Source organism: Arachis hypogaea, chromosome 19, assembly GCF_003086295.3.
Source record: "Arachis hypogaea cultivar Tifrunner chromosome 19, arahy.Tifrunner.gnm2.J5K5, whole genome shotgun sequence".
NCBI classification, from domain to species: Eukaryota; Viridiplantae; Streptophyta; class Magnoliopsida; order Fabales; family Fabaceae; genus Arachis; species Arachis hypogaea.
The window spans coordinates 43,090,879-43,162,967 of NC_092054.1; the positions used below are offsets into that span (position 1 = coordinate 43,090,879).

The 72,089-nt window shown below is 37.3% G+C and overlaps 2 protein-coding genes, 2 non-coding genes and 1 pseudogene across 5 annotated transcripts in view; 4 read left to right on the forward strand and 1 right to left on the reverse strand.

The window, feature by feature from the left end:
* Positions 1-6,982: 6,982 nt before the first annotated feature.
* LOC112778297 (myosin-17-like) lies at positions 6,983-14,024 on the forward strand (annotated as a pseudogene).
* Positions 14,025-35,891: 21,867 nt separating this feature from the next.
* Positions 35,892-35,999, forward strand: LOC112781054 (small nucleolar RNA R71). Its single transcript, XR_003191852.1, has one exon. It is a non-coding gene; the product is annotated as a small nucleolar RNA R71 (small nucleolar RNA).
* A 20,113-nt stretch (positions 36,000-56,112) lies between these two features.
* On the forward strand, positions 56,113-60,551 carry LOC140181779 (uncharacterized). Of its 2 annotated transcripts, XM_072226857.1 has the most exons (8): positions 56,113-56,481; positions 58,056-58,431; positions 58,538-58,773; positions 58,850-59,065; positions 59,164-59,235; positions 59,321-59,408; positions 59,534-59,675; positions 59,874-60,551. In XM_072226857.1, exons 4-8 carry the CDS (start codon positions 58,959-58,961, stop codon positions 59,939-59,941), a joined length of 477 nt encoding a protein of 158 aa, XP_072082958.1. In that variant the 5' UTR covers positions 56,113-56,481; positions 58,056-58,431; positions 58,538-58,773; positions 58,850-58,958; the 3' UTR covers positions 59,942-60,551. The 2 variants fall into 2 exon arrangements, with proteins under 2 accessions (XP_072082958.1, XP_072082957.1); XM_072226856.1 differs by having other exon boundaries at positions 59,534-60,551.
* Positions 60,552-63,943: 3,392 nt separating this feature from the next.
* LOC112780685 (small nucleolar RNA R71) lies at positions 63,944-64,051 on the reverse strand. The gene has a single exon (XR_003191505.1). It is a non-coding gene; the product is annotated as a small nucleolar RNA R71 (small nucleolar RNA).
* A 6,630-nt stretch (positions 64,052-70,681) lies between these two features.
* LOC112777011 (aspartic proteinase A2) overlaps positions 70,682-72,089 on the forward strand; it is a 4,866-nt gene continuing 3,458 nt past the window's right edge. Inside the window, exon 1 of the mRNA XM_025821294.2 lies at positions 70,682-70,687. Coding sequence (XP_025677079.2) covers positions 70,682-70,687 — 6 coding nt within the window. The remainder of the gene's footprint in view (positions 70,688-72,089) is intronic.

The window sequence follows — 72,089 nt, forward strand, 5'->3', positions numbered from 1 at the left end:
TCGTTACTGGTTGGGAGAGATCATATTGAACTGCCACATCTCTAATTTGCAGACGATACTATCTTGTTTTGTCCTCCGGAGACAGAGACAATTGTGAATTATAAAAGGCTGTTGCGTTGTTTTGAGTTGATGTTTGGTCTGAGTATTAATTTTTATAAGTCGAATTTGATCTCGGTTAGTTGTGAGTAGAAGTGGGTGGCGCGTGTATGTGGCCTACTAGGGTGCAAGCAAGCTGTCTTACCTATTAGATACCTCAGAATTTTTTTAGGAGCTAATTTGTGTTTAGTGAAGATGTAGAAACTGATCATAGATAAGGTGGAAGAGAAGCTCAACTTATAAAAAGTGAAGGTTCTAAATAAAGCAGGTAAGCTAGTTCTCATCAAATCGGTGTTGAATAGCCTACTGATCTATTATCTTAGTCTGTACAAGATGTCGAAGACGGTCGCTGACATGTTGATTGCATTACAAATGAGATTTATGTGGTGTAAGGAGGATGGTAATTATGGTCTACCTCTAATTAAGTGGGAAGTTAAGTGATTCCGGTACCAAAAAAGGACGGGAGTTTGGGAGTCGGAGATGCAGTGCTCAAGAACACAACACTTTTGTTTAAATGGTGGTGGCGGGTTTTAAAGGAGGACTGTCCGTTGTGGAAGAAGAATGTTTGTTCTTGTAACAATTTGAAACCTAATGTAATGCTAGTAAATCAGACTTTACCAGTAAAAGGGGGTCCGTGGAAAGACATCTGCCAATTGAATATAAAAGAACAACAGGTGAAAGAAAAAATTATTAGTGGGCTGATGATGGAAGTAGGGAATGGAAGAAGAACTCTTTTTTGGAAAGATAATTGGGTTCAAGGTGGTCCTTTAAAAGTGGGTTTTTCAAGACTCTTCTCTATTTCAAACTAACAAAGATCTGTGATAGGGAACTGTGAATTTTGGGATGGGTTAAAGTATATATGAAATTTTTATTGGAGAAGAGAGTTGTTCCAATAGAAGTTGAAACTCGTTCATCAACTTCATGATAGGTTAAGGCTAGTGAAGCTTTCAACTGGTAGAGAGTATAATGTTGTTTGAAAATTTGATATTAAATGTGTTTTTTCTACTAACTCTTTTGTGCAAGTGTTACATTTAGAGACTCTTTCGGAAGAGATTACGAACTATAGTTTTACAAGTTCAATTTGGAGAGGGTTAGTACCTCCGAGAATTGAGCTTTTCGGATGGTTTGTTCTAGTTGGTAGGATGGATACTAAAGAGAGGTTGAATAGATTAGTTATTATTTATCAGAGTGACAATACATTGTACTGTGTAAAAAGGAGATAGAATTTGTTCATCATTTATTTCTTTTTTGTGAGTTTATGTGGCAGATGTGGTGCGCTTGGTTGAGGTGTTTTAATAGAGTTTGGGCCATCTCTAGAACTATTAAAGAACTGTTTGAGAGTTGGACTAGCATGCCTAATAGAAAAGAGGAGTAGAAGATGTGGCTGACTGAGTTCTTTGTAGTGATTTGGAATATCTGGTTGAAACACAATGATAGAATTTTCAACAATAAAAAAACAGATATTAAAATCATACAAAAAAAGACATTTTTGAGCTACAAAAAATTGACTGGTATTGATTTTTTTTGTTATTAATGACAATGTCAAATATGACAGGAGATTAATAATTTTTGTATTCAAATTTACTTTGTTGTATCTGATTTATTTGTTACTCTATTTTAGTGTGTTGAGCTTTTTTTATTTTAAAAAAATCAATTACTTTAAATATATATAAAAAATTAATCACTAAATTAATAACTAATATAAGACTAAAAGTGAAAACATTAAATATGATAAAATTAGTAGTGTGAAACACATAAATACCGTATAAAATTTTTTTGTTGAGCGCCAAAAGCTTGTTTGTATTGGGGGTGAAAAGCAAAGCTTTTCATTGGGGCTTTTATTTGCCAATTATCAGGGGTGTTCATGGTTCGGATTCGATCCGTATATTTACTGTGTTTATCCGAATCTGATCTGAAAATTGTGGATATAGATCCGATCTGCAAGGCTTTCGGATTGGATCGAATCGGATCAGATCCGCACACTAATCGAATCGGATTGCGGATTTTGTGTTGGTATTCGCATATCCGTGTATCTGCAAAAATAAAGAAATAAATAAGTAAATATTCTTTTTATGTTTTATTTCAACTAATAATTATCATATATGTATTATTTTAATTTATTATTTAAGAAAAGTATGTTTAATATTATTTTAAGAGTAAATATATTTAAAAGAATAGAAAAAATGAATTTTATTGATATGTTTTTAATAAAAATAAGCTTTTAAAAATATTTTTGTATTTTGCGGATATATCCGATATCCGATCCGATCCGATCCAATCCGCAAATATGCGGATATTGAATCCGATCCGATCCGATAATTTTAGTGCGGATCGGATCGAAATTTTAGCCATATCCGATCCGATCCGATCCACGTTCATCCCTACCAATGACTCTTCCGTTCAATTGAATTATTTTTAATTTCTCCTTTTTGTTTTAGAAAAAAGAATTTTCAAGTTACGAAAATAATATTTATATTATCAATTGTTTTTTTATATTTGTCCTCATATTTCATGTTTAGGACTTAAAGTGAGATGAATCAATCACAGTTTAGTAAATGACTTAAGTACCTTAAGTTAAAATTTAAATATAAACTAGTTATTATTATAATTTAATCCCTTTAAATTGTTTTAACTTTGAACCAAAATTCTAATTGAAACCAATATTAAACCCATTTTGTTTTGATAAAAAATTTTTGATACAAATTAATTTAAAATATCAATTATACAGATTGATTACGTAAATTAAATTTTATAAATTAAACAATAGAATTATATAGTCACCAAAAAACAATAGAATTATATTATATGAAACATAGAATTATAATAATTAATCACAAACCATCTTCTAATAACTATAATAATAAGGAACGAATTTAGTACGATATTTTTTGAAAGAAAAACATTATGCACCTCTGATTAGGATATAAGCCAAAAAATTTATAAAAAAAATTCATTTCCGTGCTTATTATCTAAAATTGTAATTTTTTGTTATCTCTATATATATAAACATTAAATTTGATATTAGTACAATATATTTTTACATTGATAGTTTAAAAAGATAAACTCAAAATCAATCTTTATTTTTATTACAATTGAATCTTAATTTTAAAATTAACATTTTCTCTAAATTATTTAATGTTTTTTTAAAGGGAAAAAACTGAAAATTTGAAAGGTAGGTGATAAAAATTTTCTTTTTGTTTTTTTTTGAAAAATAAATAAAAAAAGTATACACATAACTATATTTTTATGTGAACAATATTATAGAAGAAGAGTATTAAGAAATTAGCAGATATTATAATTTGTAGTCATTAATTAATTATTATTAATATTTTTAATAGTATAAAATTATATTTAATAATATAAGATTACTCATTTTTTTTTGTTGATTAAATACTAACCATATTTTAATAAAAATATTAGTTGCTAGACTTTTTCTAGAATTATTATCTTTTGTTTATGTATATTTTTTTATTACAGATTTAGTATATGTCCACCGACTCATCACTCGTGATTTTATGAATTTATTTTAAATATAGTAATATTTTATGTTTAAATTTCTTTTGAATTTAAAATTATTTCCCTAAAGAAACGCGAAGTCATGCAAGTATCGGGTAGTCATAATACGAGTTTTATAGTGGCATTCATTTTGATGATTAAAGATGATATAAATTTAATTTAAAATATCGATACATGATAAAAAATTAAATTTAAAATTTAAATAATTTTTTTATAATTTTTTATAATTATTTTTATTAAAATAATTTTTTATAATTATAAAAAAAATAATTTTAGAAAAATAATACTAAAATAAATTTTTTTAATTATATTTATAATTACTATTTTATTATTATTTTTATTTAAAAAATAATTTTTTATAATTATTTTTATAATTATTTTTACTAAAATAATTTTTTATAATTATTTTTTATTTTTTAATTATTATTATTATTATTATTATTATTATTATTATTATTATTATTATGTCCTAAAAATAACACCAAAATTATTTTATTAATTATTTTTACCAAAATAATTCTTTTTATAATTTTTTTTATAATTTCGAAAAACTAATACTAAAATAATATTTTTTTTGTGGTAGTTTAAAAATAATTATAAAAAATTATAAGAGAGAAAATATGTCATTTCGGTGTTAGTTTTTTAAAACTACAAAAAAATAATTATAAAAAAATTATTTTGATAAAAATAATAATAAAAATAATTATAATTTTTTTAAAATAAAAATAATTAAAAAAATAATTTTAGTTTTATTTTTAGAAATTATTAAAAATAATAATAAAAAATAAAAAATAATTATAAAAAAATTATATTAATAAAATAATTATAATAATAATTATAAAAAAATTATATTATTATATAATATTTTTTAAAAATATAAATAATAATTTTAAATATAATTAAAAAAATATTTTAATAAAAAAAATTATAATAATAATTATAAAAAATTATTTTAATAAAAAAAATTATAATAATAATTATAAAAAATTATTTTTTAAAAATAAAAATAATAATTTTAAATATAATTAAAAAAATTATTTTAGTATTATCTTTTTAATAAAAGAGAGAATTATTTTGAGCTTAAATTTAATTTTTTTTATCCTGTATCAGTATTTTATTTATAAGTTAAATTTATATTATCGTTAGTTATCAAAACTAATCTCACTGTAGAATTTTCTCATAAAATCCTAATTATAGTTCCACGTACATATTTATTTATTTTTATTCTTTGCGTATAGTGCATGAGCATACACTAGTTTAATATTAAACGTATGAATTATGGATTTTATTTTGTTTTATGTGACTATTTTATGGATTTTATTTGATTACATAATATCTGTTTTATTTATTTCTGAGATGTTTAAATAGCTGATTAATTACTTCTTTCTTTTACGTGGTTGATTAACACTTCTGCATACAACGAATCTGGGATTTCCAAGAAAGAGTATTTTAAGAATTATTTTTGAAGCTAAAAATTATAAATTATGTTAAGTAACTAATGATTTTTTTAAACATAAACAATTACTAATCAAATAAAAATACACTATATCTCTAAATTATTCACCTAAATTTTAATATTAAAATAATTATCTGTACACTTAATAAAATAAACATCCGATATATTTATTATTCATATTATTTAATATTTTCATTGCCACCTATACTTTTTCAAAAACTATTTGGGTGGCTGGGTTTAATTTTTATATTTCTTTAGCTTTCTGACTTTCGCTGCTCTCAAAAACCTAAAATACTCTTTTAGCAACGCGGTAAGTTTCCAACCGCATTCCATGGAGGTTTAGAAACTATTTTTAATAAGGCCACGACTGTAATTAGTTTATCAAAATAAATAGAGTCAAACTAACAAATATCAGAGAAAAGTGGAGTTAAACTCCATTTTAATTTTTGAGATTGGTAAGTTACTTAATTTAATTTATAATTTTTAATTGTTATAATTTAATCTTTTAGATTAAAAAAAATACACTAATATAATTTTTCGTGTATTTTTTATCATTGGAGCTCTAACGCCGTTAGTAACATGACTCAAGCCTTGCCATGCTGGATTGGACATATTAAAACGATGTCGTACGCATTTTGACGTTAAAAAAGGCACTAAACAATGTCATCTAAGGGTTAATTGTTAAAAAAGGAGAGATATAACGTTTTAGTATTATTCAAACACTCAAATGTCATCGTTTAGTGCCTTCTTTAGCGTCAAAACGCGTACAATGTCATTTTAATATGTCCAGCATAGCAAGACTTGAGCCATGTCACTAACGGCATTGAGTTGGGAGCGACAGAAAATACACAAGGAACTACGTTGATGCACTTTTTTAATCCGGGAGGGGGGGGGAGGGATCAAATTGTAGCAATTGAGAAGTCAATGACTAAAACAGTGCAACTCGTCAATCTCAGTGACTAAAATAGGATTTAATTCGAGAAAAGTGAGTAAATAGACAAAAATATACATGAAAAATTTTAAGTTATAAAAAGACATATGACATAATTAAAATTTTTAATGTACGCACCAAAGAGATGATTAACAATTGATAAAATTAACCTGTTTACGTGACAAAAAAAAAGTGGCTTAGCATTCTTTATCATTATTTTGAGTAACTGAAGTAAAAATTAACAATTTTTTTTGAATGAGAAAATATTATTATTAAAGGATGAAGTGTCCATATCTAGCCTTAAATTGATCGAATCCTAATTTTACCATATTATTCAGAGGTGTGCCAACAAACAAGGACTAGAAGAAAATACTAAAGGTTTCAGAAGGGTTAAAGAAGGGGGAGGGGGATTGAATTTATGGCCTTCTTTAACTTTGATTGATTAAGCATTAAACCCAGAGCTTTGAACTTGATTTCTGTTTGGTTTGCGCAGCGGATAATTCAGGAGACAATTTCGTTTTGTCTCATAAAAATAAAAAAACCGAACTAAAGTAGATAGGAAGAAGATGACATAGCCATATATCCTAGTTCAGTTGCCTTGTGCAATGCAACCTATATCCAGTCTCCACCACAACATTGGTGGAATTTTTACTATAATCCAAGTATTATATACACCAATTTCCTAGGACTCAACGTAATCCTATCTGAGCACACAAGTTTCAACATAAAATTAACTTGAATATGCTAATACCTAGACTCACCACACTAAGTGTTTACCCAACTTAGCAAGGGATACCTCTCAAGTACATGACACAAGATAGAAAATACAACCAAAAGAAATCTGAAATTACTCTTAGCTTTTCTCTCAAGTGTTTCACTCAACTTTTTTCACTCGACTTTTTCTGAATGATTCTCTTTCTTGCCCTTTACCTCTAAAAAAATAAAAAACTAAGAAAGATATACATTGAAATTGAAATATAAAGATGGCAAGCTTTATGGGAAGGAACTTCAACTCGCTGATTCTGATAAAATCTATTCTCAAGTACCTCCTTTCATTCTTCTCTTCCTTGTTTTTTCACTATGAATTTGCAAAAGGAGAGGAGATTGACTCTTCTATCATCAAGGATGAAAAATCTAAGTTCCATCTTAATACGACTACTAAACTTCTCAAGTGTGTGCTAGCATAACTCATTTGTTTATTTCGTATGCTCTACTATGCTTTATTATGATTTTGTCAATGTTCAGTTCATTTTATGTAATTTTGTTTTAGGTATGATGCTATGAGCTTGGAAGATGCACTGATCAAGTGTGTGATGGTAACACCTGACGAGGTCATTATAAGAACTCTTGATCCTGTTTTTGTTGGTAGCAGGGATGCATTAGCTAAATTCTAAATCTATCATTGTAGTTCTTGATATCTATGGGTTTGAAAGTTTTAAATTCAATAGGTAAGCTAGTTGTTTCATTTGGCATTTTTGGTATAGTATTTAGCCATGTATCTGATAAATATCTTTTTCTTAGTTTTGAACATTACGAATGAGAAGTTGTAACAACACTTAATCAGGTTAGGTGATTTCTGGCATAATTTGTGACCCAGATCCAGAATTCTTGTATTACTCTACAACTGAAGCATTTTTTAATTGAATGGTCGCATCATATATTTAAAATGGAACAACAAGAATACACCAAGGAAAAGATTGGTTGGAGTTACATAGAATTTGTTGACAATCAAGATGTTCTGGATTTGGTTGAAAATGTATTTATCTGTTGCTTGTTACATATTATAATGTCTTGTTCTTCTTAAGAATGGACAAGCAACTATTGGTACAAGATGTATGTGTGTGCTTTAAATGTATAGATTATCCATGTAAAGTGTAAAAGTTTTTTTTAATTCTATTTCACTCTTAATTTTCCTACACAATTCATTCATGTAATGTTGATTTTAATGTTTCAATCTTTTGCAGAAACCTGAAAGAATAATTGAACTTCTTGATGAAGCCTGGTATGCTAATGGCGTTGATTTGTTATTGATTTGATATTACTTTTAAGTTGTAGCTAAATGCTTATACCTTTTTCAAATATACTTTTTTTTACTGTATTATTTTTCGTATAACACTTGTATTAGGCATTGCCTATAAGGTGTACTTTGTAATTTGATTGAGAGTTAATATTAGCCTAATTTTTGTGGTACATTATGTTTCCTAAGTCTACACGAAACATTTGCTCAGAAGTCGTACCAGACATTCAAAAACAACAAGTGGTTTATCAAACCTAAACTTTTCCGAACTAGTTTTACCATATCTCACTATATAGGGGAGGTAGATATATTCAACCTTTTTTATTACATGTTCCGTTTAATGACTTTTCGAATTTAAATGTTGCTTGAATATTTGCCTCCTTCATTTTGACTATTATTTTTTTTGTCCAGGTGACATATCTGGCTGATATGTTTCTTGATAAAAACAAGGATTATGTGGTTGCAAAACATTAGAATCTGCTGACAGCCTCAAAATATTCATTTGTGGCTGGTCTATTTCCCCTTCCCCACTCGGTGTCTTCAAAATCTTCAAAGTTGTCTTGAATTGGATCTTGTTTCAAGGTATTATTAATTTTTTCAACTCTTTTTGTGCTTTTTATACCTCATTTTCATGTAGTCTTTGAAACTCTTCTGTTGTATATCTAGGCTTTTTGTTTTCATGTAATAGACTTAGTGAATGACACTTTCTGAAAAATATAGTTATAACTTCAATCTTTGATGGAGACCTTAAATTCAACAGAACCTCATTATGGGTTCGCTATGTTAAATTTCTATTATTGACTTTATGGATTTGTCTAGTTCTTTTTAATGATAAATAGGAATATTGGCCCGGAAGCTCTATGAGTAGTTGCATCGTGAAGTAGCAACTCTGAAAATAGAAAAGAACCTCAAAGGATACATTGCTAGGAAATCTTTCTTAAGTGTACGATCATTTGCAATAATAATACAGACATGTTTAAGGGCTATGAAGGTTCGTGATGAATTTAGATTTAGAACGCAAACAAAGGTTGCAATTCATATCCAGGTTCTGTTTTTTATATTCATACTTCATAAGTTATAGACTTTCAGTTGAGAAAATGGAAAGATGCAATTCCTGTAACATCTTGTTACCCTAAGCATTACCTCTAACCGTAAAGCAAAGGATAACAAAGTACCGCGATAGTTCTAAAGCTTATATACACACACACACAAGAATTTATATAACTAGAAGCCCGATAAAGGAGTAAAGCTCAAAGTCGTATAAAGTGGAATTACGAAATGTGAAGCGTTCACACACGACAACTAAACGCGTAGGCACGGACGGAACAAAACATAATATATATAAAACCTTGTAAATAGCTCTAGGATACACAAGGTAATAATTAAAATAAATAATATATATAAGTATGATATACCAAAAAGAGGACTAGTCACAGTCTGCGAAATTTAGGCCGGCTAGTCAAACTGAAATACAAAAGAGTTTGAGAAGTTTAAAACAGTTTATACAATTTATCTCTCAAATCAAGCATCTAAGGCCATAAAGTATAGAATACAAAAGGTGAGAGAATAACTACAACAAAAGTAAAGTAAAATAAAGCATAAGAAAGATCATCCTCCGCTTTGTCACCATATCCGCAAACTCACTGAGGTGGGTTGTGATCTGCATCTGAAAAATAACAACATATGGTATGAGAACCGGAGATTCTTAGTATGGTAACAGTGCCCAGTAATGTAAGATATAAGATTCTGGGACGCCAGAGACAATCCTAGAACTTCACATCAATACAGAATATTCAAGCTTAAAGCAAATAATTAACTTAAACTGTAAACAGGGTATTCTAACTTAAGGAATTTCTAACTAACATAGCACCGCTATCTCACAGCCTTTGCCAGCCTAACCTCCATGTGATCCTATCGCCACCGCCTACCGAACTTCCTCAATTCCAGCAGAAAACACAAGTAATGCAGACAAGTAAAGTACATGTATAGTAAGTAGAACAATTAGCAAGTAAACATGTGATTCATTTAGGCATAATAGAAATTAAGCAAAGTAAAAAACAGGTAGAAGATGCATATGATGAATGCCTTTCCTATTGGCTCATGATATCACTTGTCAGTCTATTGGATGTAGCCTTTTTGCCACGCTAGGGATATAGGTCATGCACACTCATGCAGTAGAGAAGGTTATGCGAGTGGGATACCACCCCAGCCCTCACATCTCAACATAAGCGGGATTAACTACCGTCATTACGCCGACGCCGTGACCTTGACAAGTGGGAGACTGCCACAGTCCTTGCCCGAGGCGCATAGCGACTCAACAGTCTCAGCACAAAATAATATATCTGTAACTTTTTAGAAATCATCCTTGTTACTCAATAAAAACATCATTTAATCCCGAGTCCTAGACTCGTCTCAAACATCATCAACTCGTAATTCCACAAATCATCACATTAGTCATCGTTACAGTACTCCGTCATCTTACTCAACTAATCCATCCTCAGTACTTCAGAAACCTAAGTTTCCATCTTCTAAGTTCATATAGAAATTCCCTAAATTAGGTCACTAACTCATCTTTAGCAATATTAGTAACTAAGCACTAGATAGTATTCTTAAACGGCACTTAAAGAATGTTTGGAAAGCTCGAGAACCTTTGAAAACAAAGAAAAACAAATTTTCAGCAAAACAGGAGTCTCGCGTACACAAGCCTCTGTCTCGTGTACGCATGCAGTAAAAAATGGGTGGTCATGTATGCAACCACCTGCTCGCGTACGCGAGTGTCCCAACCTGAATGGGTTGCTCGCATCACGTGTTAAAGTTCGCGTACACAAAGGCCAAAACTCTTATAGCTCGCGTACGCATATAATGCCCACGTACGCGAGATGCCCAACCCGAATGGAATGGCCACATCGCGTGCACTGTGTCGCGTACGCAACCCTCACTAGACTTAGAAAATTTTCAACTCTGCAGAATTTCAGTTTTGAACACCAAACTTTAAACGTTCATAACTTCTTCTACAAAAATTTATTTTTCTCAAACTTTATATCAGTTTAAAGCTCTTTAAATCATCTTTAATTTAAAGTAATTTCCAACCAATTTCAAAAATAGAGGCTCAAGTTATGATCCACCAAATTTCACCAAAAACTTATTTTTACCAAAAGTTAACTAGGTTCTCAACTTCCAAAATTCATAATAAAAACCAATTATCCTACAACCAAAACAGTTCTAATGGACCTAAATGATGTTTATATATCTTTCAATTCATTTTGCAACCTATCCATACACATTTTCACCATTTCCACTGAAAAATTTCCACTTACACACCTTCACAATCTCAATAAATCACAACTCAACCTTAATTCAAAATCCTCAACATTCATCAACATCAACAAGCATCTAAACCCAATATCACTACTCAATATTGTCATTATTTAACTTCAATCTCAATAATCAACAACAACATCACAATTCATTAAAATCATCACAAGCATCAATATTCATAAGCCACAATCAACAATTCAAACCTATCCTATAGTCCACTAGCCTAAGTGTCCAGAAATTTTACATATTACATAGGAAAAACCGAAACTATACCTTGGTTGATTCCCAAAATGCACCAAACACCAAAACGAAGCCACTAAGCTCAATCCAAAAAGCCTCAAACCAACTCCAACAAATACCAAAGCTCAATCTAACACCATACAACATACCAACATCAAACTCAGGGTTCACAAAAATAACTAAACACAAAGGTTTGAAGAGACTTATCCAACGAGATTAGGGGCAAAACCCAACAATATTTTAATACTAGATCACTCCTAAACAACCAAAATCATAAAAATCTACTCAAAAATCAAACGTAAAAATGCAAAATTATTAGGGCTGAAAATTGGAGTTTGAGTTTCAAAATCTTACCAACAAAACTTAGCTAGAAATGACGGGCTCGATGAGAGCATCGCGTGACCACAAACGGCTCATTAATCAGAGCTCCGTAGCTCAAGTTATAAGCGAAACAAGATGAATGTGAATAGTAAACCCTCTCCTCTCTTCTCTCAACTCAGCAGCATCCCTTTTTTTTTATGGGTGGAAATGAGCTAAATTTACTCTTAAGTGAGGTATATATATGTTGAGATTGGGTCCAAGTTGGGCCCGGTTCAACCTGTTAGCGTTTTTAGCCCGTTTGCTCCACTTTGGGCAAAAACCCTTAAGATTAGCGACCGGTTTTGAATTCTAAATTATTTTTTCCCTTTCAAAATAATAAATTCAATTTTCAAAATCTTATTTTTCTAAGTACGTGGTACCGGATAGACTAGAGTCGGTTCTGTTGGCTTAAGCATCGATACGCATTTTTTTACAAAAATTTTCTACAAAAAATACATTTTCCCACTCAGAAAAATTTATTGAATTCAAATTTCACCTTTTATTTTTAAAATACCATTGCTATATTTTTGAACCTATTTCAAATAGTTAAAAAAATTATTTTATTAAAATGGTTATTTCAGTTCTTATAATTCCTACTTTCTTATTTGCCCTGCTATAATGATCTTTTTTGTCAATATCTTCAGGCTAATTTACGCCGAAAAATTGTATTTTCATATTATAAAAAGTTGCAAAAGGCTACAATTGTTACTCAGTGTCGCTGGAGGAGAAGGGTTGCTAGGAAGGAACTTAAAATGCTCAAAATGGTTTGAACTATTCTATCTCATTTGTAATTTTATATAATTTGACCTTATCTCGAGATTAATAATTTGTGTAATTGCATTCAGGTTGCAAGAAAAACAGGGCCCTTAAGGAAGCAAAAGACAAACTAGAGAAGCGTGTAGAAGAACTTACATGGCATTTGCAAATTGAGAAGCGTTTGAGGGTAACATAATCATGATAAATTTTGACATATCAATTTTAAGTATCTGATATACATTTTCAGTGTTTCTTATACCATAAACTTATTTACTTTTTGACTAGTTACAGACTGATTTGGAAGAGGAAAATGTACATGAAATTGTCCAAGTTACAGGGTGCTTTGCATGCAATACAAATACAGGTATATGAAGCAAATTCCATAGCAGCTAAAGAGCGTGAGGCAGCACGGAAAGCCATTGAAGAAGTACCACTAGTTATTAAGCACCACCAAGCTGAAGTGAGAAATTAAATAAGGAACTAATTAAAAAGGTTAAAGATTCTGATCGTAAAGTGGAACAACTTCAAGAATTGATTCAGAGGTTAGTAGAGAGCCTAACTACATAAGGAAAAATAATGATTTATAGGGTTTCGCGGATGTTAGGTCCATAGTGTTATATACAATTTACACTATTATTTGTTACATAAGAATAAATAAACCATATTTAGATTTTTATGAAATGCAAACATATTGAGTTTCAAAGTTAGTAGTGTGATTTTCTTGTGTCCCAACCCTCAAATGCAATTGTAATGGTGCTTAAGATTTGTTCTAGTCCCGTAACCTATCCTGATCTAAAGCTTATATTAGGCTAGGTTCATGTTCTAAATTTTAGAACTCTCATGTCAAGTTTACGACACAGTCTGGCTCAAATTAAGGTTACATGATTCTTTCAAATTTTTCCTAGTATAATTATTAGTTAGGTGGGTTATAACCCATAATTGATTCAATTATGCCTTCAAAGGAAAACCTAGTCAAGAAATTAGTGTATGGGTTGAGGTCTAGTAGCACTGTCGATCAACTTTTACGATCCACTTTCATTTATGTTATTCATTTGTGCACCTTTTATGCCTTTGGATGTATAACACACTTCTTTTTCCATCTTTCCCATCATCATCATCATCATCATCATCATCATCATCATCATCATCATCATCATCATCATCATCATCATCTATACCTGCCTTAACATAAATCTAATTAACTTCTTAAAACAATTTTTTTTATATAGATTGGAGAAAAAATTTTCAATTTGGAGTTAGAAAACCAAGTTCTTCGCCAGTAAGCTTTGGTTGTATCACCGATTGGAAAAGCTTTGATTTCAAGATTAATATAATCACCATTACAAATTTTTAAGGAGGAACAATACTTGAGGCATTACTTCTGCTTCAACAATTAACACATAATTGATAATACTTTTAACTTTATTGTTCCAGTTTATGTGAGTAAGTTAGTTTTATAAAGTAATTAGATTAATTTGATGAATGAAGTTGTATGAGAGAGTGGAATGATGTAAATGGTATTGATTATGTGATGTAAATGATATTCATTACTTCTGCTTTAACCTTTTTAATTATATGATGTAAATGAATTATATTGACTTGCTTGTTTATGGTACTTCTCTTTTAGTTTGATTATACAATAAACTTGTTTAAATTTATATTTATTTTGTATGAAATCAGGTTTATTTTACAATAAAAAAATCTAAAAAAATGTTTTACCTTACTGACAGATTTATAGACAGATTTTCCGTCTGTATTTAGAGTTGGAAATACTTTCTCAAACTCCAAATCTGTCTGTAAATCTATCTGTAATAAGTAATTTTCTAATTGTGAATATACATTGTAAGTACTCTTCTCTCTGTTTTCTTCTTCTTCTCACTGTTTCAAGTCTCTAATATGTGACTAAACCACTTCTCATTATACAGGTGATTAGTGGCATATGGATTCTCCATCGTTACCCTTCTTATTTTTGATTGTTATACTTTATTCTTTCATTGTGAATCTGAGATACTGTTTCTACTATAATATTGTTTTATTGATTTTTAGCAAATCGAAGGTAGTTCGATATCGAGTGGTCTGTGATGAGCGGATAATTTATACACTTTTTGACATTGTTTTTAGTATGTTTTTAGTAGGATCTAGTCACTTTTAGGGATGTTTTTATTAGTTTTTATGTTAAATTCACATTTCTGGACTTTACTATGAGTTTGTGTGTTTTTTTGTGATTTCAGGTATTTTCTGGCTGAAATTGAGGGACTTGAGCAGAAATCAGATTCAGAGGTTGAAAAAGGACTGCTGATGCTGTTGGATTATGACCTCCCTGCACTCAAAGTGGATTTTCTGGAGCTACAGAAGTCGAAATGGCGCGCTTCCAATTGCGTTGGAAAGTAGACATCCAGAGCTTTCCAGCAATATATAATAGTCCATACTTTGGCCAAGAATTGACGATGTAAACTGGCGTTCAATGCCAGCCTTTTGCCCAAATCTGGCGTCCAGCGCCAGAAAAGGAGCCAAAACCAGAGTTGAACGCCCAAACTGGCACAAAAGCTGGTGTTCAACTCCACAAATGGCCTCTGCACGTGAAACACTCAGGCTCAGCCCAAACATACACCAAGTGGGCCCAGGAAGTGGATTTATGCATGAATTACTTACTCATGTAAACCCTAGTAGCTAGTTTATTATAAATAGGACCTTTTACTAGTGTATTAGGCGTCTTTTTGACCGTCTTTTTGACCATCTTTGAACGCATTGTTCTTAGACCATAGGGGCTGGCCATCTCGGCCATGCCTGGACCTTCACTTATGTATTTTCATACGGTAGAGTTTCTACACTCCATAGATTAAGGTGTGGAGCTCTGCTGTTCCTCAAAGATTAATGCAAAGTACTACTGTTTTCTATTCAATTCTTCTTATTTCTCTTCTAAGATATCCATTCGCACCCAAGAACGTGATGAAGGTGATGATTATGTGTGACGCTCATCATCTTTCTCCTTTATGAACGCGTGCCTGACAAACACTTCTGTTCTACATGAATTAAGCTAGAATGAGTATCTCTTAGATCTCCTAACCAGAATCTTCGTGGCGTAAGCTAGAATGATGGCGGCATTCAAGAGAATCCGGAAAGTCTAAACCTTGTCTGTGGTATTCCGAGTAGGATTCAATGATTGAATGACTGTGACGAGCTTCAAACTCGCGATTGTTGGGCGTTAGTGACAGACGCAAAAGGAGGGTGAATCCTATTCCAGCATGATCGAGAACTGACAGATGAATAGCCGTGCCGTGACAGGGTGTGTGAGCATATTATTCACTGAGAGGAGGGGATGTAGCCACTGACAACGGTGATGCCCTTGCATACAGCCAGCCATGGAAAGGAGTAAGACAGATTGGATGAAGATAGCAGGAAAGCAGAGGTTCAGAGGAACGAAAAGCATCTCCATTTGCTTATCTGAAATTCCTACCAATGATTTACATAAGTATCTCTATCCCTATTTTATTATATAATATTCGAAAACACCATTATCACTTTATATCTGCCTGACTGAGATTTACAAGGTGACCATAGCTTGCTTCATACCAACAATCTCCGTGGGATTCGACCCTTACTCACGTAAGGTATTACTTGGACGACCCAGTGCACTTGCTGGTTAGTTGTATCGAAGTTGTGACAATTATGTATTGAGATCAGAGCACCAAGTTGCTCAGGTTGCCGGGGATTGTTTGAGCCTGGACATCACAATTTCGTGCACCAGTCTGGGAGCGAAATCTACTCCTCTTTGCGTGTACCAGCTTTACTAAAGTGCATCAAAGACCTTTCGATTGGATAAGAATTTAAGGAAATCTGAAAACAATAAATAAGACTTTGAAAATAAATTGACTGAATTTGAAATGGTTTGGGTTGAATTTAAATGAAAGCAATAAAGTGCCTTCGATCAATCAAAGGGATTTTGAAATTAAAATGAAAGTACTGAAACGTAAAATTGAACAAAGAAATGAAATGTTGCTTGAAAGATAAATTTGCTAAAAAAGTAACACTACAAGGGACACAGCTCTTAGCTGCGGAAAATTACTAGCCTTCTTCTAAATTGCTGCAAATCGAGTGAGCTGCTGCAGTTCTTGTTGCGTTCTGAGGGTCTGCTTCCAATAGATCCGAATTGGTGGCCGTTTTGGCCCCAACCGCATCTAATAACCTGGTGGGGGTGGGGGGTTGTTTCATTAAAGTACCCCAACCAAAATATTTCCGCGCCAATAACCTTCCCCTTTTTGGCGCGAACCCTAGCAGAGCAAAGGCGCCAATCGCTGGTCTCCTTCCACCGCTGTTGTGACTCATCCCTCCGTTAGTTCCAGTCGCCACGTCCGTGTCGTTGTTCTTCCCCGTGACTAGTCTCCTCCCTCCGCTGTGTAGCTCCCGCGCGTGAAGGTAAAGCTTAAAGGGTCGTCCAAGTCTTCCCCCTCCTCCATGCACGTCCGTGACGTAGTCGGTGGTCGCCCCAACCATCTGCCCCGGTGTCGTCATCGGCAGCCTTCCCCCTTTCCCTTGCTCTGTTGTGCGTTGCCGATTGCCCCCTCTCCCCTCTCTCAGGTTCGTTCTTCTCCCCTGCCCCAATTTAATTTGAGTGGCTGTCGATAAATTAATTTTGCATAAATTTCATCCCTGTACCTTGTGAATTTTGGTTCGAACAACGTTGATCGACTTACTCCGCCTAAATTTTCCTTCCCTAATTTAACATTCTGATTTAATTTTCCTCCAATTTTTGAACCCCTAAGTCTTAATTACTTTGTGTTTATTGCTTTTAGAATCATATAGAAATCCGAAGCAATCATAATATTTAATGAACGAACATCACCAGATGTTGAAACACGAGTGACTTTAAGAAAAATTCAAGCCGAATAAACTATTTCAAGAAGCTTGTAGTTGCCCAAGGAAACCTATCAAAACTATAAAAACTAAAGATTTTGACTATCATTCAGCAGGGATCTATACTTTTCATGTGAACTTTTGGTGTCAAACGCATGTGAAGAACGATCCTCTCCCTCGTATGTTCCGATTTTCTTCCCCAATTTAACATGCAACTTTGATTTTTTTTTTCCCAATTTCTGAACCCCTGAGTCTTGATATGTTTGTGTTTATTGCAATTTCATATTGGAATCTAGTTTTGCACTTTCAATTTAGCTTAAACTAATGTACTTCCTACATGACTGTGTGGTTGAATAAATTAAGTAGAATCCACTTTTATAATGCAAGAATATTGGGTGTTTTATCAAACTATCTATGAATTGTATGTTCTCTTATTCCTGGCTTGTTTTCCATCCATTCAAGTCAGGCAAGTCTTTATTCATAATCTTATCTGTTTTGAATACTAAACTTTGTAATAATACTCTTAAAAAGGTCTTTTACATTTTCAGCATTATGACTATAAAATTATGCAGCTCTGCCTGTGTCTCTTCTTCATTTAATTTGAAACATAGATTCTTGAAAGAAATAAATGGAGCTTTATTTTCAAGAGCAGTCTATGTTTCTGACTATACACATAGAGTGGATCTACTCCATCTGAAGATCCTTTTCAGTTCTTAACTGAATTCTTGCAGATATGTGATACTGTTAAGACTAATGGAGTAGATCCTGAAGTCTACAGGCTCATGCTTTTCCCTTTTGCTGTAAGAGACAGAGCTAGATTATGGTTGGATTCTCAACCCAAAGACAGCCTGAACTCTTGGGATAAGCTGGTCATGGCTTTCTTAGCCAAGTACTTTCCTCCTCAAAAGCTGAGCAAGCTTAGAGCTGATGTTCAAACCTTCAGACAGAAAGAAGGTAAATCTCTCTATGAAGCTTGGGAAAGATACAAACAGTTGACCAAAAAGTGTCCTTCTGACATGCTTTCAGAATGGACCATCCTGGATATATTCTATGATGGTTTATCTGAGCTATCAAGGATGTCACTGGACACTTCTGCAGGTGGATCCATTCACCTAAAGAAAACGCCTGCAGAAGCTCAAGAACTCATTGACATGGTTGCTAATAACCAGTTCATGTACACTTCTGAAAGGAATCCTGTGAATAATGGGACGCCTATGAAGAAGGGAGTTCTTGAAGTTGATACTCTGAATGCCATATTGGCTCAGAATAAAATATTGACTCAGCAAGTCAATATGATCTCTCAGAGTCTGCATGGAATGCAAGCTGCATCCAACAGTACTCAAGAGGCATCTTCTGAAGAAGAAGCTTATGATCCTGAGAACCCTGCAATAGCAGAGGTAAATTACTTAGGTGAACCTTATGGAAACACCTATAACTCAACATGGAGAAATTATCCAAATTTCTCATGGAAGGATCAAACGCCCCAACAAGGCTTTAATAATGGTGGAAGAAACAGGTTTAGCAATAGCAAGCCTTTTCCATCATCAATTCAGCAACAGACAGAGAACTCTGAACAAAATGCTTCTAATTTAGCAAATCTAGTCTCTGATCTATCTAAGGCCACTGTAAGTTTCATGAATGAAACAAGGTCTTCCATTAGAAATCTGGAAGCACAAGTGGGCCAGCTGAGTAAAAGGATCACTGAAATCCCTCCTAGTACTCTCCCAAGCAATACAGAAGAGAATCCAAAAGGAGAGTGCAAGGCCATTGACATAAGTGCCATGGCCGAACCTGTGAGGAGAGGAGAGGACGTGAATCCCAAGGAGGAAGACCTCCAGGGACGTCCAGTGATCAATAAGGAGCTTCCCTCTGGGGAATCAAAGGACTCTGAGGCTCATCTAGAGACTATAGAGATCCCATTGAACCTCCTTATGCCCTTCATGAGCTCTGATGAGTATTCCTCTTCTGAAGAGAATGAGGATGTCACTAAAGAGCAAACTGCCAAGTTTCTTGGTGCAATCATGAAGCTGAATGCCAAATTATTTGGCATTGATGCTTGGGAAGTTGAACCTCCCTTATTCATCAATGAACTAAGTGATCTGGATCAACTGACATTGCCTCAGAAGAGACAGGATCCTGGAAAGTTTATAATACCCTGTACCATAGGCACCATGATCTTTAAGGCTCTGTGTGACCTTGGTTCAGGAATAAACCTCATGCCCCTCTCTGTAATAGAGAAACTGGGAATCTATGGGGTGCAAGCTGCTAAAATCTCACTAGAGATGGCAGACAGCTCAAGAAAACAGGCTTATGGACAAGTAGAAGATGTATTATTAAAGGTTGAGGGCCTTTACATACCTACTGATTTCATAGTCCTGGATACTGAAAAGGAAGAGGATGAATCCATCATCCTGGGAAGACCTTTCCTGGCCACAGCAAGAGCTGTGATTGATGTTGACAGAGGTGAAATATTCCTTCAATGGAATGAGAACTCCCTTGTGTTTAAAACTCAAGGATCTCCCTCTGCAACCATGGAGAGGAAGCAGAAAAAGCTTCTCTCCAAACAGAGTCAACCAGAGCCCCCACAGTCAAACTCTAAGTTTGGTGTTGGAAGGCCACAACCAAACTCTAAGTTTGGTGTTGAACTCCCATATCCAAACTCTAAGTTTGGTGTTGGAGAGTCTCAACAAAGCTCTGCACATCTGTGAGGCTCCATGAGAGCCCACTGTCAAGCTATTGACATTAAAGAAGCGCTTGTTGGGAGGCAACCCAATGTTTATCTAACTTTTATTTTCATTGTTTTTTATGTGTCTTTATAGGTTCATGATCATGAGGAGTCACAAAATAAATATAAAAATTGAAATCGGAATCAAAAACAGCAGAAGAAAAATCACACCCTGGAGGAGCTTCTGTCTGGCGTTCAGCGCCAGAACAGAGCATGGTTCTGGCGCTGAACGCCCAAAATGGGCAGCTTCTGGGCGCTGAACGCCAGAACAGGCATGGTTCTGGCGTTCAATGCCAGAAATGGCACACAGATGGGCGTTGAACGCCCAAAATGGCCACCAACCTGGCGCTGAACGCCCAGAGTTGGATACAAAGGCATTTTTACATGCCTAATGGTGCAGGGATGTAAATGCCTTGACACCTCAGGATCTGTGGACCCCAAAGGATCCACTCAGGATCTGTGGACCCCACAGGATCCCCACCTACCTCCACTCACTTCTTCTCACCACTCTCTCTCACACAACCCCATAAACACTCTTCCCTAAAAACCCCTCACCAATCACCTCAATCTCTCTTCCCCACTAAACCTTCACCACTCACATCCACCCACTCTTCCCAATAAACCTACCTCATAAACTCCACCTACCTTCAAAATTCAAAACCAATTTCCCACCCAAACCCACCCATATGGCCGAACCTTAACCCCCTCTCCATTCCCTATATAAAGACCTCCATTCTTCACCGAATTCACACAACACACCCCTCTACACTCTCCTTAGCAGAAACCACATCTCCCTCTCCCTCTCCATATTTCTTCTTCTTCTTCTTCTATTCTTTTGTTTATTGCTCGAGGGCGAGCAATATTCTAAGTTTGGTGTGGTAAAAGCATAGCTTTTTTGTTTTTCCATTACCATTGATGGCAACCAAGACCGGAGAATCCTCTAGAAGAGGGAAAGGGAAGATAAAAGCTTCCACATCCGAGTCATGGGAGATGGAAAGGTTCATCTCCAAAGCCCATCAAGACCACTTCTATGATGTTGTGGCCAAGAAGAAGGTGATCCCTGAGGTCCCTTTCAAACTCAAAAGAAACGAGTATCCGAAGATCCGACATGAAATTCAAAGAAGAGGTTGGGAAGTTCTAACAAATCCCATCCAACAAGTCGGCATCCTAATGGTTCAAGAGTTCTATGCCAATGCATGGATCACCAAGAACCATGATCAAAGTAAGAACCCGGATCCAAAGAACTATGTTACAATGGTTCGGGGGAAATACTTAGATTTTAGTCCGGAGAATGTGAGGTTGGCGTTCAACTTGCCATACATGGAAGAAAATGCACGCCCCTACACAAGGAGAGTCAACTTTGATCAAAGGTTGGACCAAGTCCTTATGGACATATGTGTAGAAGGAGCTCAATGGAAGATTGACTCTAAAGGCAAGCCGGTTCAACTAAGAAGATTGGACCTCAAGCCTATTGCTAGAGGATGGTTGGAGTTTATTCAATGCTCAATCATTCCCACTAGCAACCGGTCTGAAGTTACTATAGACCGGGCCATCATGATCCATAGCATCATGATTGGAGAAGAGGTGGAAGTTCATGAGATTATACCTCAAGAACTCTACAAGGTGGCTGACAAGTCCTCCACCATGGCAAGGTTAGCCTTTCCTCACCTCATTTGCCACCTATGCAATTCAGCTGGGATTGACATAGAGGGAGATATCCTCATTAAAGAGGACAAGCCCATCACTAAGAAAAAGATGGAGCAAGCAAGAGAGCCCAGTCATGGAGCTCAAGAGGCGCAGGAAGCTCATCACCATGAGATCCCGGAGATGCCTCAAATGCACTTTCCTCCACAAAACTATTGGGAGCAAATCAACACCTCCCTAGAAGAATTGAGTTCCCATATGGGACAACTAAGGGTGGAACATCAAGAGCACTCCATCATGCTTCATGAAATAAGAGAAGATCAAAAAGCAATGAGGGAGGAGCAACAAAGACAAGGAAGAGACATAGAAGAGCTCAAGGACATCATTGGTTCCTCAAGAAGGAAACGCCACCATCACTAAGGTGGATTCATTCCTTGTTCTTATTTCTTCTGTTTTTCGTTTTCTATGTTATGTGCTTATCTATGTTTGTGTCTTCATTACATGGTCATTAGTAGTTAGTAAACTCTGTCTTAAAGATATGAATGTCCTATGAATCCATCACCTCTCTTAAATGAAAAATGTTTTAATTCAAAAGAACAAGAAGTACATGAGTTTCGAATTTATCCTTGAACTTAGCTTAATTATATTGATGTGGTGACAATGCTTCTTGTTTTCCGAATGTATGCTTGAACAGTGCATATGTCTTTTGAAGTTGTTGTTTAAGAATGTTAAATATGTTGGCTCTTGAAAGAATAATGACTAGGAGACATGTTATTTGATAATCTGAAAAATCATAAAAATGATTCTTGAAGCAAGAAAAAGCAGCAAAGAACAAAGCTTGCAAAAAAAAAAAAAAAAGGGGGCAAAAAAAAAAATAGAAAAAAAAAATAGAAAGAAAAAGAAAAAGCAACAGAAAAAGCCAATAACCCTTAAAACCAAAAGGCAAGGGCAAATAAAAAGGATCCCAAGGCTTTGAGCATCAGTGGATAGGAGGGCCTAAAGGAATAAAATCCTGGTCTAAGCGGCTAAACCAAGTTGTCCCTAACCATGTGCTTGTGGCGTGTAGGTGTCAAGTGAAAACTTGAGACTGAGCGGTTAAAGTCAAGGTCCAAAGCAAAAAAAAGAGTGTGCTTAAGAACCCTGGACACCTCTAATTGGGGACTTTAGCAAAGCTGAGTCACAATCTGAAAAGGTTCACCCAATTATGTGTCTGTGGCATTTATGTATCCGGTGGTAATACTGGAAAACAAAGTGCTTAGGGCCACGGCCAAGACTCATAAGGAAGCTGTGTTCAAGAATCATCATACTGAACTAGGAGAATTAATAACACTATCTGAACTCTGAGTTCCTATAGATGCCAATCATTCTGAACCTCAATGGATAAAGTGAGATGCCAAAACTATTCAAGAGGCAAAAAGCTATAAGTCCCGCTCATTTAATTGTAGCTATGTTTCATTGATAGTTTGGAATCTATAGTATATTCTCTTCTTTTTATCCTGTTTGATTTTCAGTTGCTTGGGGACAAGCAACAATTTAAGTTTGGTGTTGTGATGAGCGGATAATTTATACGCTTTTTGACATTGTTTTTAGTATGTTTTTAGTAGGATCTAGTCACTTTTAGGGATGTTTTTATTAGTTTTTATGTTAAATTCACATTTCTGGACTTTACTATGAGTTTGTGTGTTTTTCTGTGATTTCAGGTATTTTCTGGCTGAAATTGAGGGACTTGAGCAGAAATCAGATTCAGAGGTTGAAAAAGGACTGCTGATGCTGTTGGATTCTGACCTCCCTGCACTCAAAGTGGATTTTCTGGAGCTACAGAAGTCGAAATGGCGCGCTTCCAATTGCGTTGGAAAGTAGACATCCAGGGCTTTCCAGCAATATATAATAGTCCATACTTTGGCCAAGAATTGATGACGTAAACTGGCGTTCAACGCCAGCCTTCTGCCCAAATCTGGCGTCCAGCGCCAGAAAAGGAGCCAAAACCAGAGTTGAACGCCCAAACTGGCACAAAAGCTGGTGTTCAACTCCACAAATGGCCTCTGCACGTGCAACACTCAGGCTCAGCCCAAACATACACCAAGTGGGCCCAGGAAGTGGATTTATGCATCAATTACTTACTCATGTAAACCCTAGTAGCTAGTTTATTATAAATAGGACCTTTTACTAGTGTATTAGGCGTCTTTTTGACCGTCTTTTTGACCATCTTTGAACGCATTGTTCTTAGACCATAGGGGCTGGCCATCTCGGCCATGCCTGGACCTTCACTTATGTATTTTCATACGGTAGAGTTTCTACACTCCATAGATTAAGGTGTGGAGCTCTGCTGTTCCTCAAAGATTAATGCAAAGTACTACTGTTTTCTATTCAATTCTTCTTATTTCTCTTCTAAGATATCCATTCGCACCCAAGAACGTGATGAAGGTGATGATTATGTGTGACGCTCATCATCTTTCTCCTTTATGAACGCGTGCCTGACAAACACTTCTGTTCTACATGAATTAAGCTAGAATGAGTATCTCTTAGATCTCCTAACCAGAATCTTCGTGGCGTAAGCTAGAATGATGGCGGCATTCAAGAGAATTCGGAAAGTCTAAACCTTGTCTGTGGTATTCCGAGTAGGATTCAATGATTGAATGACTGTGACGAGCTTCAAACTCGCGATTGTTGGGCATTAGTGACAGACGCAAAAGGAGGGTGAATCCTATTCCAGCATGATCGAGAACCGACAGATGAATAGCCGTGCCATGACAGGGTGCGTGAGCATATTATTCACTGAGAGGAGGGGATGTAGCCACTGACAACGGTGATGCCCTTGCATACAGCCAGCCATGGAAAGGAGTAAGACAGATTGGATGAAGATAGCAGGAAAGCAGAGGTTCAGAGGAACGAAAAGCATCTCCATTCACTTATCTGAAATTCCTACCAATGATTTACATAAGTATCTCTATCCCTATTTTATTATATAATATTTGAAAACACCATTATCACTTTATATCTGCCTGACTGAGATTTACAAGGTGACCATAGCTTGCTTCATACCAACAATCTCCGTGGGATTCGACCCTTACTCACGTAAGGTATTACTTGGACGACCCAGTGCACTTGCTGGTTAGTTGTATCGAAGTTGTGACAATTATGTATTGAGATCAGAGCACCAAGTTGCTCACGTTGCCGGGGATTGTTTGAGCCTGGACATCACAATTTCGTGCACCAGTCTGGGAGCGAAATCTACTCCTCTTTGCGTGTACCAGCTTTACTAAAGTGCATCAAAGACCTTTCGATTGGATAAGAATTTAAGGAAATCTGAAAACAATAAATAAGACTTTGAAAATAAATTGACTGAATTTGAAATGGTTTGGGTTGAATTTAAATGAAAGCAATAAAGTGCCTTCGATCAATCAAAGGGATTTTGAAATTAAAATGAAAGTACTGAAACGTAAAATTGAACAAAGAAATGAAATGTTGCTTGAAAGATAAATTTGCTAAAAAAGTAACACTACAAGGGACACAGCTCTTAGCTGCGGAAAATTACTAGCCTTCTTCTAAATTGCTGCAAATCGAGTGAGCTGCTGCAGTTCTTGTTGCGTTCTGAGGGTCTGCTTCCAATAGATCCGAATTGGTGGCCGTTTTGGTCCCAACCGCATCTAATAACCTGGTGGGGGTGGGGGGTTGTTTCATTAAAGTACCCCAACCAAAATATTTCCGCGCCAATAACCTTCCCCTTTTTGGCGCGAACCCTAGCAAAGCAAAGGCGCCAATTGCTGGTCTCCTTCCACCGCTGTTGTGACTCATCCCTCCGTTAGTTCCAGTCGCCACGTCCGTGTCGTTGTTCTTCCCCGTGACTAGTCTCCTCCCTCCGCTGTGTAGCTCCCGCGCGTGAAGGTAAAGCTTAAAGGGTCGTCCAAGTCTTCCCCCTCCTCCATGCACATCCGTGACGTAGTCGGTGGTCGCCCCAACCATCCGCCCCGGTGTCGTCGTCGGCAGCCTTCCCCCTTTCCCTTGCTCTGTTGTGCGTTGCCGATTGCCCCTCTCCCCTCTCTCAGGTTCGTTCTTCTCCCCTGCCCCAATTTAATTTGAGTGGCTGTCGATAAATTAATTTTGCATAAATTTCATCCCTGTACCTTGTGAATTTTGTTTCGAACAACGTTGATCGACTTACTCCGCCTAAATTTTCCTTCCCTAATTTAACATTCTGATTTAATTTTCCTCCAATTTTTGAACCCCTAAGTCTTAATTACTTTGTGTTTATTGCTTTTAGAATCATATAGAAATCCGAAGCAATCATAATATTTAATGAACAAACATCACCAGATGTTGAAACACCGGTGACTTTAAGAAAAATTCAAGCCGAATAAACTATTTCAAGAAGCTTGTAGTTGCCCAAGGAAACCTATCAAAACTATAAAAACTAAAGATTTTGACTATCATTCAGCAGGGATCTATACTTTTCATGTGAACTTTTGGTGTCAAACGCATGTGAAGAACGATCCTCTCCCTCGTATGTTCCGATTTTCTTCCCCAATTTAACATGCAACTTTGATATTTTTTTCCCAATTTCTGAACCCCTGAGTCTTGATATGTTTGTGTTTATTGCAATTTCATATTGGAATCTAGTTTTGCACTTTCAATTTAGCTTAAACTAATGTACTTCCTACATGACTGTGTGGTTGAATAAATTAAGTAGAATCCACTTTTATAATGCAAGAATATTGGGTGTTTTATCAAACTATCTATGAATTGTATGTTCTCTTATTCCTGGCTTGTTTTTCATCCATTCAAGTCAGGCAAGTCTTTATTCATAATCCTATCTGTTTTGAATACTAAACTTTGTAATAATACTCTTAAAAAGGTCTTTTACATTTTCAGCATTATGACTATAAAATTATGCAGCTCTGCCTGTGTCTCTTCTTCATTTAATTTGAAACATAGATTCTTGAAAGAAATAAATGGAGCTTTATTTTCAAGAGCAGTCTATGTTTCTGACTATACACATAGGAACAAAAAATCGTATGTGTTTTGTAGGTATATATGGCTGGTTATTTTGTAGGTATATTACTAGGTGGTAATCCTAGATCCATTTCCTTTTGGGACCCTGTTGTTGAGGAGATTTCAAAGTGTTTGGCAATATGGAAAGGGGCCTATTTTTCTTTAGGTGGTCATATCATTCTCATTCATGCATGCCTCTCTGGTAGTCCTCCTTACTTCTTATCCTTGTTTCGTATTCCAGTAGGAGTGGTCAACACCATTAAAATTATTATGAGGGACTTTCTTTAATGTGGTGCTTTAGATGTTAAGATATTTAAATAAATAATATGTTAGAAGTACACTTAGACATGACATATACCTTTGGTTTATAGTTACTTCCTAAAGCATTTCATTAATTAGGCATTTTTCTTGAAAGGAAGTTTATATAATGTAAAGTTCTATAGGTTAGTTCCAGCTGGCTAGAAAGTCTAGTTTAGTATTGAATTTGTTTGACTTAACAGTATTCACATGTTATAAAATCCGTCCGAAGCGTGAAGTAAAGCGTTTTGTTGATCTCACTGCAGTTGGAGACTTCTGATTTGTGGCTCACTGCGCAAAAAAGTGGGAACCAGCTTGAGAGCTACCATAAGGCTTCGTCACTTACATTTTCTATCCAAGTAATACTCATGTTTTTATTTTTTTGAACTTATTTTTATTTCTTAGATTGCTAATTCAGTTCTATTTTTGCATTTTGGTTTGCAATCACTGTCTTTGGTTATGCTCTCACCTCTTATATTTAGTTGGATTAGAATTCAGAAATGAGATTGCTGGTCTATTTTTTCCTCCATGTCATTCTTTCAAATTGTTCACCATTTTCTCTCTGCTATTAGCGACTCTCATTACACACTCTTGCTATTATGTGAACAGTATGGTGGACTATCAAAATAGTTGTTCCCTTCATTAATTGAAATTTCAAAATAACTATTCTCTTTATTATTTGATGTTAAGTAATGTTACTATTGATAAGATGATAAAATACTAAGACACACCACCTTTATTGCTATAGGATTAGCAGTAGTTTTGCCATTTTGAGCTGTGTGTTAAGTTAAAATGTTTCATATTTAAGCGAATAAGTTAGCTTGATCATCTATTTTTATGGTTAAATCATTCGAACAACCAAATGGTTTTGATTAGAACCTCTTCAAATATCTTCCATTCCTCTGCTGCATAAGGATAGATAAAATATTTTCAAAACTTCACACTTAATTAATTAAATAAATGTTGTCTGCGTAGCAGCTTTGCACCTTAATTTATATGGTTTTAAAGTAAGCAAGCCACAATCTGAATAAGACAATAAACCTATAGAAAAGTACACATTTTGTTGGTAACCATGTATGGATATATTTATTTGCTTCAAGTGCACGTGAAAGCTAGTTAATTAACTTAATCCCTTTATATATTAGCCCTTTTTTGTTTATCTAACTATAACAATTTTAATCTCTTTATTTTGCTTTTAGACTTGATTGTTTACCTCTTTTATGCTTTTGTCCTAAATATTTTCTTACACCTAACCTATACTCCTCTATTCTGTTTTTGTTTTTGTTTTTTTTTTTTTGTAAGAAAGGTTTCTTTTTCTTTTCAAGTTTTTGGCATTGGAACCAGAGTTTATTCATTCCAGTAATTTTTTTTCAAAGTGCAGAATTTTCAAATGAGTAAGCAACTTTCTCGAATAATTTTGTGGGCTCCATATTATCATGGATGTTAGTGACTGTGTTTTTTGTTTTTTCCGTTAAGAGTTATTCTCCCAGTTTATTTCAAACAGTATGACTATATCATAGTCTACACTCCCTGAATTTATTTAAGATATATTATTATTATTTGAGCCGGTGGTCTGACTCTATTATATGAATTCTCATCGTTCTATAATTTTATTAAATTAGACATTAATAAGAGTTGGATTTCAAAGCCACGAGTTGGTGCAGAATATAGGGACGGTTTGACCAGATTCTTAGATTTTACATTTGCCAATGCGTCATCCGATGGGATGATACGTTGTCCATATCCGAAGTGTGGGTTCAGCCTTCCACAAAATAGAGAGGATGCGTACGATCATTTTGGATACATCACGGTGAGAGACACGTGGTAGAGAGCCCTAGTGACTGATAAGAAGTTCAACCCGATAGAACTTTCAATGCTCCAATGTTTGAAATGGTCCACGAGGCATTCAACTTCCAAGGATTTCATGGCGAGGAAGAAGACTTAGTGAATGAACATCCTGGAGGGGATGCAGATGAGTTGCCATACCTATACAATGAACCCAGTCGTGAGGCCTGCAATTTTCATGACCTACTTGATGATGGAGAGCAGGAGTTATACCCGGGATGTTCAAAATTTTCGAAGCTGTCTTTCTTGGTAAGGCTCTATCATATAAAGTCCATGTGCGGAGTGAGCGACAAGGCCTTCAGAAAGATATTGGAGTTGCTGGCGGAAGCCTTTGAGCATGCACGGATTCCAAGCACTGTGCACGATGCCAAGAAAGTCATAAGAAAGCTCGGCCTCGCGTACAAGAAGATAGATGCATGTCCAAATGACTGCATGCTATACCAGGGCAGCGACGAAGAGCTGACCAAATACAAACGGTGTGGGACATCAAGATGGAAGCATAAGACTAAGAAGAACTCCAGAGTGAGGATCAACATGGTTGTTAAGAAGAACGGGAAACCGCAAGCGGCGAAGATTCTTCATTACTTCCCCTTGATTCCACGAGTGCAGCGGTTATACATGTATAGTAAGACCGCCATTGACATGCTGTGGTATAAGAGAGGTCCTAATTCTGATGGTATGTACAGGCATCCAAGGGACGCCGAGGCATGGAAGTCATTTGACAGAAGATATCCCGACTTCTCCGGTGACCCGCGCAGTGGTCGCCTAGCCTTAGCTAGTGATGGCTTTAACCCTTTTGGAAACATGAGCTTGAAGTACTCAATTTAGCCCGTGGTTCTTATCCCGTAACCTGCCCCCCTGGATTTGCATGAAACCCACCTTGTTTATCCTCTCTATGATTATTCCTGGTCCTAAGATGCCTGGAAATGACATAGATGTTTACCTAGAGCCCTTGATCAATGAGTTGAAGTAGTTGTGGGTTGGAGTTGAAACTTACGATGCTAATGAGAAAAAACCTTTAATATGTATGCTGCATTTATGTGGACAATCAATGATTTTCCAGGCCTGGGCAACTTATCTGGGTGGAATACTGGTGCACGAAATTGTGATTCCTGGTAATGACTCCAAAAACTTGGTGCTCTAATCTTAATTCATAATTTGTCACAACTTCGATACAACTAACCAGCAAGTGTACTGGGTCGTCCAAGTAATAAAACCTTACGTGAGTAAGGGTCGATCCCACGGAGATTGTCGGCTTGAAGCAAGCTATGGTCACCTTGTAAATCTCAGTCAGGCGGATATCAAATGGTTATGGAGTTTTTGAATAATAATAATAATAAATAAACAGAAAATAAAGATAGAAACACTTATGTAATTCATTGGTGAGAATTTCAGATAAGTGTATAGAGATGCTTTCGTTTCTCTGAACCTCTGCTTTTCTGCTGTCTTCATCCAATCCTTCCTACTCCTTTCCATGGCAAGCTTTATATAGGGCATCACCGTTGTCAATGGCTACATCCCATCCTCTCTGTGAAAAAGGTCCAAATGCTCTGTCACGGCACGGCTAATCATCTGGAGGTTCTCGATCATACTGGAATAGGGTTCACCCTCCTTTTGCGTCTGTCATTACGCCCAGCACTCGCGAGTTTGAAGTTCGTCACAGCCATCCCTTCCCAGATCCTACTCGGAATACCACAGACAAGGTTTAGACTTTCCGGATCTCAGGAATGGCCATCCATGGGTTCTAAATTATACCACAAAGATTCTAATATCTTAGACTCGGTCCTCTATATTAGATATCTAAGAGATACTCATTCTAGCTTGTTGTATGTAGAACGGAAGTGTTTGTCAGGCACGCGTTCATAAGTGAGAATGATGATGAGCGTCACATAATCATCACATTCATCATGTTCTTGGGTGCGAATGGATATCTTAGAAGCGGAATAAGTTGAATTGAATATAAAACAGTAGTACTTTGCATTAAATCATGAGGAACAGCATAGCTCCACACCTTAATCTATGGAGTGTAGAAACTCTACCGCTGAAAATACATAAGTGATGAAGGTCTAGGCATGGCCGAATGACCAGCCCCCCATGATCTAAGAATTAGACGTCCCAAGATGATTCGAAGATGTAAATACAATAGTAAAAAGTCCTATATATACTAGACTAGCTACTAGGGTTTACAGAAATAAGTAATTGATGCAGAAATCCACTTCCGAGGCCCACTTGGTGTGTGCTTGGGCTGAGCTTGAGGTTTACACGTGCAGAGGCTTCTTTTGGAGTTGAACGCCAAGTTGTAACGTGTTTTTGGCGTTCAACTCTGGTTCGTGACGTGTTTCTGGCGTTTAACTCCAGACTGCAGCGTAGAACTGGCGTTCAACGTCCTTTTGCATCGTTTAAACTTGGGCAAAGTATGGACTATTATATATTGCTTGAAAGCCCTGGATGTCTACTTTCCAAAGCCGTTGAGAGCGCGCCATTTGGAGTTCTGTAGCTCCAGAAAATCCACTTTGAGTGTAGGGAGGTCAGAATCCAACAGCATCAGCAGTCCTTCTTCAACCTCTGAATCTGATTTTTGCTCAAGTCCCTCAATTTCAGCCAGAAAATACCTGAAATTATAGAAAAACACACAAACTCATAGTAAAGTCCAGAAATGTAAATTTAACATAAAAACTAATAAAAACATCCCTAAAAGTAACTAGATCCTACTAAAAACATACTAAAAATAATGCCAAAAAGCGTATAAATTATCCGCTCATCACAACACCAAACTTAAATTGTTGCTTGTCCCCAAGCAACTGAGAATCAAATAAGATAAAAAGAAGAGAATATACTATAAATTCTAAAATATCAATGAAACATAGCCCCAATCAGATGAGCGGGACTTGTAGCTTTTTGCCTCTTGAATAGTTTTGGCATCTCACTTTATCCATTGAGGTTCAGAATGATTGGCATCTATAGGAACTCAGAGTTCAGATAGTGTTATTGATTCTCCTAGTTCAGTATGTTGATTCTTGAACACAACTACTTTATGAGTCTTGGCCGTAGCCCTAAGCACTTTGTTTTCCAGTATTACCACCGGATACATATATACCACAGACACATAACTGGGTGAACCTTTTCAGATTGTGACTCAGATTTGCTAAAGTCCCCAATTAGAGGTGTCCAGGATTCTTAAGCATACTCTTTTTTTGCTTTGGACCTTGACTTTAACCGCTCAGTCTCAAGTTTTCACTTGACACCTTCACGCCATAAGCACATGGTTAGGGACAGCTTGGTTTAGCCGCTTAGGCCAGGATTTTATTCCTTTAAGCCCTCCTATCCACTGATGCTCAAAGCCTTGGGATCCTTTTTATTACCCTTGCCTTTTGGTTTTAAGGGCTATTGGCTTTTTGCTCTTGCCTTTTGGTTTTAAGAGCTTTTGGCTTTTTCTGCTTGCTTTTTCTTTTTCTTTCTATTTTTTCGCCATTTTTCTTTTTTTTTTTTTCTGCAAGCTTTGTATTCACTGCTTTTTCTTGCTTCAAGAATCATTTTTATTATTTTTCAGATTATCAAATAACATGTCTCCTGTTCATCATTCTTTCAAGAGCCAACATATTTAACATTCATAAACAACAACTTCAAAAGACATATGCACTGTTCAAGCATTCATTCAGAAAACAAAAAGTATTGTCACCACATCAAAATAATTAAACTAGTTTCAAGGATGAATTCGAAACCATGTACTTCTTGTTCTTTTGAAAAAAAATTTTTCATTTAAGAGAGGTGATGGATTTATATTCACTACTTTAAGGCATAGACACTTAGACACTAATGATCATGTAATAAAGACACAAACATAGATAAACATTTAACATAAGAAAACGAAAAACAGAAAATTTAAGAACAAGGAATGAGTCCACCTTAGTGACGGTGGCATTTTCTTCTTGAGGTACCAATGATGTCCTTGAGCTCTTCTATGTCTCTTCCTTGTCTTTGTTGCTCCTCCCTCATTGCTCTTTGATCTTCTCTAATTTCATGAAGGATGACAGAGTGCTCTTGATGTTCCACCCTTAGTTGCTCCCAATAATTGTGTGGAGGAAAATGTATCCCCTGAGGTATCTCAGGGATCTCTTGAATTGTAGTCAAATATTCTACCACTGAGCTATAGACCCTTGAGATGAATCTCTCCATCTCCTATGACTCGGAGGTGGAAGCTTTTGTCTTTCCTTTCCTCTTTCTAGAGGTTTCTCCGGTCTTAGGTGCCATGAATGGTAATGGAAAAACAAAAAGCTTATGCTTTTACCACACCAAACTTAGAATGTTGCTCGCCCTCAAGCAAAAGAAGAAAGAATAGTAGAAGAAGAAGAAGATATGGAGGAGATGGAGGGATGTGTGTATTTGGCTATATGGGGTTTAAGGTGGTTATGAGGTGTGAAAAGGAGGGAGTGATGGTGTGAATTTTGAGTGGGTGGGTGTAGGTGGGTGTATAATGGTTTTGGAGGGGAATTGGAGGTGATTGGTGAAGGGTTTTGGGGAAGGGTGTTTATTAGGAAGAGAGGATGAATGAGAAGAGGGAAGAGTATGAGTGGAGGTAGGTGGGGATCCTGTGGGGTCCACAGATGCTGAGATGATCCAGTGGGATCCATAGATCCTGAGGTGTCAAAGAATTGCATCCCTGCACCAATTAGGCATGTAAAATGCCTTTGCAAGCAATTCTGGCGTTTAAACGCCGAATTGGTGCTTGTTTTGGGCATTCAGCGCCCAGATGCAGCATGTTTCTGGCGTTGAACGCCAGTTCTATGCTTGTTTCTGGCGTTCAGCGCCAGCTTTCCTCAGGGTGCATTCCTGGCGTCTGAACGCCAGGATGCTGTTTGTTTTGGGCGTTCAACGCCAGATCCATGCTCTGTTCTGGCGTTGAACGCCAGCCAGATGCTCCTTACTGGCGTTTAAACGCCAGTAAGTCCTTCCTCCAGGGTGTGATTTTTTTTTCTGCTGTTTTTGATTCTGTTTTTGATTTTTCTATTTATTTTGTGACTCCACATGATCATGAACCTAATAAAACATGAAAGAACAATAAAATAAAAATAAAATTAGATAAATAAAAATTGGGTTGCCTCCCAACAAGCGCTTCTTTAATGTCAATAGCTTGACAGTGGGCTCTCATGGAGCCTCACAGATGTTCAGAGCATTGTTGAGACTTCCCAACACCAAACTTAGAGTTTGGATATGGGAGTTCAACACCAAACTTAGAGTTTGGTTGTGGCCTCCCAACACCAAACTTAGAGTTTGATTGTGGGGGCTCTGTATGACTCTGTTTTGAGAGAAGCTTACTGTTCCTCTTTTCCATGTTTACAGAAGGATGTCCTTGAGTTTTAAACACAAGGGAGTCCTCATTCAATTAAAGGGCTAGTTCATCTCTGTCAACATTAATCACAGTTCTTGCTGTGGCTAGGAAGGGTCTTCCAAGGATGATGGATTCATCCTCATCCTTCCCAGTATCTAGGATTATGAAATCAGCAGGGATGTAAAGGCCTTCAACCTTTACTAATATGTCCTCTACTTGTCCATAAGCCTATTTTCTGGAATTGTCTGCCATCTCTAATGAGATTTTAGCAGCTTGTACCTCAAAGATTCCCAGTTTCTCCATTACAGAGAGTGGCATGAGGTTTATTCCTGACCAAAGGTCACATAGAGCCTTCTCAAAGGTTATGGTGCCTATGGTACAAGGTATTAGGAACTTTTCAGGATCCTATTTCTTCTGAGGAAATCTCAGTTGATCCAATGCATTTAGTTCATTGGTGAACAGGGGAGGTTCATCTCCCTAAGTCTTATTACCAAATAAATTGGCATTCAGCTTCATGATTGCACCAAGGAACTTGGCAACTTGCTCTTCAGTAATATCTTCATTCTCTTCAGAAGAGGAATACTCATCAGAGCTCATGAAGGGCGTAAGGAGGTTTAATGGAATCTCTATGGTCTCTAGATGAGCCTCAGAGTCCTTTGGTTCCTCAAAGGGAAACTCCTTGTTGATCATTGGACATCTCAGGAGGTCTTCCTCCTTGGGATTCACGTCCTCCCCTTCCTTCTTGGATTCGGCCATGATGGTTATATCAATGGCCTTGCACTCTCCTTTTGGATTTTCTTCTGTATTGCTTGGGAGAGCATTAGGAGGGGTTTTAGTGATCTTCTTACTCAGCTGGCCCACTTGTGCCTCCAAATTTCTAATGGAGGATCTTGTTTCATTCATGAAACTCACAGTGGCCTTAGATAGATCAGAGACTAAGTTTGCTAAATTAGAGATATTTTGTTCAAAGTTCTCTGTCTGTTGCTGAGTGGATGATGGAAAAGGCTCGCTATTGCTAAACCTGTTTCTTCCACTATTATTAAAGCCTTGTTGAGGCTTTTGTTGATCCTTCCATGAGAGATTTGGGTGATTTTTTCATGAGGGATTATAGGTGTTTCCTTATGGTTCACCCATGTAATTCACCTCTACTATTGCAGGGTTCTCAAGATCATAAGCTTCTTCTTCAGAAGATGCCTCTTGAGTACTGTTGGATGCAGCTTGCATTCCATTTAGACTCTGAGAAATCATATTGACTTGCTGAGTCAATATTTTATTCTGGGCCAATATGGCGTTCAGAGTATCAATTTCAAGAACTCCCTTCTTCTGAGGCGTCCCATTACTCACAGGATTCCTCTCAGAAGTGTACATGAACTGGTTATTAGCAACCATGTCAATGAGTTCTTGAGCTTCTGCAGGTATTTTCTTTAGGTGAATGGATCCACCTGCAGAAGTATCCAATGACATCTTAGCTAATTCAGACAGACCATCATAGAATATATCCAGGATGGTCCATTCTGAAAGCATGTCAGAAGGACACTTTTTGGTCAGTTCCTTGTATCTCTCCCAAGCTTCATAGAGGGATTCACCTTCTTTCTGTCTAAAGGTTTGAACATCCACTCTAAGCTTACTCAGCTTTTGAGGAGGAAAGAACTTGGCTAAGAAAGCCTTGACCAGCTTATCCCAAGAGTTCAGGCTATCTTTGGGTTGAGAATCTAACCACACTCTAGCTTTGTCTCTTACAGCAAACGGGAAAAGCATGAGCCTGTAGACTTCAGGATCTACTCCATTAGTCTTAACAGTATCACATATCTGCAAGAATTCAGTTAAGAACTGAAAAGGATCTTCAGATGGAAGTTCATGAAACTTGCAGTTTTGTTGCATCAGAGAAACTAATTGAGGCTTAAGCTCAAAATTATTTGCTCCAATGGTAGGGATGGAGATGCTTCTTCCATGTAAGTTGGAATTTGGTGCAGTAAAGTCACCAAGCATCCTCCTTGCATTATTATTATTTTTGGCTACCATCTCCTCTTCCTATTCGAAAATTCCTATAAGGTTGTCTCTGGATTATTGTATTTTAGCTTCTCTTAGTTTCCTTTTCAGAGTCCTTTCAGGTTCAGGATCTCCTTCAACAAGAATGTTCTTGTCCTTGCTCCTGCTCATATGACAAAGAAGGGAATAACAAAGAAAATATGGAATCCTCTATGTCACAGTATAGAGATTCCTTTGTGTGAGTAGAAGAAGCAAAGAATGTAATGTAAGGAAAGAGAAGGGAGGAGAATCCAAACACAAGGGTGAGGAGAGCAGAGATATGAGATGAAGAGAAGTGTTAGTAAGTAATTAAATAAATAGAAGAGGGTGAGGGAGGTATTTTCGAAAATTAGAGAGGGATAGTTAGTTAGGTAGTTTTGAAAAAGATAAGAAACAAACAAAAAGTCAATTAGTTAGTTGAAAAAGATTTGAAATTCAATTTTGAAAATATAAGAAGATAAGAAGTTAGAAAAGATATTTGAAAAAGATAGGATAAAAAGATATTTTTGAAAAGATATGATTGAAATTAGTTTTGAAAAAGATTTGATTTTAAAAATAAAAATTAATGACTTGACTCACAAGTAATCACAAGATATGATTCTAGAACTTAAAGTTTGAATCTTTCTTAACAAGCAAGTAATAAACTTGAAATTTTTGAATCAAAAGATTAATTTTTGATGATATTTTCGAAAATTATGAAATAAAATTAAGAAAAATATTTTTGAAAAATATTTTTTAAAAATTTTTGAAAATAAATAAGAGAAATGAAAAAGATTTGATTTTTGAAAAAGATTTTGAAAAAGATAAGATTTTTAAATTGAAAATTTGATTTGACTCCTAAAAACAACTAGATTTTAAAATTTTTTGAAAAAGTCAATCCAAATTTTCGAAATTTATGAGTGAAAAAGGGAAAGATATTTTTTGAATTTTGAATTTTTAATGATGAAAGAGAAAAACATGAAAATGATGCAATGCATGAATATTTTGGATCTAAACATGTGTTGCATGCAAGAACACCATGAATGTCAAGATGAACACCAAGAACACTTTGAATGTCAAGATGAACATCAAGAACTTATTTTTGAAAAATTTTCAAGAAAAGAAAACATGCAAGACACCAAACTTAGAAATTTTTCATGTATAGACACTATGAATGCAAGAATGCATATGAAAAACAAGAAAAGACACAAAACAAGAAAATATGAAGATCAAACAAGAAGACTGGCCAAGAACAACTTGAAGATCATGAAGAACACTATGAATGCATGAACTTTCGAAAAATGCATAAAATTTTTTAAGAAAAAATGCAATTGATACCAAACTTAAAAACTGACTCAAGACTCAAACAAGAAACACAAAATATTTTTGATTTTATGATTTTATTAATTTTTTTTGGATTTTTGTATATTTTTATTTTTTTTGAAAATTATTTGAAGAAGAAAAATAAAGATTTCAAAATTTTTAATATGAATTCCAGGAATCTTGTGCTCTTTAGTCTAAAGCTCCAATCTGAGGGTTAGACATGGCTTAATAACCAGCCAAGCTTTAGTATGCTATTACATGCATTGAAGTGATTATTTGGACATGGCTTTACAGCCAGCCAGGATTCAACAAATCATCATGAAACACTAGAATTCATTTTTAAAAATTCTGAAATAATTTTCGAAAACAAAAGAAATTTTTTTTTCGAATTTTAATTGAGAAAAACGAAAAAAGAAGAAAATATTTTTGAAAAATTTTTGAAAAATTTTTGAAAATAAAATAAGAAGAAAATTACCCAATCTGAGCAACACGATGAACCGTCAGTTGTCCAAACTCGAACAATCCCCGGCAACGGTGCCAAAAACTTGGTGCACGAAATTGTGATCCCTGGTAATGGCTCCAAAAACTTGGTGCTCTAATCTTAATTCATAATTTGTCACAACTTCGATACAACTAACCAGCAAGTGCACTGAGTCATCCAAGTAATAAAACCTTACGTGAGTAAGGGTCGATCCCACGGAGATTGTCGGCTTGAAGCAAGCTATGGTCACCTTGTAAATCTCAGTCAGGCGGATATCAAATGGTTATGGAGTTTTCGAATAATAATAATAAATAAACAGAAAATAAAGATAGAAATACTTATGTAATTCATTGGTGAGAATTTCAGATAAGTGTATAGAGATGCTTTCGTTTCTCTGAACCTCTGCTTTTCTGCTGTCTTCATCCAATCCTTCCTACTCCTTTCCATGGCAAGCTTTATATAGGGCATCACCGTTGTCAATGGCTACATCCCATCCTCTCTGTGAAAAAGGTCCAAATGCTCTGTCACGGCACGGCTAATCATCTGGAGGTTCTCGATCATACTGGAATAGGGTTCACCCTCCTTTTGCGACTGTCACTACGCCCAGCACTCGCGAGTTTGAAGTTCGTCACAGCCATGCCTTCCCAGATCCTACTCGGAATACCACAGACAAGGTTTAGACTTTTCGGATCTCAGGAATGGTGATCCATGGGTTCTAACTTATACCACGAAGATTCTAATATCTCGGACTCGGTCATCTGTATTAGATATCTAAGAGATACTCATTCTAGCTTGTTGCATATAGAACTGAAGTGTTTGTCAGGCACGCGTTCATAAGTGAGAATGATGATGAGTGTCACATAATCATCACGTTCATCATGTTCTTGGGTGCAAATGGATATCTTAGAAGCGGAATAAGTTGAATTGAATATAAAACAGTAGTACTTTGCATTAAATCATGAGGAACAATAGAGCTCCACACCTTAATCTATGGAGTGTAGAAACTCTACCGTTGAAAATACATAAGTGATGAAGGTCTAGACATGGCTGAATGGCCAGCCCCCCATGATCTAAGAACTAGACGTCCCAAGATGATCCGAAGATGTAAATACAATAGTAAAAAGTCCTATATATACTAGACTAGCTATCAGGGTTTACAGAAATAAGTAATTGATGCAGAAATATACTTCTGGGGCCCACTTGGTGTGTGCTTGGGCTGAGCTTGAAGTTTACACGTGCAGAGGCTTCTTTTGGAGTTGAACGCCAAGTTGTAATGTGTTTTTGGCGTTCAACTCTGGTTCGTGGCGTGTTTCTGGCGTTTAACTCCAGACTGCAGCGTAGAACTGGCGTTCAACGCCCTTTTGCGTCGTCTAAACTTGAGCAAAGTATGAACTATTATATATTGCTGGAAAGCCCTGGATGTCTACTTTCCAACGCCGTTGAGAGCGTACCATTTGGAGTTCTGTAGCTCCAGAAAATTCACTTTGAGTGCAGGGAGGTCAGAATCCAACAGCATCAGCAGTCCTTCTTCAACCTCTGAATCTGATTTTTGCTCAAGTCCCTCAATTTCAGCCAGAAAATACCTGAAATTACAGAAAAACACACAAACTCATAGTAAAGTCTAGAAATGTGAATTTAACATAAAAACTAATAAAAACATCCCTAAAAGTAACTAGATCCTACTAAAAACATACTAAAAACAATGCCAAAAAGCGTATAAATTATCCGCTCATCAAATACGTATGGTGGGAGAGCCTGTCCTACGTGCAATTTGGATCCTGATGCTAACCGGCTCACACACAGTCAGAAATAGTGTTTCATGGGTCATCGTCGCTTTCTGAATCATGACTACAAATATAGAAAAGACCGGTACTCATTTGATGGAACGATAGAGGATAGAGGTCCACCTGTCAAATTCTCTGGTGGAGACATTGTGAGGCAATTAGAGGGTGTGCATGTCCAACTTGGCAAGGCTCAATCGGTTGCGGAGAAAAGGACACGCGGATAGCAAACAGCCATCCAAGACGAGTCTCCTTAGAAGAAGAGGAGTATATTATTTAAGCTGCCATATTGGAAGAACAATGGATTGCGTCACAATCTTGATGTCATGCACATAGAGAAGAATGTGTGCGACAACGTAGTTTTCACCATACTGAATGAGAAAGGTAAGTCTAAAGACCACATTAAAGCTCGAAAAGACCTCCGGTCGATGGGCATCAAGCATGATTTGTGGCCACAGGAAAATGGAAAGTACCCATCCGCCATCTTTACTATGACCAATCCACAAAAAGAGCTATTTCTAAGGACTATCAAGAACATGGTCTTTCCAGATGGATACTCTAGCAATATTTTCCGTTGTGCTGACTTATGATAGCACAAGTTGTCGGGCTTGAAAAGCCACGACTGTCACATTCTAATGGAACATCTACTGCAAATTGCATTAAGAAATGCATTGCCTACCCTAGTGTCTTCTATCCTGGAAGATTTATCATCCTTTTTTTGTCAAGTATGCAGCAAATCCATAGACCCTCAACAACTTCCTCTCCTTCAGGATCGCGTAGTTCATACTCTGTGTCGCATGGAGATGATTTTTCCTCCTTTCTTCACAGTCATGGTTCACTTGACAATGCATCTGGTCGAGGAGGTGCGTCTCGGTGGTCCAGTGTATTATCGGTGGATGTACCCAATTAAAAGGTAATTATAAAAAAAATTTGTGTTTATATATTTAATTTCGGCATATGACACATGTTATATTCTCAAAGGTACCTATGTCGTCTCAAGCAGTACGTGCGTAACAGATCACAACTAGAGGGCTCAATTGCAAAGGGATACTTATCTGAGGAGATACTCGTATTCTGTTCAAGGTACCTGGATAATGTCGAGAGTAGGATTAACCGACCAATGCGTGTTGATGATCGACCGCGTGAACTTATGCCTGATGAGAGTCCAACCATGTTTTCAGAGGTTGGAAAGGCTGTCGGGGCTGCTTCTTTTTACACTCTCACACCAATTGAAAAATTCCAAGCTCACCGTCATGTATTGGTCAATTGCCCGGTTGTGGAAAATTTTTTAGAGTAAATGCATTTGAAAGTATGGATTTCGTATGATCTACTACAGTTGGAGATCCTGACATAAATTTGTTGTGACGTATCCAGTGAATTCAGGGCGATCACAAAGAGAAAGTTACGAAGTAGGACAAGGTCCCAGTCTCACATAGACAGTGTTGTGCACAGAGAATTTTCTTAGTGGTTCAAGCTTGAGGTGAATCCTGGTATCATTAATCCATTTACACATTCAAATGGTGTCCTATCGTTTTTATCCCAAGCTGATGAAACACGTAACTGTTCACATCCAAGTTCCATTGGGAAGCATCATGCACCCGAACGAGTTGCAGTGGCTTTCATGTGGGCCCAATGTTTAAGTTAGCTGCTTTACATCTTACAACGTAAATGGATTTAAGTTCAGAACCCTGTCGAGAGAGGAAGGGTTGAAAACCCAAAATAGCGGGGTTTATGTTACTTCTAACACGAGGAGTTATGCAAGCAAGCGCGACAGTAATATTGCTATTGGTAGCGTCTCGTATTACGGAAAACTAGTGGACATCATTGAGTTAAATTACAGCGGTCAATTCACAGTTGTCTTGTTTAGATGTATTTGGGCAAACACCACCTCTGGCAGAGGCATAAAACAAGATTCTCTGGGGCACAAAGTGGTCAACTTCTGTCATCCAATTCATACCGGTGATCGAGAAGATGACGAACCATACATTCTTGTATCCGAGGCTCGCCTTGTATACTATGTGGATGACGAAGCTGATAAAGAATGGAGTGTAGTAGTCCATGTGAACCCAATGAATATGTTTGACATGGGTGAAGACATATGACAATGTCAGTTCGAACTTCCCCCCAACCGATTTTGACTGGGTTGTCTGAGTTTGATGTTGAAGGTTTGTTGTTGAGAAGGGACGACGATTTAGAAGAACCCACCACTGATGCCATTGATAATTGTGAAGAGGCTGCCCATTTATAGATGTATTTGGATACCAATTTAGGACATGAGTACTAAAATTCTATGGTTTGTCCTATTGAGGGTTATACACTTGCATAATTATTAATTAGCAAATAGCATATAATCGAAATTAGAAACACTTGATGTTTTAAACCACCTGGAAAATGTGATTTTAATAACATATTTTGTCTTAAAGTTATTTAATTTGTAATTTGTTAGTATATTATAATGGAAGTTATATATTGACTGACATAATCGGACTTACCAGGGAAATTAGAAGAGAAGGACCTCTTTCTTTGCAGCTCTAGCGTCTTGTTTTGCAAGGCGATGGAAGAGGCCTCCTCGTTCTCTTCGCTAGAGCACGCAACATCATTCACAAGAGACCTGTGGTTCAACATGTTGCCAGTTCAGTCATGGCTGGATGCATTCTCAGCATACAGGCACATAGGTGATGCTATTACTATAGCGCATGGAGAAATTAGGACGGTACAATGTCTTATGTTTGCTCGCAAAAGGGACTTTTACTATATTTCAAGCTGCTATATTCAATCCAGTGGTTTTATTATCCTGTAATTAAAAGACACTTTCCAAAGGCCTTACATATTTGAGACTCTGAACATTATAGGGATTGCTTCAATTCGGAACAAAGTACTGCAAGAAATTCGACTTCGGGTTCATAACTAGCACAAACCTATTTCGTTCGCAACAAATATTTGAGGAGGTGAAGGTAAATTATGGCCGGTTACTAACTGTTCTGCATAGTTCAGTAGTGTTTCTTTAAATGTATGTTTTTGGAATAAACAAATACATATCTCTCTAGTAAACATATACAAAGCACTACTGTACAGTAGCTACCCCCTAACATATACATATCTTAACGGCCCTTCAATTTGTTCAATCAGATAATAGGGACAAACCACCACTGATTTGCTCATTTGTTATTCATCACTCTCTCTCACCAAATTGAAGAAAACGATATTTACCTAAATAACATAATTGACCTATCAACTGATTTTTCAGTCTTATTTTCTTTTGTGAGATGAGGTACTAAATGGGTAAGTAAATAATTATATGTATGTTTCTGCAGTAAATATTATTATATCTGACTCTCAAATCTGAATATGTGCGAGATGATGTTATAGTAAATTGTTAATCATTCTAACAAGATCATAGCAATTTAAGTTAGTATACCTCATCTCTTTTCCTTTGCCTCCATGTTTTTTTTTTAGTTTTTTTGTTACCTCCTAAGGAGATTAATTGGAAGAAGAAAGTTGAAAAGGAAAATAGGATGTGGATGTAATTTAGTCAGTTAACTTTGTTCATTGAATCTTACAATGCTTGGGAAGGTATGATTTGACAAGGCTATCATGTTATTTGCTTCCTTTTATTTCATACTATTGAGACTGGTCTAGAATTTTAAGGAATGGATTTTAATTTGCCAAGTGGCACTTTTTATTGCTCCTTTGTATTATATACTTTATTTTAATTGTAATTTTAATTTCTATTTTAGTTTGGGATTCTAAATTCATATTAAAGTTTAGTTGGTATATTATTAGTTAATTAGTTACCATGGTGTCCAGTTGGAATGTTCTTTAGTTGACATGAAGGATGAAATGTTGCTGATGAAGAACAGAAAGTACTTCTGATTAGTGGCGTTGAAGACTTCTAGCTACCAATTAATGTACCTTTTCATATTGCACCTTTTTTATTTTGTGTAGGCACGCTATGAGAATAGTCTAATTGTTGAACTTAAAATTGCATCTCGGGAGAAATTCACTCTTATACAAAGAGGTCTTTGGTGCACGAATTGCGAATCACACTTTTCACAACACGTACCACTAACCAGCAAGTGCACTGGGTCGTCCAAGTAATACCTCACGTGAGTAAGGGTCGAATCCCACGGAGATTGTTGGTTTGAAGCAATCTATGGTTATCTTGTAAATCTTAGTCAGGAAGTCAATTATGTTTATCAGTTGAATTGTGAATAACCAAGAGAACATAAACTAAAGATTACTTGTTGTGCAGTAATGGAGAATATGTTGGAGTTTTGGAGATGCTTTGTCTTCTGAATCTCTGCTTTCCTCTGTCTTCTGATTCACGCACGCACGCCCTCCTATGGCAAGCTGTGTGTTGGTGGGTCACCGTTGTCAATGGCTACCTTCCGTCCTCCCAGTGAAAACTACGCTCACGTGCTCTGTCACAGCACGGCTAATCACCGGTTGGTTCTCGATCCGGTTGGAATAGGATTTACTATCCTTTTGCGTCTGTCACTAACGCCCAGCCTTCAAGAGTTTGAAGCTCGTCACAGTCATTCAATCCTTGAATCCTACTCGGAATACCACAGACAAGGTTTAGACTTTCCGAATTCTCATGAATGCTGCCATCAGTTCTAGCTTATACCACGGAGATTCTGATTAAGGAATCTAAGAGATATTCATTCAATCGTATATAGAACGGAGGTGGTTGTCAGGCACACGTTCATGATTTGAGGAAGGTGATGAATGTCACAGATCATCACCTCCATCACAGTTAAGCGCGAATGAACATCTTAGATAGGAACAAGCGTGTTTGAATGGAAAATAGAAATACTTGCATTAATTCATCGAGACACAGCAGAGCTCCTCACCCCCAACAATGGGGTTTAGAGACTCATGCCGTCAGAGAATACAAAGTTTAGATCTGAAATGTCATGAGATACAAAATAAGTCTCTAAAAGTTGTTTAAATACTAAACTAGTAGCCTAGGTTTACAAAAATTGGATAAACTATGATGGATGATGCAGAAATTCACTTCTGGGGCCCACTGCTGTGTGCTGGGGCCCACTTGGTGTGTGCTGGGGCTGAGACTTAAGCAATTCACGTGCAGAGGCCATTTGTGGAATTGAACGCCAGTTTTTGTGCCAGTTTGGGCGTTCAACTCCAGTTTTTGATCCTTTTCTGGCGCTGGACGCCAGAATTGGGCAGAGGACTGGCGTTGAACGCCAGTTTACGTCGTCTATTCTTGTACAAAGTATGGACTATTATATATTGCTGGAAAGCCCTGGATGTCTACTTTCCAACGAAATTAGAAGCATGCCATTTCGAGTTCTGTAGCTCCAGAAAATCCACTTTGAGTGCAGGGAGGTCAGAATCCAACAGCATCAGCAGTCCTTTTTCAGCCTGAATTAGATTTTTGCTCAGCTCCTTCAATTTCAGCCAGAAAAATATCTGAAATTACAGAAAAACACACAACTCATAGTAAAGTCCAGAAATATAAATTTTTCCTAAAAACTAAGAGAATTATACTAAAAACTAACTAAAACATCCTAAAAACTATATGAAATTAACCCCAAAAAGCGTATAAAATATCCGCTCATCACAACACCAAACTTAAACTGTTGCTTGTCCTCAAGCAACTAGACAAATAAAATAGAAGACTAGTAGGTTGAGAAGCAATAATATCTCAGAGTTTTTTTTTTTTTTTTGCATGAAGCTCAGATTCTAATTAGATAAGCGGGGCTAGTAGCTTTTTGCTTCCGAACAGTTTTGGCATCTCACTTTATCCATTGAAGCTCAGAGTGATTGGCATCTATAGGAACTTAGAATTCAGATAGTGTTATTGAGTATCCTATTTCAGTATGATGATTCTTGAACACAGCTATTTTATGAGTCTTGGCCATGGCCCTAAGCACTTTGTTTTCCAGTATTACCACCAGATACATAAATGCCACAGACACATAATTGGGTGAACCTTTTAGATTGTGACTCAGTTTTGCTAAAGTCCCCAATTAGAGATGTCCAGAGTTCTTAAGCACACTCTTCTCTTTGCTTTGGACCTTGACTTTAACCGCTCAGTCTCAAGTTTTCACTTGACACCTTCACGCCACAAGCACATGGTTAGGGACAGCTTGATTTAGCCGCTTAGGCCAGGATTTTATTCCTTTTTGGCCCTCCTATCCACTGATGCTCAAAGCCTTGGGATCCTTTTTATTACCCTTGCCTTTTGGTTTTAAGGGCTTTGGCTTTTTCTGCTTGCTTTCTCTTTTTTCTTTCTTTTTTTTTTCTGCAAGCTTTGTTCTTTGCTGCTTTTTCTTGCTTCAAGAATCATTTTTATGATTTTTCAGATTCTCAATAACATGTCTCATGTTCATCATTCTTTCAAGAGCCAACATATTTAACAGTCTTAAACAACAAATTCAAAAGATATATGCACTGTTCAAGCATTCATTCAGAAGACAGAAAGCATTGCCACCACATTTAACTAATTAGAATTTCTCTTATTAAAACTCGAAATTTTATTGCTTCTTATTCAAAAGATCTACTACTTTATTCATGTTTGCCGATGATGAGAAAAATAAACTATAGCTTAATTGGAGATAAAATCAAAATAGATACTAATTACTACTTATATGACTCCTAAGGTAAAATTAAAATAAGAACAGTTATCACAGAGTTAAGGCTAAGATTAGAACTCAACAACCTTGAGGTTTGGGAAGTGGATGTTCCTCTAGTCTGTGAGGTGCTTGGTCCTTCAAGAGAGAATTTCTGGCGCTTCAGTTCCTTTAAATCACGCCCTTGCTCCTCTTGGAGTGGGTTGTTTTCCTTTAGGGGCCATGATCTTAGTGATCACGGATAAGCACACCAAACTTAGAGCTTTGCTTGTCCTCAAGCAAAAGAAAAAGAAGGAGATGGGTAGAAGGAGAGCTCCTCCCCACCATCCTGGCGTTTGAACGCCCAAACACTGCCTGTTTTGGGCGTTCAACGCCCAAATGCTGCTCTCCTGGGCGTTCAACGCCCAGTTGTTGCCCTTTTCTGGCGTTGAACGCCAGATAGCTATCCTTACTGGCGTTCAGCGCCCACTGGATGCCCATTTTGGGCGCTGAACGCCCAAAATGGCCTTCACTGGCGTTTTCTTGCCAGTAAGCTCCCTATCTCTGTTTTGTGTGTAGATTCCTTCTGTAACCCTGTAAACTTATGCAAATGATTCTTTACCTTAGTGTTAGTGAACTTTATATAAACAAATAAAAATAAAAATAGGGCAAAAATGCTTAGAGGATTGATGCCCCATGGCTGGGTTGCCTCCCAGCAAGCGCTTCTTTATTGTCTTTAGCTGGACCTTGCTGAGCTTTTAATCTAGCTTCAGCCTTGAGCATTCTTGCTCAGTGTTGCCTTCAAGATAATTCTTGATTCTCTGTTTATTGACAATGAACTTCTTATCAGAATCAATATCTTGAAGCTCCACATAACCATATGGTGACACACTTGTAATCACGTATGGTCCCCTCCACCGGGATTTCAGTTTCTCGGGGAATAGCCTGAGTCTAGAGTTAAACAACAGGACTTTTTGTCCTGGTTCAAAGATTCTAGATGACAGCTTTCTGTCATGCCATTTTTTTTATTTTTCTTTATAAAGCTTGGCATTTTCGAAAGCTGTGAATCTGAATTCCTCTAGCTCATTTAGCTGGAGCAATCGTTTTTCTCCTGCTAATTTGGCATCTAAGTTTAGGAATCTGGTTGCCCAGTAGGCCTTATGTTCCAGTTCCACGGGCAAGTGGCATGCCTTACCATACACGAGTTGGTATGGAGAGGTCCCTATAGGGGTCTTGAATGCTGTTCTGTAAGCCCACAGAGCATCATCCAAGCTCCTTGCCCAATCCTTTCTACGGGTATTTACTGTCCGTTCCAGGATTCTCTTTAATTCTCTGTTAGAGACTTCAGCTTGCCCGTTGGTTTGTGGATGATATGGAGTGGCCACTTTGTGGCGAATTCCATACCGAACCATGACAGAGTAAAGCTGTTTATTGCAGAAGTGAGTGCCCCCATCGCTGATTAACACTCTAGGGACACCAAACCTGCTAAAGATATGTTTCTGGAGGAATTTCAGCACTGTTTTAGTATCATTAGAGGGTGTGGCGATAGCCTCAACCCATTTTGATACATAGTCGACTGCCACCAGAATATAAGTGTTTGAGTATGATGGTGGGAAAGGTCCCATGAAGTCAATTCCCCATACATCAAACAACTCTATTTCCAAGATCCCTTGTTGAGGCATGGCGTAACCATGAGGCAGGTTACCAGCTCTTTGGCAACTGTCACAATTACGTACAAACTCTCGGGAATCTTTATAGAGTGTGGGCCAATAGAAGCCACATTGGAGGACCTTGGTGGCTGTTCGCTCACCTCCAAAATGGCCTCCATATTGAGATCCGTGGCAATGCCATAGGATTCTCTGCGCTTCCTCTCTGGGGACACACCTACGGATAATTCCGTCTGCACATCTCTTAAAGAGATAGGGTTCATCCCACAAGTGGTACTTTGCATCAGTAACTAATTTCTTCTTTTGTATTCTATTGTACTCCTTGGGTATGAACCTTGCAGCTTTATAGTTTGCAATATCGGCAAACCATGGTGCTTCCTGAATGGCAAATAGATGCTCATCAGGGAACGTCTCAGAGATCTCAAGAAAGGGGAGGGACGTCCCTTCCACTGGCTCTATCCGGGACAGATGATCAGCCACTTGGTTCTCTGTCCCTTTTCTGTCTCTTATTTCTATATCAAACTCTTGCAGAAGCAATACCCATCTGATGAGCCTGGGTTTTGAATCCTGCTTCGTGAGTAGATATTTAAGAGCAGCATGGTCAGTATACACAATCACTTTTGATCCTACTAAGTATGATCTGAACTTGTCAATGGCGTAAACCACTGCAAGTAGTTCTTTTTCTGTGGTTGTGTAATTTTTCTGGGCATCATTTAGAACGCGACTGGCATAATAAATGACATGCAGAAGCTTGTCATGCCTCTGTCCCAATACTGCACCAATGGCATGATCACTGGCATCACACATTAACTCAAATGGCAATGTCCAGTCTGGTGCAGAAATGACTGGTGCTGTGACCAGCTTAGCCTTCAGCATTTCAAACGCCTGCAGGCATGCTGTGTCAAACACAAATGGCGTGTCAGCAGCTAGCAGATTGCTTAGAGGTTTTGCGATTTTTGAAAAATCCTTTATAAACCTCCTATAGAATCCTGCATGCCCCAGAAAGCTTCTGATTGCCTTAACATTGGCAGGTGGTGGTAATTTTTCAATTACCTCTATTTTTGCTTGATCCACCTCTATTCCCTTGTTTGAGATTTTATGCCCAAGAACAATTCCTTCAGTCACCATGAAGTGACACTTTTCCCAGTTTAAAACTAGGTTGGTTTCTTGGCATCTTTTCAGAACAAGTTTCAGGTGATCAAGACAGGAGCTGAATGAGTCTCCATATACTGAGAAGTCATCCATGAAGACTTCCAGAAATTTTTCCACCATATCAGAGAAAATAGAGAGCATGCATCTCTGGAAGGTTGCAGGTGCATTGCATAGCCCAAAGGGCATCCTTCTATAAGCAAACACTCCGGATGGACATGTGAATGCTGTTTTCTCTTGATCCTGGGGATCTACTGCAATCTGGTTATAGCCTGAGTAGCCATCCAAAAAGCAGTAATAATCATGACCTGCTAGTCTCTCTAGCATCTGGTCTATGAATGGTAAAGGAAAATGATCCTTTCTGGTGGCTGTATTGAGCCTTCTGTAGTCAATACACATGCGCCACCCTGTAACTGTTCTTGTAGGAACCAGTTCATTTTTTTCATTATGAATCACTGTCATGCCTCCCTTTTTTGGGACGACTTGAACAGGGCTCACCCAGGGGCTATCAGAAATGGGATAAATAATCCCAGCCTCTAGTAATTTGGTGACCTCTTTCTGCACCACTTCCTTCATGGCTGGATTTAGCCGCCTCTGTGGTTGAACCACTGGTTTGGCATTATCCTCCAGTAGGATTTTGTGCATGCATCTAGCTGGGCTTATGCCCTTAAGGTCACCTATGGACCACCCAAGAGCTGTCTTGTGTGTCCTTAGCACTTGAATAAGTGCTTCCTCTTCCTGTGAATTTAAAGCAGAGCTTATGATCACTGGATAGGTGTCACCTTCTCCTAGAAATGCATATTTCAAGGATGGTGGCAGTGGCTTGAGCTCTGGTTTAGGAGGTTTTTCCTCTTTCAGAAGAAAGTTCAGAGGCTCTTTCATGTCCCCTGAATCCTCCAAATCAGGCTGAACATCTTTAAAGATGTCTTCCAACTCTGATTCGAGACTCTCAGCCATGTTGATCTCTTCTACCAAAGAGTCAATAAGGTCAACTTTCATGCAGTATGTTGATGTGTCTGGATGCTGCATGGCTTTGACAGCGTTCAACTTGAACTCGTCATCGTTGACTCTCAGGGTTATTTCCCCCTGTTGGACGTCAATGAGGGATCGTCCAGTTGCTAGGAAGGGTCTTCCTAGAATGAGAGTGGCACTCTTGTGCTCCTCCATTTCCAGCACAACAAAGTCAGTGGGAAAGGCAAATGGCCCAACTCTGACAATCATGTCCTCAATCACGCCAGATGGGTATTTAGTGGAACCATCAGCAAGTTGGAGACATATCCGGGTTGTTTTAACTTCTTCAGTTAAGCCAAGCTTCCTGATAGTGGATGCAAGTATTAGGTTGATGCTTGCCCCAAGATCGCATAAAGCTGTCTTGGTGCAATCACCTTCTAATATGCATGGTATCAGAAAACTCCCAGGGTCTTTAAGCTTTTCAGGAAAGCTTTTCAGAATGACTGCACTGCATTCTTCAGTGAGGAGAACTCTTTCTGTTTCTCTCCACTCCTTTTTATGACTCAAGATCTCTTTCATGAACTTGGCATAAGAAGGTATTTGCTCAAGTGCCTCTGCAAATGGAATCTTTATTTCAAGAGTCCTTAGATAATCTGCAAAGCGAGCAAATTGCTTATCCTGCTCCTCTTTCCGGAGTTTTTGAGGATAAGGTATCTTGGCTTTATATTCCTCAACCTTAGTGGTTAAAGAAGCCTTTTTAGAGGGGTTGTTGTCAGCACTTGTGTGTGTCTGATCCCTCACTGGCAATTAAATGCCAGAGTCAGAAGCTGGAGTGACGTTAGACGCCAGCTCACTGTCTGTTCCTGGCGCCTGAACGCCAGAAATGTGCCCCTGTTGGGCGTTCAACGCTGGATTCTGCCCCATTTGGGCGTTCAACGCCAGATTCTTGCCCATTTCCGGCGTTGAACGCCAATCCTGCCTTGTTTCTGGCGCTGAACGCCAGTTTTGGGCATGGTCTGGGCGTTCAGCGCCAGCCTTCCACCCATTTTCTGGCGTTTTAGTGCCAGAATTATTTTTCCCTGGGCTCTTACTGTCCTCAGGGGAATCTTTGGTGGGTTGCTCATTTCTTGAATTTTTGATGCCTTGAGGTGGGGTATTTAATGTTTTCCCACTTCTTAATTGAACTGCTTGGCATTCTTCTGCTATTTGCTTTGATAGCTGCTGCTTTGTTTGCTTAAACTGTTCTTCCATATGTATATTAGCTATCCTTGTCTCCTGTAACCTGTCTTTGAATTCAGCTAGCTGCTTTGTTAGAAAATCTAATTGCTGATTGAATTCAGCAGCTTGTTTTACAGTACTGAATTCAGCAGTTACTGTTTTAACCTCTTTATTCATGGAAGGGTTGCTGCTTAGATACAGATGCTGATTCCTGGCAACTGTATCAATGAGCTCTTGAGCTTCTTCAATTGTCTTTCTCATATGGATAGATCCACCAGCTGAGTAATCTAAAGACATCTGAGCTCCTTCTGCAAGCCCATAGTAGAAGATGTCTAACTGAACCCAATCTGAAAACATTTCAGAGGGGCATTTTCGTAGCATCTCTCTGTATCTCTCCCAGGCATCATAAAGAGATTCATTATCTCCTTGTTTAAAGCCTTGGATGTCCAGCCTTAGCTGTGTCATCCTTTTTGGAGGGAAATATTGATTCAGAAATTTTTCTGTCAGCTGTTTCCATGTTCTTATGCTGGCCTTAGGTTGGTTATTTAACCACCTCTTAGCTTGATCTTTTACAGCAAATGGAAACAGTAATAGTCTGTAGACATCCTGATCTATTTCCTTATCATGTACTGTGTCAGCAATTTGTAAAAATTGTGCCAGAAACTCTGTAGGTTCTTCCTGTGGAAGACCGGAATACTGGCAACTTTGCTGCACCATGATAATGAGCTGAGGATTCAACTCAAAGCTACTAACTCCAATGGAGGGTATGCATATGCTACTCCCATACGAAGCAGTAGAGGGGTTAGAATATGACCCCAAAGTCCTCCTGGACTGTCCATCTCCACTTATGTCCATGATGGATATATGGATATAACTTGGACTGATTTATCTTTTTATTTATTTTATTTTATAAGAAGTAAATACTTAAATAAAATAAAATAACTAAAAAAGAATTTGAATTTTGAAATAATAAAAATTTTTTTTTCCGTAAAAAAAAATTAAAAATAATTAGTTAAAAAAAAGGAAATTTTTGAAAAAGAGGGAAGATATTTTCGAAAATTAGAGAGAGAGAGTTAGTTAGGTAGTTTTGAAAAAGTTAAGAAACAAACAAAAAGTTAGTAAGTTAGTTGAAACAAATTTTGAAAAGATAAGAAGTTAGGAAGTTAGAAGAGATATTTTGAAAAGATATTTTTGAATTTAGTGAGGAGAGAGAAAAACAATAAGATAGTACAAGATTTAAAATTTTTAGATCTAATGCTCCTTGTTTTTGAAAATTTTGGAGGGAAAACACCAAGGAACACCAAACTTAAAAATTTTAAGATCAAGACACAAGGAAACTCAAGAACACTTTGAAGACTCACAAGAACACAAGAACATGAAGGAAGAACACCAAACTTAGAATTTTTAGAAAACCAAACCAAAAATTTCGAAAATCAAAGGGAAATCAACAAGAAAACACCAAACTTAAAGTTTGGCACAAGATTTAATAGAAAAAAATATTTTTGAAAAAGAAGGTTTTGAAAAGAGTATAAAAGATTCTAACCCAATTACCAAGAACACAGATTAACGCTCTAGCCAAATGAGTTATGGGACCTTCAAAAATTTTAAGAAAGATTATTTTTGAAAACACCAAACTTAAAGTTTGGCACAGGATTTAATAGAAAAATTATTTTTGAAAAAGGTTTTAAAAAATATGATAGCCAATTATCATGAACATAAACACCACGTTCTAAATAACTGAGCTATAAGTTTAAAGTATTTTAACAAGGGATAAATAATAAAAGACTCTAAACCAAAAAAAAGAAAGATTTTTCCTAATCTAAGCAACAAAATAATCCGTCAGTTGTTCAAACACGAACAATCCCCGGCAACGGCGCCAAAAACTTGGTGCACGAATTGCGAATCACACTTTTCACAACACGTACCACTAACCAGCAAGTGCACTGGGTCGTCCAAGTAATACCTCACGTGAGTAAGGGTCGAATCCCACGGAGATTGTTGGTTTGAAGCAATCGATGGTTATCTTGTAAATCTTAGTCAGGAAGTCAATTATGTTTATCAGTTGAATTGTGAATAACCAAGAGAACATAAACTAAAGATTACTTGTTGTGCAGTAATGGAGAATATGTTGGAGTTTTGGAGATGCTTTGTCTTCTGAATCTCTGCTTTCCTCTGTCTTCTGATTCACGCACGCACGCCCTCCTATGGCAAGCTGTGTGTTGGTGGGTCACCGTTGTCAATGGCTACCTTCCGTCCTCCCAGTGAAAACTACGCTCACGCGCTCTGTCACAGCACGGCTAATCACCGGTTGGTTCTCGATCCGGTTGGAATAGGATTTACTATCCTTTTGCGTCTGTCACTAACGCCCAGCCTTCAAGAGTTTGAAGCTCGTCACAGTCATTCAATCCTTGAATCCTACTCGGAATACCACAGACAAGGTTTAGACTTTCCGGATTCTCATGAATGCTGCCATCAGTTCTAGCTTATACCACAGAGATTCTGATTAAGGAATTTAAGAGATATTCATTCAATCGTATATAGAACGGAGGTGGTTGTCAGGCACACGTTCATGATTTGAGGAAGGTGATGAATGTCACAGATCATCACCTCCATCACAGTTAAGCGCGAATGAACATCTTAGATAGGAACAAGCGTGTTTGAATGGAAAACAGAAATACTTGCATTAATTCATCGAGACACAGCAGAGCTCCTCACCCCCAACAATGGGGTTTAGAGACTCATGCCATCAGAGAATACAAAGTTTAGATCTGAAATGTCATGAGATACAAAATAAGTCTCTAAAAGTTGTTTAAATACTAAACTAGTAGCCTAGGTTTACAAAAATTGGATAAACTATGATGGATGATGCAGAAATTCACTTCTGGGGCCCACTTCTGTGTGCTGGGGCCCACTTGGTGTGTGCTGGGGCTGAGACTTAAGCAATTCACATGCAGAGGCCATTTGTGGAGTTGAACGCCAGTTTTTGTGCCAGTTTGGGCGTTCAACTCCAGTTTTTGATCCTTTTCTGGCGCTGGATGCCAGAATTGGGCAGAGGACTGGCGTTGAACGCCAGTTTACGTCGTCTATTCTTGTGCAAAGTATGGGCTATTATATATTGCTGGAAAGCCCTGGATGTCTACTTTACAACGCAATTGAAAGCATGCCATTTCGAGTTTTGTAGCTCCAGAAAATCCACTTTGAGTGCAGGGAGGTCAGAATCCAACAGCATCAGCAGTCCTTTTTCAGCCTAAATCAGATTTTTGCTCAGCTCCTTCAATTTCAGCCAGAAAAATACCTGAAATTACAGAAAAACATACAACTCATAGTAAAGTCCAGAAATATGAATTTTTCCTAAAAACTAAGAGAATTAGACTAAAAACTAACTAAAACATCCTAAAAACTATATGAAATTAACCCCAAAAAGCGTATAAAATATCCGCTCATCAGTCTTACAGAACTTTGGGAACGTAAGCCAAACAGGCAGTTTATAATATAGAGCTTAATCATGTTTTTAGTTTGTAAAATTTGTAAATTCTAAGAACTTCATTGCCTATGGTGTATCCGTCAGGTTTAGCTCGAGAAAAGATTCAAGAAACTCCAGAAGAAACAGGCGAGATAGTTCAAGACTCAATGCTTGAAGAAGACGTTGTGCCAGATAGTTCTGATGAGGTTGCCTCTAAAGGACACAATGCTTCAATGCTCACCTTTGACCTCAATAAAACTCTAGAGGAGGATGATATCTGTTAACTCAAGTTTTTATCATTAGTCTGACTTGTCTTATGAAAAATTGGGACTGAATTTAACTCAGTGACTGATTGTGATCTTCTCCTTAGATGTTGAATTTGATGAAGTAGCAATGAATTTGTTGGAGATTACTCTCAAATTAGTATATATCTCTTGGATTAATTAATATTTTGACTTTTTAGATTAATGATTCCTACGAATTCAAGACTTTTATATTGCCGATTTGACACACACATGCACACACGCACACACGCGCGCACACACACATGTATTTATCATATAAAGAATATAAATATATAAACCAGGTGGTGAAACTGCTTAATGAACTACATTCTATAATCATGACTATCATGTTGACAAGATGACATGGATTAATTAATAGACATGAATTGTAAAAATTAAGATCTATAATTACACACTGCATTCATCTCCTAAAATTTCAATATAGTTTAATTTATCCAAATAATTTAGTAATTTATTTTTATCCAAATTAATGCAATCATATTAATTTATAATCAGGAAATATTATAATATTATAACTCCTAAAAATATGAGTATCATCGTTACCATCATTATTATTATTATTATTATTATTATTATTATTATTATTATTATTATTATTATTATTATTATAGTAATAATATTATGATTATAATTATAATTATTTTTATTTTCCCTTTTAAATCTGATGTTTTTTATTCTTATGATTTACCTTCTAATAGTCTATTGCGGTTTGACATTGCTTATATTGTTAATTACTTTTTTATTATGATACTTTGATTTTGGACCGATTTTACTTAGTTTGAATATTTGCACTCTTTTTGAAAAAGTCTGACCACTTTAAATTTATTATTATTGTTATTTATAAATTTGTTCAGACCCCGCTTAAGTATACATTCCGTGTTACTCAGCTCCTCCAGTTTTCAAATCAAAGAAGCCACCGCCACTACCATAAGCCTTATTCTTCCCCCACTACTAAACCATTCATATAGTCAAGTCCCTCCAAAGCTTGCATCGTCTTGGTTCTTCTCCTCCATATCTGTGCTGGGAGCTGCGATATTGCCATTCCTATTCGCTGGTTTTCGTTGTCGCCATCTTCGAAACGAAGAAGACGTCTATCTCTGCGGTGAGCTTGTGTCCTAGAGCCCCTTCTCTCTCTCTTCGAGGCCCGTTCGTTCCTCTCTCACCGTCAATCCACTCCTTCCATTGCGGGTAAGCACCACTGGCCCCCTCTGTGCTCAATTGCTGATTTAGTGATTGAAATTGAGGTCAATAATGAGTTTAAAGTTGACATGCAATTTTCTCTTGATGTTATTAGCTGAGTTAATTTGTTAATGGGGAGTGGGATTTGTTGATGGAGAGCATGGTTCAATTAAGGGTGAATTCTGAGTTGGGGTTTAATGGTATTATTAAATGCGTTTTTAATATTTTTAATGGTATATTTGAATTTTGTAGCTGCTAATGGTTGCCTGTGAATAGAAGTTGGGAGTTTTTAATTACTGCTTTTCTTAGATAAGTCTATTTCATTTGAACTCAATGAAGTAGGTAGTGGATAGAACTAGTACCACGTATGAAGCTTAGTAGAAAATTTCACAGAAACAAGTAAGGACTCAACATTTCGTAATTTGTGTTTCTTCTTTTCCTAGATGAAATTTATGTATATTGTTGTCCTTGGAGTTAGAAATAATGAGGTTCATATATTTCATAGACTGACTATGTGATGACCAAATTAATCTCCTTGATGGTTTGCACTTTGAAACGAAAACATAATCCCATCGATTCTCTTGTGGGTTGTGACATCAGCAGGAGTTGAAGGTTATGGTTAAGTATGCTTCTGTTTTTTTGTTTTTTGGGACATTAGTATGCTTCTTATTTTTCTTGATAGGGGTGGGGAATAATTCTGGTAAGTGATCACTCGAACATATAATGTGAATTGTTGTACTTGAGTTTAATAACTCCTTTTGCAGTCTGTAACTTTTACTCAGGACCTTGTTATTAGATATAATTATGGTTGAAGTTTTCTAGTTTAGTAACTACTCTCACCAATTTGACTTGAATAAGTCAAATTTGATTAAAGTAGTGTGACATATAAGACAAGTGTTACCAAATTGTGCATGCAATTAGAAGTTTATAAATATTAGGTGTACATTGCACTACCGGTAATATCTGTGTAGTTTTATGTGAAACTTACAATTGCCAAATTCCATTATCCATTAAAGCATTTTATCAAAAAAAATATCCTTTAAAGCAATCATAATCATAAAAAATAAGTGACTTCACCAATTATCACGGTGAATGATTTATTAAATTTCTACTATTTTAAAATAGGTTTCTCCTAAATTATCTTAAAACATAATGACTTTAGCATACAAATTACAAACAAGTTGCAGGTTGTTGGCCAATATGTAGCTTTACCTCATATAAGTATAGAATGAACATGGCATCTTACTCATGTGTGCTCTTTTTTCTTATGTAATTAACCCTTAACTTCAGCCTCTATTCTCATACTATATATTAATTATTATCAATAGGTTTTAAACGAAGAAAATTAATAAATATTAATTACTTTTTCCTTTCAATTCAGTGTATATAGATCTATTACGAGAATATATGTTTTTAACCTTTGCCACTTCATTAATACCTTTAATTGTTAGTATATATATTTCATAATTCTGATTAAATTATCTATTATCTTTACTTGTTAGGAAGTTCACAAGCAAATTGATCCGAATGTAACTGGTTTAGTCTTATTAAGTTATTATCACTTTGTTTTTATCCAAATGCAGTCAGGAAAGATGCCCAGGATAGGTCGTTACACGAAGAAAGTCCGGTTAGACACAGCATGTCAGCAGCCTCAAGTAGGATTTGATGCGGCTTCAACTTTCCATCAAGCGGACTGCCCAATTCCGCCGCCCAGTGGTAGTGGTGCCCCTGCATCCTCGTCTTTACGCCCCTTTCGTCCGCCCCGTAGTGAACTACCGCCTGCTCCACAGGCTTGCACAAATGATGTTCAAAACTCGGAGCCGAACGCCGAAGACTTAGACCCAGAGGCAGATGAGGTAGATTCTTTTGAGCAACATGTTGATACCCTATTTGCTGCATTGGATGCTCAGAAGTGCAAGGGACGCAAGACCACTGAATTCTGGGATGTTAAAATAATTGGTATACAAGAATTTATTTAATTCTATTTTTCATTCAGCTATTTTCCTATGATGTCATCGCAGCTTGTCTCCAATGGTAACTCACACAGAATAACTATGATTTACAGAATCAAATGGCACAATCAAACATGTTAAATTGAGTGTGAAGGAAGCTATGAAGCCACCTAACTGAAGAAAGATCGTACTCAGGTTTAACAGTGCACTGCAACCAGTTGGGGATGAAGCAGGTATACTGAGCGGCATTCTCGGACTGCTAGGATCTGACTACACCAAATTCCCAATCTGCGAGATGGATTGGAGAAAGGTTCGCACCAAGGACAAGGTCTATAATGAATGTGTAAAGGTAAAATCTTATTTTTTTTGTACCATTCCGGACTCATAATTTGAACCCTACTGACAATTTAATTTTACTGTTGCAGGAAATGTTCCATTTTGATGAAGATAGTAGAGGAATTATCAAGCGTATAATATTAAAAATTCTAGGAAGGGCTTGGAAGGAAATGAGGAACAGGTTATACAATCACTGTTATGACTCAAAACTTTCACTTGAAGAAAATATTGAAAACTGCCTACCAGAAATTACTGCGGACCATTGCAGATAATTTTTCGATTATCACAATAGTGAAGAGACAAAGGTAATATATTTTTATTTCATAACAGAAAAAGTCTATTTGTGTTACATTGAGTTAGTCAGAACTAGCGTCTAGTAACTCTTAATTTGATGGCATGATAGGAGAAATGTAAGAAAAATGTTGAGAATCGATCAAAGCAACTTTACACCCATACTGGCGGATCGAAAAGCCTGGTAAGGCTCGGAGAAGAAGAGGTAATCTATTTTTGAGAACCATCTCTTCCTCTACATATTCACTTTGTCATCATTATTGGTACAGTCGGAACGACAAGGAAGGAGAGTTGTATCTCTTAACGCACAAAAGACCTAATGGCTCCTATATCCATGATGCAGCTCGGGCTATTGGAGTAAGTAATGTGTTGAGAATCGGAAAGTATTTTCTCGTATGTTTTAGTTTTTAAAATTTTATTGGAAGTCTGTGCGGTTAGCGACTAGCTAATAAATGCTTATAATTGCTTATCTATGCGTGTAGGAAAGAATTGAGGCTATTGAGCAACGTGATGAATCCTCTAGACTGTTGTCTCAGAATGATTCGCTTGCTCAAGCTCTCGGAAAGGAGCACTCGGATAGGGTGCGTGGCATGGGTTTGGGGCCGACTTCTAGTCAAGTCTTCGGTATGAATTCCCATCAGTTGAGCAATGGTTTTGAAAGGGAGGAGACTGATGAGCGGATAATTTATACGCTTTTTGGCATTGTTTTTAGTATGTTTTTAGTAGGATCTAGTTACTTTTAGGGATGTTTTCATTAGTTTTTATGTTAAATTCACATTTCTGGACTTTACTATGAGTTTGTGTGTTTTTCTGTGATTTTAGGTATTTTCTGGCTGAAATTGAGGGACTTGAGCAGAAATCAGATTCAGAGGTTGAAGAAGGACTGCTGATGCTGTTGGATTCTGACCTCCCTACACTCAAAGTGGATTTTCTGGAGCTACAGAACTCGAAATGGCGCGCTTCCAATTGCTTTGGAAAGTAGACATCCAGGGCTTTCCAGCAATATATAATAGTCCATACTTTGGCCAAGAATTGATGACGTAAACTGGCGTTCAACGCCAGCCTTCTGCCCAAATCTGGCGTCCAGCGCCAGAAAAGGATCCAAAACCAGAGTTGAACGCCCAAACTGGCACAGAAACTGGCGTTCAACTCCACAAATGGCCTCTGCACGTGAAACACTCAGGCTCAGCCCAAACACACACCAAGTGGGCCCAGGAAGTGGATTTATGCATCAATTACTTACTCATGTAAACCCTAGTAGCTAGTTTATTATAAATAGGACCTTTTACTAGTCTTTTTGACCATCTTTGGTCTCAGTTTTAATCTATTGTTCATCTTAGGAGACTATTGATCACGCTTTAGGGGGCTGGCCATCTCGGCCATGCCTGGACCTTCACTTTTGTGTTTTCATACGGTAGAGTTTCTACACTCCATAGATTAAGGTGTGGAGCTCTGCTGTTCCTCAAAGATTAATGCAAAGTACTACTGTTTTCTATTCAATTCTTCTTATTTCTCTTCTAAGATATCCATTCACACCCAAGAACGTGATGAAGGTGATGATTATGTGTGACGCTCATCATCCTTCTCCCTTATGAACGCGTGCCTGACAAACACTTCTGTTCTACATGAATTAAGCTAGAATGAGTATCTCTTAGATCTCCTAACCAGAATCTTCGTGGCGTAAGCTAGAATGATGGCGGCATTCAAGAGAATCCAGAAAGTCTAAACCTTGTCCGTGGTATTCCGAGTAGGATTCAATGATTGAATGACTGTGACGAGCTTCAAACTCGCGAGTGCTGGGCGTTAGTGACAGACGCAAAAGGAGGGTGAATCCTATTCCAGCATGATCGAGAACCGACAGATGAATAGCCGTGCCGTGACAGGGTGCGTGAGCATATTATTCACTGAGAGGAGGGGATGTAGCCACTGACAACGGTGATGCCCTTGCATACAGCCAGCCATGGAAAGGAGTAAGACAGATTGGATGAAGATAGCAGGAAAGCAGAGGTTCAGAGGAACAAAAAGCATCTCCATTCGCTTATCTGAAATTCCTACCAATGATTTACATAAGTATCTCTATCCCTATTTTATTATATAATATTCGAAAACAACATTATCACTTTATATCCGCCTGACTGAGATTTACAAGGTGACCATAGCTTGCTTCATACCAACAATCTCCGTGGGATTCGACCCTTACTCACGTAAGGTATTACTTGGACGACCCAGTGCACTTGCTGGTTAGTTGTATCGAAGTTGTGACAATTATGAATTAAGATCAGAGCACCAAGCTTTGGAGCCATTACCAGGATTTGTTTGAGCCTGGAGATCACAATTTCGTGCACCAAGTTTTTGGCGCCGTTGCCGGGGACTTAATTGTTCCTGTTTGGCGCCAAGAATCATCTGAGATCCCAATCCCGGCAACAACACCAAGTTTTTGGCGCCGTTGCCGGGGATTGTTTGAGTTTGGACAACTGACGGTTCATCTTGTTGCTCAGATTGGGTAACTTTCTTTTCGTTTTCTTTTCAAAAATCTTTCAAAAATATTTTCAAAAAAAAAAAAATTTCTCTTTTGTTTTCGAAAAAAATAAAAATGTTTTCAAAAATTTATTCAAAATTTTTAAGAATGAATTCTAGTGTTTCATGAAGCATGTGAAGCCTGGCTGGCTGTAAAGCCATGTCTAAATTCATTTGGACTGAGGCTTGCAATTTGTTATCAAGAGCAACTTAGTTATTGCTCATCCACCCGCTGCTGATCCATGATCACCTGCTGAAGCTTGGCTGGCCATTGGCCATGTCTAGTGTTTTGGACTGGAGCTTTCTTTGGAAGCTTGGCTGGCTAGTGAGCCATGTCTAATTCCTGGACTGAAGCTTTAGACTAACATAGCAAGATTCCTGGAATTCATATTAAAAATTTTGGAATCCTTATTTTTCTTTTTCATATTAATTTTCGAAAAAATACAAAAAAAATCAGAAAATCATAAAAATCAAAAATATTTTTCTGTTTCTTGTTTGAGTCTTAAGTCACATTATAAGTTTGGTGTCACCTGCATATGCATCTTGCATTTTTTGAAAATTTCATGCATTCATAGTGTTCTTCATGATCTTCAAGTTGTTCTTGGTAAGTCTTCTTGTTTGATCTTGATGATTTTTTTGTTTTGTGTCTTTTCATGTTTATCATATGCATTCTTGAATTCTTAGTGTCTAAGCATTAAAGAATTCTAAGTTTGGTGTCTTGCATGTTTTCTTTGCATTAAAAATTTTTCAAAATTGTGTCTATGATGTTCATCATGATCTTCATAGTGTTCTTGGTGTTCATCTTGACATTCATAGCATTCTTGCATGCATCACATGTTTTGATCTAAAAATTTCATGCATTGCATTTTTTTTGTGTTTTTCTCTCTCATCATAAAAATTCAAAAATAAAAAAAATATCTTTCCCTTTTTCTCTCATCAAATTCGAAAATTTGGGTTGACTTTTTCAAAAATTTTTAAAATCAAAGTTGTTTCTTATGAGTCAAATCAAATTTTCAATTTGAAAATCTTATCTTTTTCAAAATCTTTTTCAAAAATCAAATCTTTTTCAAAATTCTTAGTTATTTTCGAAAATTTCAAAAATATTTTTCAAAAATCTTTTTCTTATTTTTATACCAAATTTTCGAAAATAACATAATCAATTAATTTTTTTGATTCAAAAATTTGAAGTTTGTTACTTACTTGTTAAGAAAGATTCAAACTTTAAGTTCTAGAATCATATCTTGTGATTTCTTATGAATCAAGTCATTAATTGAGATTTTAAAAATTAAATCTTTTTTCAAATTAGTTTCTAAAATATCTTCTTATCTTTTTCAAAAATATGATTTCAAAATATCTTCTCTAACCTCCTAACTTCTTATCTTTTCAAAATTTGTTTCAACTAACTAACTAACTTTTTTGTTGTTTCTTAACTTTTTCAAAACTACCTAACTAACTCTCTCTCTCTCTCTAATTTTCGAAAATATCTTCCCTCTTTTTCAAAGATTTCTTTTTAATTAACTAATTATTTTTATTTTTATTTTTTATTTCAAAAATTTTCGAAAAAAAAAAATACTAAACATTTTTCAAAAACTATTTTCAAAAATCACTAACTCTTTTTTAAAATAATTTTCGAAAAATTTTCCCTCCCCCATCTTATTCTATTTATTCATTCATATCCTAACATCTCATCTCACATCTCTAGCCTCCTCACAGTTGTGTTTCTTCCATTATATTACATTCTTTGTCTCCCCCTCTTCTTCTACTCACACAGGGATCCCTATACTGTGGTATAAAGGATCTCTATTATTATTGTTATTTTTCTGTGCCTTCTTCTTTGTCATATGAGCAGGAGCAAGGATAAGAACATTCTTGTTGAAGCAGATCCAGAACCTGAAAGGACTCTGAAGAGAAAATTAAGAGAAGCTAAAATACAACAATCCAGAGATAACCTTTCAGAAATTTTCGAACAGAAAAAGGAGATGGCAGCCGAAAATAATAATAATGCAAGGAAGATGCTTGGTGACTTTACTGCACCTAATTCCAATTTACATGGAAGAAGCATCTCCATTCCTGCCATTGGAGCAAACAACTTTGAGCTGAAACCTCAATTAGTTTCTCTGATGCAGCAGAACTGCAAGTTTCATGGACTTCCATCTGAAGATTCTTTTCAGTTCTTAACTGAATTCTTGCAGATATGTGATACTGTTAAGACTAATGGAGTAGATCCTGAAGCCTACAGGCTCATGCTTTTCCCCTTTGCTGTAAGAGACAGAGCTAGATTATGGTTGGACTCTCAACCTAAAGACAGCCTGAACTCGTGGGATAAGCTGGTCACGGCTTTCTTAGCCAAGTACTTTCCTCCTCAAAAGCTGAGCAAGCTTAGAGCTGATGTTCAAACCTTCAGACAGAAAGAAGGTGAATCCCTCTATGAAGCTTGGGAAAGATACAAACAGTTGACCAAAAAGTGTCCTTCTGACATGCTTTCAGAATGGACCATCCTGGATATATTCTATGATGGTTTATCTGAGTTATCAAAGATGTCACTGGACACTTCTGCAGGTGGATCCATTCACCTAAAGAAAACGCCTGCAGAAGCTCAAGAACTCATTGACATGGTTGCTAATAACCAGTTCATGTACACTTCTGAAAGGAATCCTGTGAGTAATGGGACGCCTATGAAGAAGGGAGTTCTTGAAGTTGATACTCTGAATGCCATATTGGCTCAGAATAAAATATTGACTCAGCAAGTCAATATGATCTCTCAGAGTCTGCATGGAATGCAAGCTGCATCCAACAGTACTCAAGAGGCATCTTCTGAAGAAGAAGCTTATGATCCTGAGAACCCTGCAATAGCAGAGGTAAATTACTTAGGTGAACCTTATGGAAACACCTATAACTCATCATAGAGAAATCATCCAAATTTCTCATGGAAGGATCAAAAGCCCCAACAAGGCTTTAATAATGGTGGAAGAAACAGGTTTAGCAATAGCAGGCCTTTTCCATCATCAACTCAGCAACAGACAGAGAACTCTGAACAAAATGCTTCTAATTTAGCAAATCTAGTCTCTGATCTATCTAAGGCCACTGTAAGTTTCATGAATGAAACAAGGTCTTCCATTAGAAATCTGGAAGCACAAGTGGGCCAGCTGAGTAAAAGGATCACTGAAATCCCTCCTAGTACTCTCCCAAGCAATACAGAAGAGAATCCAAAAGGAGAGTGCAAGGCCATTGACATAAGCGCCATGGCCGAACCTGTGAGGAGAGGAGAGGACGTGAATCCCAAGGAGGAAGACCTCCTGGGACGTCCAGTGGTCAATAAGGAGCTTCCCTCTGAGGAACCAAAGGACTCTGAGGCTCATCTAGAGACTATAGAGATCCCATTGAACCTCCTTATGCCCTTCATGAGCTCTGATGAGTATTCCTCTTCTGAAGAGAATGAGGATGTTACTGAAGAGCAAACTGCCAAGTTTCTTGGTGCAATCATGAAGCTGAATGCCAAATTATTTGGCATTGATGCTTGGGAAGTTGAACCTCCCTTGTTCATCAATGAACTAAGTGATCTGGATCAACTGACATTGCCTCAGAAGAGACAGGATCCTGGAAAGTTCATAATACCCTGTACCATAGGCACCATGCTCTTTAAGGCTCTGTGTGACCTTGGTTCAGGAATAAACCTCATGCCCCTCTCTGTAATAGAGAAACTGGGAATCTATGGGATGCAAGCTGCTAAAATCTCACTAGAGATGGCAGACAGCTCAAGAAGACAGGCTTATGGACAAGTAGAAGATGTATTAGTAAAGGTTGAGGGCCTTTACATACCTACTGATTTCATAGTCCTGGATACTGGAAAGGAAGAGGATGAATCCATCATCCTAGGAAGACCTTTCCTGGCCACAGCAAGAGCTGTGATTGATGTTGACAGAGGTGAAATAGTCCTTCAATGGAATGAGAACTCCCTTGTATTCAAAACTCAAGGATCTCCCTCTGCAACCATGGAGAGGAAGCTTGAAAAGCTTCTCTCAAAGCAGAGTCAACCAGAGCCCCCACCGTCAAACTCTAAGTTTGGTGTTGGGAGGCCACAACCAAACTCTAAGTTTGGTGTTGAACTCCCATATCCAAACTCTAAGTTTGGTGTTGGAGAGTCTCAACAAAGCTCTGCACATCTGTGAGGCTCCATGAGAGCCCACTGTCAAGCTATTGACATTAAAGAAGCGCTTGTTGGGAGGCAACCCAATGTTTATCTAATTCTTATTTTTATTGTTTTTCGTGTTTTCTTAGGTTCATGATCATGTGGAGTCACAAAATAAATAGAAAAATTGAAAACGGAATCAAAAACAGTAGAAGAAAAATCACACCCTGGAAGAGCATCTGTCTGGCGTTCAGCGCCAGAACAGAGCATGGTTCTGGCGCTGAACGCCCAAAATGGGCAGCTTCTGGGCGCTGAACGCCAGAAAAGGCATGGTTCTGGCGTTCAACGCCAGAAATGGCACACAAATGGGCGTTGAACGCCCAAAATGGCCACCAACCTGGCGCTGAACGCCCAGAGTTGGATACAAAGGCATTTTTACATGCCTAAGGGGTGCAGGGATGTAAATCCTTGAAAACCTCAGGATCTGTGGACCCCACAGGATCCACTCACTTCTTCTCACCACTCTCTTTCACACAACCCCATAAACACTCTTTCCCAAAAACCCTTCACCAATCACCTCAAACTCTCTTCCCCATCACCTCTTCACCACTCACATCCATCCACTCTTCCCCATAAACCTACCTCATAAACTCCACCTACCTTCAAAATTCAAAACCAATTTTCCACCCAAACCCACCCATATGGCCGAACCATAACCCCCTCCCTTCCCTATATAAAGCCCTCCACTCTTCTTCAAATTCACACAACACAACCCCTCTATACCCTTCTTGGCCGAACCACATCACCCTCTCCTCCATTTCTTCTTCTTCATCATCTATTCTTTTGTTTATTGCTCGAGGGCGAGCAATATTCTAAGTTTGGTGTGGTAAAAGCATAGCTTTTTTGTTTTTCCATTACCATTGATGGCATCTAAGACCGGAGAATCCTCTAGAAGAGGGAAAGGGAAGACAAAAGCTTCCACATCCGAGTCATGGGAGATGGAAAGATTCATCTCCAAAGCCCATCAAGACCACTTCTATGATGTTGTGGCCAAGAAGAAGGTGATCCCTGAGGTCCCTTTCAAACTCAAAAGAAATGAGTATCCGGAGATCCGACATGAAATTTAAAGAAGAGGTTGGGAAGTTCTAACAAATCCCATCCAACAAGTCGGCATCCTAATGGTTCAAGAGTTCTATGCCAATGCATGGATCACCAAGAACCATGATCAAAGTAAGAACCCGGATCCAAAGAACTATGTTACAATGGTTCGGGGGAATTACTTAGATTTTAGTCCGGAAAATGTGAGGTTGGCGTTCAACTTGCCATACATGGAAGAGAACGCACGCCCCTACACAAGGAGAGTCAACTTTGATCAAAGGTTGGACCAAGTCCTTATGGACATATGTGTAGAAGGAGCTCAATGGAAGATTGACTCCAAAGGCAAGCCGGTTCAACTAAGAAGATTGGACCTCAAGCCTATAGCTAGAGGATGGTTGGAGTTTATTCAATGCTCAATCATTCCCACTAGCAACCGGTCTGAAGTTACTATAGACCGGGCCATCATGATCCATAGCATCATGATTGGAGAAGAGGTGGAAGTTCATGAGATTATACCTCAAGAACTCTACAAGGTGGCTGACAAGTCCTCCACTATGGCAAGGTTAGCCTTTCCTCACCTCATTTGCCACCTATGCAATTCAGCTGGGATTGACATAGAGGGAGATATCCTCATCAAAGAAGACAAGCCCATCACTAAGAAAAAGATGGAGCAAGCAAGAGAGCCCAGTCATGGAGCTCAAGAGGCGCAAGAAGCTCATCACCATGAGATTCCGGAAATGCCTCAAATGCACTTTCCTCCACAAAACTATTGGGAGCACATCAACACCTCCCTAGAAGAATTGAGTTCCAATATGGGACAACTAAGGGTGGAACATCAAGAGCACTCCATCATGCTTCATGAAATAAGAGAAGATCAAAAAGCAATGAGGGAGGAGCAACAAAGACAAGGAAGAGACATAGAAGAGCTCAAGGACATCATTGGTTCCTCAAGAAGGAAACGCCACCATCACTAAGGTGGATTCATTCCTTGTTCTTCTTTCTTCTGTTTTTCGTTTTCTATGTTATGTGCTTATCTATGTTTGTGTCTTCATTACATGATCATTAGTAGTTAGTAACTTTGTCTTAAAGATATGAATGTCCTATGAATCCATCACCTCTCTTAAAAGAAAAATGTTTTAATTCAAAAGAACAGGAAGTACATGAGTTTCGAATTTATCCTTGAACTTAGCTTAATTATATTGAGGTGGTGACAATGCTTCTTGTTTTCTGAATGTATGCTTGAACAGTGCATATGTCTTTTGAAGTTGTTGTTTAAGAATGTTAAATATGTTGGCTCTTGAAAGAATGATGACTAGGAGACATGTTATTTGATAATCTGAAAAATCATAAAAATGATTCTTGAAGCAAGAAAAAGCAGCAAAAAAAAAAAACAAAGCTTGCAGAAAAAAAAAATAGGCGAAAAAAAATAGAAAGAAAAAGAAAAAGCAAGCAGAAAAAGCCAATAACCCTTAAAACCAAAAGGCAAGGGCAAATAAAAAGGATCCCAAGGCTTTGAGCATCAGTGGATAGGAGGGCCTAAAGGAATAAAATCTTGGTCTAAGCGGCTAAACCAAGCTATCCCTAACCATGTGCTTGTGGCGTGTAGGTGTCAAGTGAAAACTTGAGACTGAGCGGTTAAAGTCAAGGTCCAAAGCAAAAAAACAAAGAATGTGCTTAAGAACCCTGGACACCTCTAATTGGGGACTTTAGCAAAGCTGAGTCACAATCTGAAAAGGTTCACCCAATTATGTGTCTGTGGCATTTATGTATCCGGTGGTAATACTGGAAAACAAAGTGCTTAGGGCCACGGCCAAGACTCATAAAGAAGCTGTGTTCAAGAATCATCATACTGAACTAGGAGAATCAATAGCACTATCTGAACTCTGAGTTCCTATAGATGCCAATCATTCTGAACCTCAATGGATAAAGTGAGATGCCAAAACTATTCAAGAGGCAAAAAGCTATAAGTCCCGCTCATATGATTGAAGCTATGTTTCATTGATAGTTTGGAATTTATAGTATATTCTCTTCTTTTTATCCTATTTGATTTTCAGTTTCTTGGGGACAAGCAACAATTTAAGTTTGGTGTTGTGATGAGCGGATAATTTATACGCTTTTTGGCATTGTTTTTAGTATGTTTTTAGTAGGATCTAGTTACTTTTAGGGATGTTTTCATTAGTTTTTATGTTAAATTCACATTTCTGGACTTTACTATGAGTTTGTGTGTTTTTCTGTGATTTCAGGTATTTTCTGGCTGAAATTGAGGGACTTGAGCAGAAATCAGATTCAGAGGTTGAAGAAGGACTGCTGATGCTGTTGGATTCTGACCTCCCTGCACTCAAAGTGGATTTTCTGGAGCTACAAAAATCGAAATGGCGCGCTTCTAATTGCGTTGGAAAGTAGACATCCAGGGCTTTCCAGAAATATATAATAGTCCATACTTTGGCCAAGAATTGACGACGTAAACTGGCGTTCAACGCCAGCCTTCTGCCCAAATCTGGTGTCCAGCGCCAGAAAAGGATCCAAAACCAGAGTTGAACGCCCAAACTGGCACAGAAACTGGCGTTCAACTCCACAAATGGCCTCTGCACGTGCAACACTCAGGCTCAGCCCAAACACACACCAAGTGGGCCCAGGAAGTGGATTTATGCATCAATTACTTACTCATGTAAACCCTAGTAGCTAGTTTATTATAAATAGGACCTTTTACTAGTCTTTTTGACCATCTTTGGTCTCAGTTTTAATCTATTGTTCATCTTAGGAGACTATTGATCACGCTTTAGGGGGCTGGCCATCTCGGCCATGCCTGGACCTTCAGTTTCTACACTCCATAGATTAAGGTGTGGAGCTCTGCTGTTCCTCAAAGATTAATGCAAAGTACTACTGTTTTCTATTCAATTCTTCTTATTTCTCTTCTAAGATATCCATTCGCACCCAAGAACGTGATGAAGGTGATGATTATGTGTGACGCTCATCATCCTTCTCCCTTATGAACGCGTGCCTGACAAACACTTCTGTTCTACATGAATTAAGCTAGAATGAGTATCTCTTAGATCTCCTTACCAGAATCTTCGTGGCGTAAGCTAGAATGATGGCGGCATTCAAGAGAATCCGGAAAGTCTAAACCTTGTCCGTGGTATTCCGAGTAGGATTCAATGATTGAATGACTGTGACGAGCTTCAAACTCGCGAGTGCTGGGCGTTAGTGACAGACGCAAAAGGAGGGTGAATCCTATTCCAGCATGATCGAGAACCGACAGATGAATAGCCGTGCCGTGACAGGGTGCGTGAGCATATTATTCACTGAGAGGAGGGGATGTAGCCACTGACAACGGTGATGCCCTTGCATACAGCCAGCCATGGAAAGGAGTAAGACAGATTGGATGAAGATAGCAGGAAAGCAGAGGTTCAGAGGAACAAAAAGCATCTCCATTCGCTTATCTGAAATTCCTACCAATGATTTACATAAGTATCTCTATCCCTATTTTATTATATAATATTTGAAAACAACATTATCACTTTATATCCGCCTGACTGAGATTTACAAGGTGACCATAGCTTGCTTCATACCAACAATCTCCGTGGGATTCGACCCTTACTCACGTAAGGTATTACTTGGACGACCCAGTGCACTTGCTGGTTAGTTGTATCGAAGTTGTGACAATTATGAATTAAGATCAGAGCACCAAGCTTTGAAGCCATTACCAGGATTTGTTTGAGCCTGGAGATCACAATTTCGTGCACCAGAGACCCAAAGGGTGCTGCTTGAACTACAAGTAGAGTTGGCGGCCGAGAAATTAAAAAGGAAGGCGGTGGAGGATGAAGTAGCAACCGAGAAGACAAAAAGACAGGCAGTGGAAGATGAAGTAGCAGCTAGGAAGGTAAGGATGCAGGTAATGGAGAGTGCTTTGATATGTCTACTTCAAGGGCAACGTGAGAAGCTGCCATCAGATGTCGCCGCTTGGATGAGTGCGTTGGAAGGACATATTAGAAAGTGGATCTTAGGATTGTGGAACCTTTTTTTTTCAGATATACACTTTTTTGGTGTTGATTATGCAACTCTTAATAAGGAGTACACTTTATTGATATTTAGATAATTATATGAATTAAATTAATGCTTTTGCTAATGTCGTTTACCGAGCAATTTATTTTTCTGGACATAAAATAATTTAACATACTAATATTAAGAAGGATTCAAAAAATAACAAAAAAAACTAGTACATTCAAATTAAAAAGAGCGTTGATTGCCAGTGTAAAATACAATATTTTTGTGGCCATTTAGCCGAAAAATAGCGGCGGTTGCAAAATAACCATAAGAAATTTGAAAAAATAGACTAGGAGATAGCGGCAGTTTTAAACTGCCGCCAATTACATTTGAAAAAATAGTGGCCGTTAACTAGCAGCGGTTTAAAACCGCTGGTAAATTTGTGTGGATCACTGTTGGGTAGATAGCGGCGGTTGTGAACCGACTCTAAACATTGCACTGCTATTTCTAGGTTTTGCGGCGGTTGTGCCAGCAGTTCATGAGAACCGCCGCAAAATCATATAACCACCCCTAATAACCGATGCTTAACGAACTGCTAGAATTCCATTTCGTGGCGGCTAAAAACCACCGCAAATCCCTCCAAGAACTGCCGCAATTTCCCGTCTCCTTTGTAGTGTAAATTTTACAGAAAATGTAAATAAAAAGTAAAAACAAATGGAAGGAACCTTACAGAAAATTGACTCGAAGCAGGCTCAATAAGTCTCTGGGATGTGAGAGTGCATGAGTAATTTCTAAAATGAAGTTCCAACCCTTGTACCTTCGAGCCTTCTTCTATTTATAAAAATCTTCAACCAATCAAATTGAAGTGTAACTCCCACGTTCATTAATCCATAGGTAACCATTCCCACTTTTTTTGCTTGACAAAAAGTAATGTTCAAAAAACAACCCTCAAATTTTTTGTCCTTCGATTTAACATGTCGATCAGCTTGTTGGCTGATCACGACAAACTCCTGTTCGAACTTCCTTGTCATCTCTTTCGATATTATCTTTCTTTTGAAGACACACGCTTGCTGGCTCTTCGAATACTCTCCTTTTTGAAATAAATTATTTTTGACCAATAAATATGTACACATACTTTTCCCAATTTTTGTGCATAATTGAGGCTGAGATCATATAAACAACTTGGTTTATGTTTATTTGGTTATATAGCACTATTTTAGAGTATACTACAAGAAAAAGCGTATTTTTCAACGCAAAAAATCGATGGCTATCTCTTCCGTAGATATTTTTCAACGGTTTGCTGTCGATAT

Excerpts from the sequence above, each read along its gene's own strand:
- LOC140181779 (XM_072226856.1), top strand. The coding sequence starts at position 58,959 with ATGACTCAAAACTTTCACTTGAAGAAAATATTGAAAACTGCCTACCAG. Across the intron at positions 59,236-59,320 it reads CTGGCGGATCGAAAAGCCTG|TCGGAACGACAAGGAAGGAG; the intron begins GTAAGGCTCGGA and ends TTATTGGTACAG. Across the intron at positions 59,409-59,533 it reads ATGCAGCTCGGGCTATTGGA|GAAAGAATTGAGGCTATTGA; the intron begins GTAAGTAATGTG and ends CTATGCGTGTAG.